The 69,798-nt window shown below is 42.3% G+C and overlaps 5 protein-coding genes across 5 annotated transcripts in view; 4 read left to right on the top strand and 1 right to left on the bottom strand.

Annotated features, from left to right (window-relative positions):
* LOC128382104 (collectin-12-like) overlaps positions 1-8,986 on the top strand; it is a 31,296-nt gene extending 22,310 nt beyond the window's left edge. Inside the window, exons 4-10 of the mRNA XM_053342090.1 lie at positions 2,511-2,614; positions 2,698-3,730; positions 4,947-5,447; positions 6,127-6,263; positions 6,427-6,536; positions 7,973-8,118; positions 8,868-8,986. Coding sequence (XP_053198065.1) covers positions 2,511-2,614; positions 2,698-3,730; positions 4,947-5,447; positions 6,127-6,263; positions 6,427-6,536; positions 7,973-8,118; positions 8,868-8,887 — 2,051 coding nt within the window. The 3' untranslated portion in view covers positions 8,888-8,986. The remainder of the gene's footprint in view (positions 1-2,510; positions 2,615-2,697; positions 3,731-4,946; positions 5,448-6,126; positions 6,264-6,426; positions 6,537-7,972; positions 8,119-8,867) is intronic.
* Positions 8,987-13,345: 4,359 nt separating this feature from the next.
* On the bottom strand, positions 13,346-28,338 carry hacd1 (3-hydroxyacyl-CoA dehydratase 1). The gene is given in 8 exon segments (XM_053342174.1): positions 13,346-13,428; positions 16,636-16,814; positions 20,145-20,266; positions 20,539-20,574; positions 20,576-20,628; positions 21,412-21,430; positions 21,800-21,917; positions 28,220-28,338. Coding segments are annotated over 8 exon segments (729 nt in total).
* Positions 28,339-31,661: 3,323 nt separating this feature from the next.
* Positions 31,662-34,657, top strand: LOC128382134 (transmembrane protein 236-like). Its single transcript, XM_053342128.1, has 4 exons — positions 31,662-32,058; positions 32,315-32,387; positions 33,150-33,273; positions 33,930-34,657. Exons 1-4 carry the CDS (start codon positions 31,787-31,789, stop codon positions 34,655-34,657), a joined length of 1,197 nt encoding a protein of 398 aa, XP_053198103.1. The 5' UTR covers positions 31,662-31,786.
* A 4,740-nt stretch (positions 34,658-39,397) lies between these two features.
* On the top strand, positions 39,398-51,346 carry mrc1a (mannose receptor, C type 1a). The gene is made up of 30 exons (XM_053342075.1): positions 39,398-39,548; positions 39,672-40,073; positions 41,578-41,751; positions 42,618-42,773; positions 42,867-42,980; positions 43,129-43,269; positions 43,384-43,566; positions 43,702-43,859; positions 43,962-44,078; positions 44,174-44,289; positions 44,530-44,678; positions 45,076-45,278; positions 45,362-45,474; positions 45,564-45,645; positions 45,734-45,878; positions 45,982-46,020; positions 46,160-46,323; positions 46,460-46,521; positions 46,666-46,766; positions 46,867-47,006; positions 47,206-47,314; positions 47,435-47,607; positions 48,769-48,874; positions 49,622-49,854; positions 49,944-50,109; positions 50,210-50,362; positions 50,463-50,579; positions 50,740-50,898; positions 50,976-51,008; positions 51,100-51,346. The coding sequence occupies exons 1-30, from the start codon at positions 39,479-39,481 to the stop codon at positions 51,333-51,335; spliced, it is 4,314 nt and encodes a 1,437-aa protein (XP_053198050.1). The 5' UTR covers positions 39,398-39,478; the 3' UTR covers positions 51,336-51,346.
* A 3,189-nt stretch (positions 51,347-54,535) lies between these two features.
* LOC128382111 (zinc transporter ZIP12-like) lies at positions 54,536-65,776 on the top strand. Its single transcript, XM_053342096.1, has 12 exons — positions 54,536-54,787; positions 55,591-55,950; positions 56,046-56,253; positions 57,218-57,381; positions 58,214-58,385; positions 60,036-60,208; positions 60,321-60,476; positions 61,253-61,333; positions 62,830-62,902; positions 63,048-63,206; positions 63,307-63,494; positions 65,648-65,776. Exons 1-12 carry the CDS (start codon positions 54,536-54,538, stop codon positions 65,774-65,776), a joined length of 2,115 nt encoding a protein of 704 aa, XP_053198071.1.
* The last annotated feature ends 4,022 nt before the right edge of the window (positions 65,777-69,798 follow it).

Below are 69,798 nucleotides of genomic sequence, written 5' to 3'. Positions count from 1 at the left end.
CTTTGTGTATTTAATTGCAATCAATTACAAAATAGTAGCCCATTTTTCTGTAAAGTGACATTATGTTAGTGCTAATATGATCGAAATATGATCGTAGATGTGTGCATTTTATTATCGGAAATCAATTAACAACACGAAACAGTGACAAAGATGGTCAGAAACAGCATTAAGCTTTTTTTTTTAAATGTGCTGAAATCATAAGTTCTGGCAAAGCGAAGCTCAACAGGAACAGATGGGCACGTTGGCCGGCTTTAAATGTTCCCTTCCTTCAGCACTGATTAAAGATCGCTCTGCGGATCCTTCACTTCAAAAGCAAAATCACACAATGTAATTTGTGTCCAACCTCACATGGGAAAAATAAAGACTCACAAAAACATCCTCTTGTGCTACGGGATCAAAACAGGATGATGCAAAATAAACTGAACAATAAATAAAGTGAAGAGTGGAAATGGAGAGCCGAGGAAAGAAAGAAATGACTTCAGGCTTCTCTGTTTATTATACAGATACGTTGATGGCTCTCCATGGTGATTCAAGCGCAGTCGTTGGCTTAAATTGAAATAATTTCACAGAGACTCTTGTCCTTAACTGGCCCGCACGCTGTCGTCATCCATTTAGAGATTGCTGTTGAAAGCTAGCTGCTTGTAGTTTTGTTTATGGGTTGTCCTCACATGCTATCAAGTGTGGTTTGCTGCAAGCTGGATGGTTCAGGGCCAACGAGACTGTCTGTATTAGCATCAGCTGTGTGCTTTGTTAAAAAAAAAAGGTATTTAAGACTAGATGTTGGGGAGTAATTATAATTAAATTACAGTTACTTATGAAGATGATGATGATTATAAAGGAGGTTACATCTGAAGTCAGACCTTTATGATTTTACTCAGGAGGGTTTTTTCCTCATTTTTTAATATTTAACATGTTACTGAATACATATATTGCTGTTTTTAATTCTATAGCAACCATAGAACACAACCTGTATCCATAGCAACCATAGAACACAATCTGATCTGATAGACCTTTAAGATTTAGCTCAGGAGGGTTTTCTTGTATTTAACATGTTACTGAATACATGTATTTCTGTTTTTAATTCTTTGAAATCAATATTTTTTTTATATATTTAGTAAATAAATCATGATTGGGGATTATTTGGAGCACACATGGGCTTAAATGGAGTCACAGTACCAATTAAACCCACTTTATTCATCAAATATCTTTATTTTATATTCCAAAATCTACATGAACTAATGAATACATTTTACAATGAGAGATAAATGTTGCTTTATAAGAAATGATCTCCCTTATAAATCATGTCAGTATCCATGACAACACAGCTGGACTTAGATTTTGGTGCTTAATGGGAACATTTACCCTAACAGCTGAAAACATGAACACTAGAAAAGTCATCAAATGTAGTAAGTTACATTACTTTGATGAAGTCATTGAAATGGTTACATTACTTATTACATTTTAAATAGAGTGACTAGTAATCTGTAACCTTCTTCTTCTTCTTCTTCTTTTATGGCAGTTGGTATCCAGTTTATTAATTCATTACTGCCACCTTTTCCTCCTGAGTGTGAATCAGATAATTTACTTACAATATAAATCCCTTTAACAGAACATGCGAAAATAGCATCAATTAAATTGCGTTAACTTTAACAACCCTATATAAAACTACACAAAGATGCATTTAAGGGCATTTATATGAATGGGGCCAGAAATAAAACCCTTCACCCGAGCCCTTATTTGAAGGGATGGGTTGATTTAAAATGGATGATCTTGTCTTTTCTGTTGATGTGACCTCTGAGGGTGAAAGGTTTGGGTCTGAACTGTTGTCTTAACAGTTGGAGCAAACAGCTTCCCAGCAGAGAAGCCCAAGCAGTCTCCAGAAAGAGGATGTGTCCCCCTGGCGAGGCTGGTGGTGGTAGCAGTGGGCCGGTTCCCCCGAAATCCCAGACACATTCCAGAGGAAATGAACACTGGTGTCGCCTGTGGGGCGTGAAGAGCCTCCCTGCCACAGTGTCTGCCTCCTCTGGGCTGTCTTTGATCCGCCTGTTTACTGAAGACCCCCCCGAGGTCACTTCCTGTCCCCTAGGGCCCTCGCCATGTCTCCCCACGCACCTCCAAACTCAGTCTCTGTCATTGACCACCCACTCCATCTTTGCTGAATCAGTGTTTTTCCCTCCCACCTTACCTCCCTCCTCCTGTCTCTTTCTCAGTCATTTCCTTTTTCTTTCTCTCAGCCTATATTTAGTTCCACTCCAATTTTAGCTTTTTCTATTTATGTCTGTCGTACATTAAATGTGACCTAATCCAAGAGATTACCTTAATCGAGTCCAACATTATTACATGCCTACAAGATATGTAGACACGTCTCTTATAGTATCTGTCAGTGGTTTCCTCTCTGATCCCTTTTATATATGATGTCTGTGGTTGCAGGCAATTCTGGTCTGTTAATAAAGGACAGAGCCTGTGTGAGACGATGACACTAACCTTTGCTCTACCTGCTTTTGTTACAGTGGTGCAAAAAGTTGACAGTGTGTCTGAAGGAATTGCAAACTATGGAGGAAAGATAAGGGATGTTGAGGCTGAATTGAAAAAGCTTGGTAAGTTTCATTCATCTGTGTTTGAATGAAAGTAAACGTTACAGTGAGAAGCTGAACTGTTTTTATGATTGATTGGTACGACTCTTTTTCCTCAGATGAGGGGGTGAAATCTGAGAACACCACCACAGAGATCCAGGGTTTTAAGAACAACATCTGGACTCTTCAGAGGCAGCTGTCTGCGGTGGAGGAACGCATCCACAGCGATCAAGCTAAGCTGAGTCAGCTTCAAAACGTTGGCTCAAACATCCAGAACAACCAGGACTCCATTCAGGGAGCGCTGAGTAGCAACACAGCCACTTTACGCCTTGTAAATGGCACCCTGCAGTCTTATGACGGCATCATTGGGGGTCTGCAGGAGGACACCGCCAGGCTGCAGAGAGAACTCCAACAGCAGATGAAACTTCAGAACGAGGCTCTGCTCAACATCGGCAGCCTGAACCTCACCCAGGCCCAGCAGAGAGGCCTCATCGGTGCTCTGCAGCGCTCCGTGGACGACACCAGCCAGGCCATTCAAAAAATGCGCAATGACTTTCAGAGCTTGGAGCAGACGACCCGACAGACGCGCTCCGATAGCGACTGGCTTCGAGGTAAAGTGGAGAACCTGCAGGTTATGTCTAGTAATGCCTCGGTTCTGGCAAAGGCCAACAGCGACAGCCTGGAGGAGGTGGGATCGCAGATTACTGTGATGTCCAACCAGCTCCAGAACACCAGCAGCCTGGTTGAAACTCACGACCAATCCCTGAGGGAGATTATGGACCAGCAGAGGGACTTTGGCAACCTCACGTCCACTCGGTTTGACCGTCTGGAGGTGCGGCTGGACGAGTCAGAGCAGAGTATGGACCGCGTGACCGGCAACATCAGCTTCACCACGCAGCTCCTGGGCGCCATCAACCTTAACCTGAACGATTTGCGCACTTGTTCTGAGACAGTCGGCCGTCACGCCGAGTTCTTGTTGAACCTCAACAACAGTGTGACAGATGTGACGATAGATGCCGCCAGTCTGAGGTCCCAGCAGGAAGATCTGGCAGCACGTGTGGACAAGGAGGTCACCAATCTGTCTTTTGTCATGGAGGAGATGAAGCTGGTCGACACCAAGCACTCACAACTAATAACCAACTTCACTATTTTACAAGGTGAGAGATGAACGGCTCCAGTCTACATTTGTACTACTGAAATGTTTCATATTGGGAAACCACTAAGTAGTCCATTAAAAATGAAGCTGGAACTAGGGGGACAGTTAGCTTAGTAGATAAGAATCTTCAGTCTTTTAGCTTTTTTGAGGATGTCAGCATTTGCAGTATTTATAGTTTTTATCCTCAGTAACATATCTTATTTTTTATCACTATTTATGAGGTGTAAGCCGTACTGTCATCCTGAATTATTTGGTACTGTACAGCTGCAGCGTTGTGTGTCCAAAGGGAAATTTCCCTGTGGGGCAATAAATTGTTAGCGTATCTTATAAAAATTCGGCGCAGGTGGAAACAACTATCTTGGCTCTGTCCAAAGGCCAAAAAAAAAATCCACTTAACAGCACCACAAAAGCTTCAATGTGTTATGTATTGTTTGTGTAACTTGAAGAAAGAAAAGTGTAAAAAGTTGGAGTTTTACTGGAGGGTTATGAGTCAGTATTTCTTGGTCTACTTTTGGACAGCTTCATAGTCAAGGGAAAGATGTGAAAGTGGTTTCCTCCAAGTAAAGAAACATATTATTTTGTAGTAAGACTTCTTTAAAGTTTTTTAGAGTTTGACATACCACAGAAAAGTGTGTTGTTAACCACCCTGCCAAATTTAAATGATTAAAAAATCGCCAAATATATGAAATTAGGCTTCAAAGTTGTGTAAAAATCAGCCTCTTTCTCTGCTCCCAAACGCTGAAGCCCCGCCCCCTACCAAGTGTCACCTGTCAATCAAAGTCACCACCTCTACCAGAAACATGGATGATATGTCTGAGAGCTTTCTGCTGCTAACTCAGCTGCTAGCTCGGTGGCTAACTCAGCTGCTAGCTCGGCGGCTAACTCGGCGGCTAACTCAGCAGCTAACTCGGCGGCTAACTCAGCTAACTGGCTAACTGTAGACTGTAGTAGTAGTAGTGTGTGCTGAATGTATTTATACCTCTACAGCAGCAGGGGCGGGTTTATGCTAATCACTAAATCCTGAACACAGAAATGTTGAAACACAGTTTGTGAAGCCTAGCTCCACAATTCAAATCTAAATGGCTGAAATGCTTTTTACACCTTTTTTAGAAATACATTTATGACCTATTTAATGTGTTTAGAAGAAAATGTCTGAATTCACTTTACACCGTCTTTAAAGATTGTTTCACTAGCTAATTGCATGTTTTATGTCTCAGGTCCTCCGGGTCCCAGAGGCCCGAGAGGGGACAAAGGACCTCAGGGACCATCTGGTCAAACTGGCAAGAAGGGAGAGAAAGGTGATAAGGGTCCATCGGGAATACCAGGTCCCAGAGGAGATCAGGGTTTCCCAGGACCACCAGGTTTACCAGGGTTAAAAGGATTGCCAGGCATCCCCGGCGGCCCCGGGTCCAAAGGCTCCAGAGGGTCAGGAGGCAGGGCCGGGCCTTCTGGTGCTAAAGGAGAGCCGGGTACTGCTGGTTTGCCTGGGAGAGACGGACAGCCTGGTCCTCAGGGGGCACAGGGCCCACCGGGTATCAGAGGCGCGATGGGGCCAGCTGGAGAGCAGGGACCAAGGGGACTGCCAGGACCAGTGGGGGCTCCGGGACCAGCAGGACCACCAGGACCACCAGGGTACCCTGTTCGGGGCGCAGCGGTACCTCTTGGCCCTGTGTCTCTGCAGGACGAGAGGACCGTAGCTCCGACACTTTGGGCTCCAGGTAACTTCAGTCAGAGAGCAAATAACTGGTGTATATTTCCATCCTTCCTTGCTTGTTTCCTCCTTTCCTTCCTCCCTTCCTTCTCTCCATACTTCCTTCCTCTTTTCCTCCCTCCTTACTCCTTTCCTTCCTTCCTTCCTTCCTTCCTTCCTCCCTCCCTTCTTACTCCTTTCCTTCCTTCCTCCCTCCCTCCCTCCCTTCTTACTCCTTTCCTTCTTTCCTCCCTTCCTCATCCCTCCCTCCTGTCCTTCCTTGACCTGAGGACAATAGGAGGGTTAATCCTTCCAGAAAAATTATTCACTGTATCACTTTGATTAAATGGAGTAGTTTGACATTTTGGGAAGAAGAAGAAAGTCAAAGAAGTTCCAGCAACACTTGTAGAAGAGGAGAACTTGATTAATAGACCAACACATTTTAGCTTGAGGCCTTCATCAGGGTCATCATAAAACATTCAGACTTATTACCTTCTCCATGCACCTTGGAAGTAGGTGAAGTTGAGTTTCAACATTTTGGGAAATCAAATAATCTTGCTGAGCGTTAGATAAGAAGATCATCAATCTTCTCATCTAACTCTCTGCAAGCCCCCCCCCCCCCCAATAAGCCAACTTCCCAAAGATAATCTTGCACTATTAATGATGATATTGCCACTTATTAAATGAAATCACCTGATGTTTGGCAGGCTGCCCTCCTGAGTGGGAAAACTACAGAGACGGCTGCTACTTCTTCTCCAAAGACATGGACAGTTTTGATGAAGCAAAGGCAACGTGTGAAGTGCAATCGGCTTCACTGGTGATCATCAATGATCTGGAGGAACAGGTGACTGTTATTTTATTAGAGGTGTGGGGGGGGGGGGGGGGGGTATTGCAGTTGCTTATAATGCAAATAGACAAAAATAGCATGGGTTCATATTGTATTTAGTGTCGTTTAGTATCATCATTGCTTTGTTTTTGACTCTTTTTCTGTCCTCATGTCACCTCAGAGATGGCTGAAGAGGCAGATCCTTGGAAAGGGTTTCTTCTGGATGGGTCTGACCGACAAAGGAGAGGAGAATGTGTGGCGATGGCTGGATGGGACTGAACCTACTTTCACGTTAGTACAAACAAAAACTAAAAAAAACTTATCACTGGGAACATTTTCTTCTCTATAAAAGCTGGTGCTGTTCCCAGGATGGATATTTTGTCTCAGAGCGGTGCAAAACAGGCTTTCTAACTGCTCTCCAAGAATAATAAGAGATTAAAAAAAGCACAGAGTGCCATTTACTGATAAAGCCGGTTGGGTGAAACAACATCAAATAAACACTCGAATTCCTGTGAAAATCTCAACTTTCTGATTCTCTCTGATTGTGTTGACTAGCGAGTAAAAATCCTCCTCTGTTGCTGCTGCTGCCCGTTCAAACAAGACTTTCAAATTGAGAGAAGTGTTCACAAAAATATCCAACAAATTTACACAGGAAGGAAGAAGGAAGGGAGGGAGGAAGGAGGAAGGAAGGAAGGGAGGGAGGGAGGGAGGGAGGAAGGAAGGGAGGGAGGGAGGGAGGGAGGAAAGGAAAGAAGGAAGGGTGGAGGAAAGATGGAAGGAAGGTAGGAGAGAGGAAGGAAGGAAGGAAGGAAGGACGGAGGAAAGATGGAAGAAAGGTAGGAGGGAGGGAGGAAAGAAGGGGGGAGGAAAGAAAGAGAGAAGGAGGGAAGGAGGGAAGGAGGAAGGACAGGACACTGCACATAAAAGAAATGGAGAAAGGTACAAAAACCAGCATTAAAACAAATTTACACAGGAAGGAAGAAGGAAGGGAGGAAGGAAGGAGGAAGGAAGGGAGGGAGGGAGGAAGGAAAGAAGGGAGGGAGGGAGGAAAGGAAAGAAGGAAGGGTGGAGGAAAGATGGAAGGAAGGTAGGAGAGAGGAAGGAAGGAAGGAAGGAAGGACGGAGGAAAGATGGAAGAAAGGTAGGAGGGAGGGAGGAAAGAAGGGGGGAGGAAAGAAAGAGAGAAGGAGGGAAGGAGGGAAGGAGGAAGGACAGGACACTGCACATAAAAGAAATGGAGAAAGGTACAAAAACCAGCATTAAAACAAATTTACACAGGAAGGAAGAAGGAAGGGAGGGAGGAAGGAGGGAGGAAGGAAGGAGGAAGGAAGGGAGGGAGGGTGGAAGGAAGGAAGGGAGGGAGGGAGGAAAGGAAAGAAGGAAGGGTGGAGGAAAGATGGAAGGAAGGTAGGAGAGAGGAAGGAAGGAAAGAAGGAAGGACGGAGGAAAGATGGAAGAAAGGTAGGAGGGAGGGAGGAAAGAAGGGGGGAGGAAAGAAAGAGAGAAGGAGGGAAGGAGGAAGGACAGGACACTGCACATAAAAGAAATGGAGAAATAAGATCCAATGCATTACAGAGGCAGGAACAATTAATAGTGATCAATAAAATATGAAGTATCTGCTGGATTAATGGGATGATCTCTGTCTAATACCTGCTGCATTTATTCAGACCCTTTATATGAAACAGTGTAAATCTGATGTGAGGTCGCCCCCTGTTGTTTGCCTGCAGGAAGTGGAAACCCGGTCAGCCTGACAACTGGGGCCATGGGCATGACATAGGAGAGGACTGTGCGGGTCTCGTCCACGAAGGGTTATGGAACGATTTCTTCTGTGAAGATCGCGTAGGCTACATCTGTGAGAAGAAAATGGAGACCCGTAAGTGATTTAGACTGATTTCTAAACTTTCTGTATTAATATTTCTTTCTGGCTCTGTGTCTCTTTTTTTTTTTCCTCAGAGCTTTGTTAATGTCACTTTTCCCGTCTTTCCGCAGCATTATTCCCAAGCTCATAGCATTGTCTTGAAAGGGAACTTGCAGTGAGCAAGAGGGAGGAAGAAGGAAGGAAGGGAAGGAGGAAAGAAAGATGGAAGGCAGGAAGAAGGAAGGAAGGGAGGAAGGAAGGGAGGAAGGAGGCAGGGAGGGAGGAAGGGAGGGAGGGAGAGAGGGAGGAAGGAAGGATGGAAGACTGGAAGAAGGATGGAAAGGAGGGAGGAAGGGAGGAAGGAGGGATGGAAGACTGGAAGAAGGAAGGAAAGGAGGGAGGAAGGTAGGAGGGAGGGAGCAAGGAAGAAAAGAAGGAAGGGAGGAAGGAAGGATGGAAGACTGGAAGAAGGAAGGAAAGGAGGGAGGAAGGAGGAAGGAAGGTAGGAGGGAGGGAGGAAAGAAGGAAGGAAGGAGGGAGGGAGGAAGGATGGAAGACTGGAAGAAGGAAGGAAAGGAGGAAGGGAGGATGGAAGGTAGGAGGGAGGGAGGAAAGAAGGAAGGAAGGAGGGAGGAAAGAGTGATTGATACTGACTTCTAAACTTTCTGTACTAACATTTCTTTCTGGCTCTGTGTCTCTCTTTTTTTTTTTTTTTTTTTTTTCCTCAGAGCTTTGTTAATGTCACTTTCTCCGTCTTTCCGCAGCATTATTCCCAAGCTCATAGCATTATCTTGAAAGGGAACTTGCAGTGAGCAGCTAGACTTCACCCATGTGGCACCGGTCCACTGACCCAGCACATGGACAGTCGGTACGGAGAGAGCAAAGGGACAATTTTTGAAACGAGCCCGGGGCTGCAGCAAGCAAACGTCTCTCTGATGCTGACCGGAAGCATTTCTCCTCCAATATGAAGCCAGTCCAACGTCACCAGCAAGTGCAATACAGCGGGGCAACCAAAGAAGGAGAAGCAGTGTTTTTCTATTTTTTTAAATTACCAAATCACCTATTGAGTTATATATAAATATAAATATATATAAATATTTTTTATGGTTATTTGAAATACATTTTATAAAACTGTATTCCACGTGCAACTGAATATCTGAATGTATATTTCATTATGCAAGTTTTTTGTAGGAAATTTATAAATTCTATGGATCAGAAAGGATTCACCGTAGTGCTTTTTTTCATTATATGTAATTCGCCTTAACCCTTTATTGGGCAAATAATTATATTTGGTAACTTCTGTAAATATCCCAAAATATCCTTCCTTCCTTCCTTCCTTCCTTCTTTCCTTCCTTCCGTCCTTCCTTTCCTTCCTCCCTGCCTTCTTTCTTCCCTTCCTCTTTTCCTTTCTCCCTCCCTTGTTCCTTATTTCCTCCGTCCTGCCTTCCTTTCCTTTCCTTCCATCTGTCCTTCCTCCCTCCCTCCTTCTCTCCTCCCTTCCTTCTTTCCTTCCTCCCTTCCGTCTTTCCTTCCTTCCTTTCCTTACTTCCATCTGTTCTTCCTCCCTCCCTCCTTCTCTCCTCCCTTCCTTCTTTCCTTCCTCCATCCCCCTTTCTTCTTCCTTCCTTCCTTCTTTCTTCCCTTCCTCCCTCCCTCCTTCTCTCTTTCTTTCCTCCCCCCTACCTTCCTTCCTTCTTTCCTCCGTCCTTCCTTCCCCTCCGTCCTTCCTTCCCTTCCTTCCTTCCTCCGTCCTTCCTTCCCTTCCTTCCTTCCTTCCTCCCTTCCTTTCAATGAGTGTCCTATAAAGGGTTAAAATGAGAATAAAAAAGGTGCAAAAATGATGCGCAAAAAAACTGACGCTGACATGCTATCTTCCAGAAAACTGTTATCTAACCTCATGAATGTCTATATATAGAATATTCATTTTTTATACCAAACAACGAATGAAATATTTACACATAAAAGCAGAAAAATCAGCTTGAGTTTTGGTTCAAGACTGTTTAAGACAAGTTTAATACTTTATGTTACGGTATGTTGTGATTACGGGATTTCTTTTTGAACTATTACAAACACCACATGTATGTTTTATGAATGAGAATCTGTGGATCCCAGCTCTCCAAATATATAAAAATGTGCCATTTTCTGCACTCAGGTAAATTCTGTTCCCTGTTACGCTACGAAAAAATGAAGAAAATGCTCCCAAATAAATCTGTAAAACCACACGAGGCTTTTTTCTATTTGTTGGCTTATTTCTAGATTTCCATGCCGATCTCGTCTTTCTGCGTGAGTCAGTGTGAAGGCCGTCACAAAAACTCTCCATCAGAGTATTGTAGAATTTAGTTTATTGATTTTTGCACAAAAGATATTTTCACATTTGTTGTTTTTTTGTTGAACTTTTCCAGCAGTGATTTTTTTCTTCCTCTCTTTCTTTGACATTTGGCTTTAGTTGTGTTTTTGTCCTCTTTAACTTTAAAGACCAGAGGTGTCAAACTCATTTCATTCAAGGGCCACATACACTCCAATTTAAGGACTGTATGAAGGGAGGTAAGAAGGAGGAAGGAAGGAAAGAAGGACAGAGGAACAAAGGAAGGAAGGTAGGAGGGAGGGAGGAAAGAGGGAAGAATGGAAGGGAGGAAAGGAAAGAAGGAAGGAAGGAAGGAAGGACAGAGGAAAGGAAGGATGGAAGGGAGGAAGAAGGGAAGAAAGGAGAGAGGGAGGAAGGAAGGATGGAAGGGATGGAGTGAAGGAGGGAGTGAGGGAGGGAGGAAGGATGGAGTGAAGGAGGGAGTGAGGGAGAGAGGAAGGATGAAGGCAGGAAGAAGGACAGAAGGAAGGAAGGAAGACAGGAAGGAAAGTGGGCCGGTCTGAACCCCCTCGGCGGGCCGGTTCTGGCCCACGGGCCGTATGTTTGACACCCCTGACTTCGATTATGAGCAAAAAAAAAAAAAAAAAAAAAGAAAAAAGTAGATTTTCATTGACAGACAACCATGAGCTACGCAGTTCATTAATTAACATTTCCTCTTTCAATCATTTCACATCCTGTTTTCCTACTTTTAGATCAACTCCGATCACAGTCACTCCTTCAGTCAGCTGCACAGAAGATTGAAATGATCTTATCTTACAATAGCACCTTTTTATTAGGAGGGAATCTAACTACCTTTCTACCAACACGGACATCAGATCCTTTTGTTCAAAAACACACAAAAACAGTAACTAACGACTGCGAGTGCTCACATTAATTTGAATTATAAGCTACTACTTTTCTGACCCCCGATTTGACTGTTATCATACCATTGAATAGGCCAGTAGGGGCATACTCTACCTACCTACTGTACTAGTAGGTGCAGGAGGTCGCTATCACCCATTAATCTGGTTGATCCAATGCTATTCAAGCCTAATAGGTACAGAAGGTTTGTTATAGAGCAGAAATGCAGCCATTTTGAATTTTTGTGCAGACAGAAATCTGACAGTCACGTGCTCCTCCTCCTGCTCTGCTCTATAACAAACCTTCTGTACCTATTAGGCTTGAATAGCATTGGATCATCCAAATTAATGGGTGATAACGACCTCCTGCACCTACTAGTAGGTAGAGGAGGGGTGTCAAACTCATTTTGGTTCAAGGGCCACATACAGCTAAATTTGATCTCATGTGGGCCGGATCAATAAAAAGATGAAAGGGAGGAAGGAAGGAAACAAGGATGGAAAGAAGGGAAAAGTGATAGGAAGGAAAGACAAAAGGAAGGAAGGAAGGAAGGAAAAGGGATTAGGAAGGAAGGGAAGAAAGGAAAAGAAGACAAGAAAGGAAGGAAGGAAAGGAAGAAAGGAAAAGAAGATGAAGGAAAGGTGGTAGGAAGGAAAGACCGAGGGAAGGAAGGAAGGAAGGTAGGAAGGAAAAGGGATTAGGAAGGAAGGAAGGAAAGGAAGAAAGGAAAAGAAGATGAAAGAAAGATGGAAGGAAGGAAGGACCGAGGGAAGGAAGGAAGGAAGGAAAAGGGATTAGGAAGGAAGGAAGGAAAGGAAGAACGGAAAAGAAGATGGAAGGAAGGAAGGATGGAGGGAAGGAAGGAAACAAAGAAGGAAAGAAGTAAGAAAGGGAGGAAGGAAAGAAGGGCAGATGACAGGAGGGTATAGGAAGGAAAAGAAGACAGGAAGGAAAGTGGGCCGGATTGGACGCCTTGGCGGGCCGGTTCTGGCCCAAGGGCCGTATGTATGACACCCCTGAGGTAGAGTATGCCCCTACTGGCCCATATGTGTGGGCTGATTGTATCAATGGTATGATAACAGTCAAATCGGGTGTTTCTGAAGACTCAAATTTGTTTTAAGATGCACTCTCGTAAATGAGTTGGACATAGTAAACATCAAAGCAACATAGAAAGAAAGCATGAGCCGAGCCAAGCGGACATATCATGTTAAGTTTGAGCTCTAAGTGAGTTTACAGATATATGAATAAATTATCTTTTTTAAGAAACAGATGATGCTCTCACTATTTAGCCGCTCCTTTCACATTGCATCATTTACACATAAAAAGGTAAAACAAACATACACAGAAGAAGCAGCATATTGTCTAAATGTAGATTTATTGTTGAGGTATGATAAATCGGTGAATATTTTTCTCTTTTGGATCCTTTTTTTTTTTTTTTTTTTTCTTTTGGTTTGGTTTTGTACAGCCACACGATTTTAGTTTTGTAGAAAATCGCTGTGATGGAAAATGCACACACACACACACACAGAAATATATATATTATTATTGCTGCCAATTTGGGTGGGCTTGGTGGGAGGAAGGGAGGAGGGAGGAGGGAGGAGGGAGGAGGAGGGGGGGGGAGGCAAGTCAAGACATAACTTACAATCTTCCTCCAATGTTTCATTTCACATTTCCCTGGAAAGCTTTTCAGACGATGCAACACTGGGACTGTAAACATGTTTTTCCAATATTAGAATTCAGATAGGAAACACTCAGGATTCAGCTTTTATCACAACTGATGAACTCCAATGGGGTTTTTTTTTTTTTTGATTCGTTTCCTAGCTCTCGTCAAGACAGATCGTCAGCTTCCGGTCCCGATGCGATGTAGAATGTAACGGCTGATGGTACTAAAGATGAGATGGTGATGATGATGATGATGATGATGATGATGATGATGATGATGAAGCAGGTTTGGGGGGGAGGGAGGGGGCAGGGGGGAGATGAAGGTGAAGGTGAGGGTTTGTGTGGCTCAAACGAAGGCATGAGGTGGTTGATGTTTGTCTAGTCGTCTTTCTCCACTATGACTTCCCCGTGAAGCATCCTTCTCCTCTGCCGCAGCATGTGGAAGTAGAGCTGAGGAAACACTGCGGAGGAGAAGAATGAATGAAACCTGATCAATCACATTGTCAATACGTCTTCTAATCAATATGTGTCATAATCAGAGATGAGGCAGGAAAAAGTAAATGATGATTGCCATTGTATAAAATCTCACTCTGTTCATGTTCATAAATCATCCCTTTAGATTTAACATATATTACAGTTAAAATATAATATTAACCCTCCTGTTGTCTTCGAGGAAGGGAAGAAGGGAGGAAGAAGAGAGGAAGGGAAGGAGGAAAGAAGGATGGAAGGCAGGAAGAAGGAAGGAAGGGAGGAAAGGAAAGAAGGAAGGGTGGAGGAAAGATGGAAGAAAGGCAGGAGGGAGGGAGGGAGGAAAGGAAGGAGGGAGGGAGGAAGGAAGGATGTACGGCAGGAAGAAGGAAGGAAAGGAGGGATGAAAGGAGGAGGGAGGGAGGGAGGAAGGAAAGAAGGACAGAGGAAAGAAGGAAGGAAGGTAGGAGGGAGGGAGGAAAGAAGGAAGGGAGGAAGGAAAGAAGGACAGAGGAAAGATGGAAGGATGAATGGAAGGGAGGAAAGGAAAGAAGGAGGGGAGGAAGGAAGGAAGGAAGGAAGGAAGGAAAGAAGGAACAGTCAAAACAGACGGGGTTGATTTGACCCGGGAGGACGACACAAAGGTTAACTTTATAATTGAGTCATTTTAAAGACATAAAACTAAATGTTATATATGTATATATATACATATATAACATTTAGTATAATATATATATATATATATTGTAGTATGTGTATTATGTGTATTCAATCCAACAACTGTGGCTTCATTCTCTTGACATGATCAGCTTCATAGAATATAGTAGTAATATTTGTCTGTATGGTTAATGGATTAAATGCGATCCTATTCTTTGCTATTAATTATATCAAAGCCATATCTAGTAAATCTTTTTTTTTCTTGGCACATTCTTATTTCAATATAACTTAATTATCACAAATTCAAATTCATTTTAAGATGTGAAATGTTGGGTCTGATTTAGTGGAAAATCTGCTGCTTCAACAGACGGACTGAATCTATGGGGAGGACGTAGTTTCCGGTAAGCGTATTCCGTCACTTCCTGTTGCCGACTGTGTTACTGTTAGCGTGTCTGCTCTCTACTTAGCCCTCTAACTTAGCTAATTGTGATACATTCTTTACTCCTGTGAATACTTATCCATTGTACACTTAAGCACACGCTAGTCTGTAGTTTGTTTTAAAGCGCCCTTGCATTTTCGATCTTTTAGCAACCTACCGCTTAACATCTGTTGCTTTTGCTCCCCTGTTAGCTCTACAGCTAGTTAGCGGTTAGCGGTTAGCCATGGCTTCTCTCTCTCACTCTCCTGCTCTGTCTTGCTCGGTGCGTCACATTGTGCTTCTCTCTCCTCTATCCTTCCTTTCTCTCATCTCAACCATAGACATATACACATAGACGCCGCATTGATTGTGGAGAGGCGTGTCTGAAGTGCCGCCATCTTGGTACAGGGCTAGCAGAGGCAGTAGTGCATGTATATCTATGGAGGTAACAGGTACTCCAAAGTTTCAAAGTAGAATTATTCACTGAAATCTCAACCGATTTCCAAACAGTTTAATTTGTTAAAAACGTGTCTGACATTTGTAACAAACAACCCGCGTGAATATATGTTGACAATTGAGCAATTTTATTTATTTTTATTATAATTGAGCGATGTATGATCACTTTTTAATAGTGCAAACACATCATTCTCTACATACTCTATAGACATAATGCACTGCAGGAGCGAGTGGCCTTGTATCAAGATAGGCAGCAGCAGTCAATGCAGCGTCTACGTATATATATGTCTATGCTCTCAACCCCAACCAGTCGAGGCAGATGTTCTCCCACTCTGAGTCTGGTTCTGAGGTTTCTTCCTGTTAAAAGGGAGTTTTTTTCTCTCCACTGTGTCTCATGTGGGAATGTTGGGTCTCTTTAAAGTTAAAACCTGAAGAGTTCAGTTTAGATCCTGCTCTATGTGAAAAGTGCCTTGAGATGACTTTGTTGTGATTTGGCGCTATACAAATAAAGATTGATTGATTGATTGATTGAACATTTAAAGGACTAGTTCTACATTTTGGGTGAAGTCACAGGTCATACTCTAAAGCGCAGTGATCTTTTTACAGTCTATGGTATCACCCGACTCTAACACACCTGATTGCATTGCAGAACCTGTCCAAAATCTTTAGGGTGACCCTTTGTATTGAGATGGTTCCACCGTTCAAGCAGCTACCATGCATTTAGAAATCCATAGACTACATTTTTGGGAAATACGCTCATTGACTTGATCAGATTCTTTCTTCATCAATCCATTTATAATTGTGTCATCTTATTCTTCCATGCTGTATTTCTGTAATTTTGCCACCTTAGTCTATTCTGTACACTATACTTTTTCACACCAAACTTCACTACTCTCTCTCTCTCTCTCTCTCTCTCTCTCTCTCTCTCTCTCTCTCTCTCTCTCTCTCTCTCCTTCCTGCACACACAATATCTACAGCATGCTCGTCTGATGCTCTTCTTGAGGTTTCTTGTATTTATCCCCAAAAAACCACAGGGAGTTTTTATCATATACAAATTGAGGGTCTAAGGATAGATAGAGGCAGATTTATGATATACAAATAACTCCACTTTCTTGCCAAAAGCTGCTTGATAAGACCAGTACATCATATAGGAAGCTATTCCTAGAAAACTACCTTCATATTTAGAGTGCAGACATGAGAGTCATATCAGTCTTCTTCCCTAAACTCTCCTCTAGCAAGAATAAAAATGAGCATATTTCCAAAGATGTCAAATAATCCTTTCACAACACAGGTCTGCCTCTTGCAACTTATAGCTCTATAAGATATGTGAGATGTTTCTTAACGCTCTGAAAAGCTTCCTCTCCACTTTTCACTTTGCTTGTCATAATACTTCAAGAGACACGAGAAGCTGCACAAGTCTATCCTACCCTTTTGTCTTTGTGGGTCTGACCTCCCATCTACAGTTTAATGTTCACAGCTCATTATTGTAACATAACAGGCCATCAATCTATTACGTCAAGGTATAAAGGTTAATCTGAGAATAATGGTGCACATAAGGAACACTTCACAAGCTAAGTGTACTGTTTTCTTTTTTTTTTTTTAAAGTGGGGTGATCTGGCTCTACGTGCTTTTACAGAGTGCACAGTGTACGACTTGGGATCCTCCTTACGTGGGATGTAGGACAGCATGATGATGATGAGGCAGTAGTAGTAATCGAAGGACACGTTATACTTGTTGGGGAGCCTCATGGAGTACATTCCAGTTCTGCGTACGAACGGCAGAGCAGCATAAATGGTTAGCAGCTCTCCAACGACTCCCAGAGGATACAGGATGATGAAAAGGTTGTATCTGGAACCAAAGAAAAAAGGAAAAAGGGATGTTTTAACAGTCAGCAAAATACTCAGAGATTTATACAGCTTTATAGTTCTGCAGTTAGAGACACTCGTGCACGGGAACTCAAACGGGAAAAAAACAACTTCTAATATCCTTGTGAGATGAGGGGATTGCAAACTACTAATGCACACTGCAACAAAGTCAAAGGCACCATGCCCTGATGTATCCACTTAAGATAAATCCTAGGTTAAAACCATAGACTGTATAAAAGAAATGGACGTAACATCCATGACGTCACCCATTGGTTTGTGGACTGCTGCTCGGAAGCCAATAGTTTCTAATCTAGGCAGCGCCATCTTGAAAATTTCAGGTGCATGCTGGGAAAAATAAAAACACAGATTCTACTTATATGGGCATGAGGTGGGGCCATGGGCGGAGCGAGGAGGTTACTATGGTTACGAGGGCTGGATCTCGAGGACATAGGTCAATCAACCTGTCAATCAGGACGTAGCCACGCCCTAATGCATACCCTGCTTTATCGTCACATATAAAATCAGGGAGGCCAAAATGTCCCAAATGAACATCATACTGCATTGAAGAAGGCTTTAAACTAGCGATTGAGACCATAAACACATTTTGAAAACGTTTACTGAGGTTAGAAATCAAGTGAGAAGTTGGTGAATTCTCCATTGACTTGTATAGAGACGGTCGCCCCCTGGTGGCCTTTTGATAGAATGCAGTTCTAAATTACTTCCGCGTTGGCCTCATTTCAGAGGACCGGAGTCTTAGCTTTTAGATATCGTAATATTGCGATATGTCATCAGAGTTGTCTTTTCCTGGTTAAATATAATGTTGGGGGGGGGGGGGGGTGATCAACTAAAATCCATTATTGAGCCATTACAGTCAAAGTGAGCTGATATTACACATACAAAAATAACCCACAAACTATCATGTTCTTGCTGGTTACTCCACATGCAGCGGGTGTGAGATGGCGTGACTCCCTTTGTGACAACACATGGCCCCTCTAGTAGGGTCTACTCTACGCCATGACTCAGGGCTACAAGAGGGGGGGTCCTGTATTTAGTCAAGACCGCAGCGAAGGGGCTCGGGGAAGCGTCTCAGCGGATGTGGGGAGAAATGTTGGGTGGACATTCCATGACCAAAACAGATGGGTCTTAAAAAACAGGAGCAGCTGAACATGAGCAACCCCCCCCCCCCCTCCTCGCTCAAGAGAGAGGGGCGGCCTGGCGTCTCCTCCATGCTTTAAGAAGAAGACGTAAAGGGTTAGGTTAGAGGTGTGTGTGTGTGTGTGTGTGTGTGTGTGTGTGTGTGTGTGTGGTATTTAATGCATGAGAGTCAACAGTCATAATAAAAGGAGAGCTGGTATGAAACTAAACAGCCTCATGATGATCACATTGCAGTAACCACGAGCAGAAAGTGAAGCTTTTTTTCACACCAGTGCAAAAAAAAATGTCTCACCTAGTTAATAGTAATATTTCAAACTTCACTATTCTGAAGTGAGATAGTTCTCTCTCTCTCGCTAGCTCTCTACCCCTTGCTCTCGCTCTCTCTCGCTTACTCTCTCTCTCCCCCCTCGCTCTCTCTACTTCTCCCCCCCCCCTCTCTCTCTCTCTCTCTCTCTCTCTCTCTCTCTCCCTCTCTACCTCTCTCTACTCCCCCCCCCCTCTCCCTCTCTCTCGCTCTCCCCTCTCTCTCTCTCATGCTCTCTCTCTCTCCACCCCCCTCTCTCTCTCTCCCTCTCTCTACCTCTCTCCCTCCCTCCCTCTCGTTCTCTCTCTCTCTCTACCTCTCTCTCTCTCTACCCCTCTCTCTCTACCCCTGTCTCTCTCTCGTTCTCTACCTCTCTCTCTCTCTCTACCCCTCTCTCTCTCGTTCTCTACCTCTCTCTCTCTCTCTTCCCCACTCTCTCTCGTTCTCTACCTCTCTCTCCCCCCCTCTCCCCCCTCTCTCTCTACCCCTCTCTCTCTCGTTCTCTACCTCTCTCTCTCTCCCTCTCCCCCCTCTCGTTCTCTCTCTCTCTCTCTCTCTCTCTCTCTCTCTCGCTCTCTCTCTCTCTCTCGTTCTCCCCCCCCCCCTCCGCCCCCCCCCCCCCCCCCCTAAGATGCCAAGGCCTGTGTGTTGGACGGCTATCAATGTGTACAGCTGGACGTTCCTCTCAACGACTCCAATTTCAGCTGAGCTACTGTAGCAGGGACACACACAAGGCCAGACTGCCACGTCATAAGTCCTCTTCATACAGTAGCATTATGTCACTCTACCGCTGCTCGTCATATTTAACAGATAACACCAGATTTGCCTCAATTTTATGTTCAAAAATCAAAACTTCTTTTTTTTTTACAGTTTGATAAAGCAGGTTAAATTTAATACCTAATTTAGCTTTATTGTCACAGCACTAATTCATTAATTGTTAATTTAGTGTCATTATTATAATATATTCCTTCTTTCCTTCCTTCCTTCCTTCCTTCCATCTGTCCTTCCTCCCTCCCTCCTTCTCTTTCTTTCTTTCCTCTCTCTTTCCCCCTTCCTCCTTCCTTTCCTTCCTCCCTCTCCTCCTTCTCTCTTTGTTTCCTCCCCCTACCTTCCTTCTTTCCTTTCCTCCATCCTTCCCTCCTTTCCTTCCTCCCTTCCTTCTTTCCTTTCCTCCCTTTCTTCCCTCCCTCCTTTCCTGTCCTTCCTTCCTTCCTTCCTTCTTTCCTTTCCTCCATCCTTCCCCTCCTTTCCTTCCTCCCTCCTTCCTTCTCTTTCTTTCCTTCCTCTCTCTTTCTCCCTCCTTTCCTTCCCTTCTTCCTCCTACTTTCCTTCCTTCTTCCTCCCTTCCTTCCTTGACTCGAGGACAACAGGAGGGTTAAATGAGCTTATTTCTTTAATTTACACTTCATCTCTCACACTTGAACTCACTTCTTTTTATTTGAACTTTGCATCGTCACCTTTTTTTCTTGTACGTCACATAGCGAGTGGCTTATATGGATTTCTAATTCTGTAAAATATTTAATAATGGAAGCAGTTTGTTCTTGTAGAGTGCTTTAAAATACATCTAGTATCTCAATAAACCTTTAAAACTATATAAATGTCTTCTGTAACATTAGCATTGTCAGAGTTAGCATTAGCGGTTAGTCTACGAAGTGCTAATCAATAAACACACACCATGCTTCTTCTTCTGCAACACAGGCGATACTTAATACACACACGTCCGATCTACTCCCTCATGTAAAGCCAGTTTTAAGCCGAGGGGGGGAAAGGGAAGCATGTCCAGAGGTGAAATAACCAAATCGGGCCCGACATGCTCAAGACAATTCAAGCTCAATGCTTCGCTAGCGTCTCCACCTGGCCCATTTGATGAAGTACGGCAGGAGGCGGAGCAGGTTGAATGTGTAGTAGGAATATCTGGTAATCTCTGTCATCGTCCACACAACCAGGAATAGGAGTACGCTTTCTTCATTCTGGATCTTCGGTTACGTTCAAAGAAATAGTAATTAAGGAAGAAAAAGGTTTAACATCAACCAAAGATGTGAAGTGAAAGGTTATTAAGATTTTTATGCCATCCAATGATAAAATAAACACATTAAAGACCCTAAAAATCTCAATCTTCATCATTTTGTCCACCAGACAGTAAAGAAACTGAAACCTTCTCATCTACTTGTGCAACTTAATAATAATGATAATAATAAAAAAGCCTACAGTAGCTGAGCTGGTGTTTAAATATAACAGTAGTCCTCACCTGTCTGATGCTGTTGGTGACGAACCAAACCATGAAAAATCCGCGAACACACTTGAACCCCGGTTACAATCACAGAAGTCCTCACGATTCCTGCAGCGAATCAGGTAAGAAAAAAATAAAGTTTTACAGCTGCATCTTAAAAATGTTCACATAAATCTAGAATATAATAAAATCATCAGCACGTACCTACGGCACAATGTACACCTGTAAGACAAGAAAAACATGTGTTAGTTCATCCTCTATTTCTATTTTTCTTGCTGCTTCTTCAATGATTGGGTCTGTTCTAAACCTCATACTTTCCTACTACTCGTACTAACTCTGACGTCATTTGAAGTAAGTAGTGTGTTTCAACTGCGTAGTGATTTAGAGTATGTGAGAAGTTCCTGGATGGTTTACTAGATTCTCCAGAAATGCAGAGTATGCATCAAGAGCTGACTACTCACACTCACATTACCCAAGATGCAACGCTGCTACTCACACTCACATTACCCAAGATGCAACGCTACTACTCACACTCACATTACCCAAGATGCAACGCTGCTACTCACACTCACATTACCCAAGATGCAACGCTACTACTCACACTCACATTACCCAAGATGCAACGCTACTACTCACACTCACATTACCCAAGATGCAACGCTACTACTCACACTCACATTACCCAAGATGCAACGCTACTACTCACACTCACATTACCCAAGATGCAACGCTACTACTCACACTCACATTACCCAAGATGCAACGCTACTACTCACACTCACATTACCCAAGATGCAACACAACTACTCACACTCACATTACCCAAGATGCAACGCTACTACTCACACTCACATTACCAAGATGCAACGCTACTACTCACACTCACATTACCCAAGATGCAATGCAACTTCTGAAAAACCCCCAAATACAAACGTCATAGATCACGCACCTCGCTGGTTTCAAGTTAGCTACAGCGAGTGTATGTTCGCTTCCTGTTTTCAAAATAAAAGCACCAATGCTATTATGGTTTTCTTAATAATAAAAGGTAACAGGGTGTTTTATTTTTGTGAGTTAGAGCTAAAATGAAATCAGCTTCAGCCTGATGATTTCAGCTCGGGTAGGAACCAAATGCATTGTGGGTAATCGTGTAGTTTACTACAGTGTAAACGGTCTGCTTACTATCTGGTCCTTTAGTGTGTAGTATCGAAGTCTGTAGTATGTAGTATGTAGTATGCGGTTTCGAACACAGCCATTGTCTCTCCTCTTCTTAAAGTCTTACCTCAAGTAACGCAAAGGTCTGGAAAAACTTGAGTGTCCTTGCTATACTTCTGTACAGACCCTTGTGTGTGCCTTTCTGGATGTAGAAGCGCATCATTGCTATGGCCAGAACCAGCCACCTGCAGAGGGAACAACAGACAGGGATATGTTAGAAAATGACTTCTGGATGGATGAAAAGAAAACAGATTGTATGGGATTCATTTCTATAGTCAAAATATAATATATCAGTATGGAGAGAGACTTCACTGACAGTTAAAATGAGACCAATTTCTTCTTCTGTCTGACTTTTTATGGACAGTTAATAAAGAAATGAAGTGACATCTCAATCAGTAACTAATAAACTGGGTCATATTTCAGTAGCGTAACTGATACAGGTCAATGCTCATTTATTAGAAACTCTAAACTCTAATCTGGTCTCTGCCAGTTTTTCATTCTCTCACAAAAAGAAAACATTTAGCCTCTCACAGAAGCTCTCTCTCTCTCTGTCTCTTTCTCTCTCTCTCTTTCTCTACCCCTCTCTCTCTCTTTCTACCTCTCTCTCTCTCCCTATCTATTTATCACTCTCTCTCTTTCTCTACCCCTCTCTCTCTCTCTCTCTCACTCACTCACTCACTCACTCTCTCTCTCTCTCTCGTCGCTCTCTTTCTACCTACCTCTCTCTCTCTCTCTCTCTCTCTCGCTCTCTTTCTACCTCTACCTCTCTCTCTCTATTACTCTCACTCTCTCTCCCCCCCCCCCCCCCCACTCTCTCTCTCTCTCTCTCTCTCTCTCTCTCTCTCTCTCTCTCTCTCTCTTTCTACCTCTCCCTCCCCACTGAACCAAAAGATAAGATAAAATAAAAGCACAGCAGCAAATATTACATCCAGTTCGCGGACATTTTAAAATGTTGGTGTTCGTTTCATGATGTAATTAAACACGCGGTGAAGCGGCAGTTAAAGAAGAAGATTTACTGACCAACTATTAAAAGATGAGTCGATGAAAAGCGATGACTCTGCATTTTAAAGTTAAACTGGAGCTGGAGAGAAGCCCAGACCAGACGTTTCATTTTCACCTCCTTCATCAAGACACGGCTGACATGAGTGTCCTCACGCTGTATAAGTTATGTCACATCGAGTATCAACACAAGCGTGACCCCGAAAAGCTTTACAGGCTCCCCCGTTTGAACTCCATGGTGACGTCTCGTCTGCTTTAAAATCATTTCTCACCGTCACATCTTCACTTTTTAACCAAATATTTACAGCTTGTCTACGACCTGTTAGCGTGAGGTTATTGATCTTTCTAATACTGACATGCAGGTTTTACTAAATCTCCTTCACTAAAAACCTCCTGTTGTCCTCAGGTCAAGGAAGGAAGGAGGAAAAGAGGAAGGAAGGAAGGAAGGACGGAAGGAAGGAAGGAAAGGGGTAAAGACAAAAAGGAGGAAGGAATTTAGGAGAGAAGGAAGGGTGGAAGGAAGGAGGAAAGGAAGGAAAGGAGTAAGGAGGAAAAGAGTAAGTAGGAAGGAAGGAAGGAAAGGAGTAAGGATGAAAAGAGGAAGGAATTTAGGAGAGATGGAAGGAAAGGAATTTAGGAGAGAAGGAAGGAAAGGAGTAAGGAGGGAGGAAGGAAGGAAGGAAGGAAGGAAAGGAGTAAGGACGAAAAGAGGAAGGAATTTAGGAGAGAAGGAAGGGTGGAAGGAAAGGAGTAAGGAAGGAAAGGAGTAAGGAGGAAAAGAGGAAGGAAGGAAGGAAGGAAAGGAGGTAAGGAGGGAGAAATAAAAAAGTAGTTTTAAGATTCAGAAGGTCTCAGAAGAAACAAATCTCACTTCACAGTATAACAGACTATAGCCATTAAATACTGGTTCTGTTCTGGTAATGACTGGTATTCATATCTTTAGTGGTTAATGGTGGGATTGGATACTTTAAATACTTTAAATCAGAAGAGTCAAACTCATTTTCAATCAAGGGCCACATACAGACCAATTTAATCTCATATGGGCCGGATCATTAAAATGATGGAAGGACAGGTGGAAGGAAGGAAGGACAGGTGGAAGGAAAGAAGGAAGGAAGAAAAAGAAGGAAGGAAGGGAAAGAAGACAGAAAAGAAGGATGGAAGGAAAGGAAGGACAGGTGGAAGGAAAGAAGGAAGGAAGGAAGAAAAAGAAGGAAGGAAGGGAAAGAAGACAGAAAAGAAGGATGGAAGGAAAGGAAGGACAGATGGAAGGAAAGAAGGAAGAAAAAGAAGACAGGAAAGACGGAAGGAAGGAAGGAAGAAAAAGAAGACAGGAAAGACGGAAGGAAGGAAGAAAAAGAAGACAGGAAAGACGGAAGGAAGGAAGGACAGGTGGAAGGAAGGAAGTAAGGACGGACAGGTGGAAGGAAAGAAGGAAGGAAGGAAGAAAAAGAAGGAAGGAAGGAAAGAAGACAGAAAAGAAGGATGGAAGGAAAGGAAGGACAGATGGAAGGAAAGAAGGAAGAAAAAGAAGACAGGAAAGACGGAAGGAAGGAAGGAAGAAAAAGAAGACAGGAAAGACGGAAGGAAGGAAGGACAGGTGGAAGGAAGGAGGTAAGGACGGACAGGTGGAAGGAAGGAAGTAAGGACGGACAGGTGGAAGGAAGGAAGGAAGGACGGATAGGTGGAAGGAAGGAAGGAAAGAAGGAAGAAAAAGAAGACAGGAAAGACGGAAGGAAGGAAGAAAAAGAAGACAGAAAAGAAGGATGGGAGGAAAGGAAGGACAGATGGAAGGAAAGAAGGAAGAAAAAGAAGACCGGAAAGACGGAAGGAAGGAAGGAAGAAAAAGAAGACAGGAAAGACGGAAGGAAGGAAGGACAGGTGGAAGGAAGGAAGTAAGGACGGACAGGTGGAAGGAAGGAAGGAAGGACGGATAGGTGGAAGGAAGGAAGGAAGGAAGGAAGGAAGGAAGGAAGGAAGGAAGGAAGGAAGGAAGGAAGAAAAAGAAGACAGGAAAGACGGAAGGAAGGAAGAAAAAGAAGACAGGAAAGACGGAAGGAAGGAAGGACAGGTGGAAGGAAGGAAGTAAGGACGGATAGGTGGAAGGAAGGAAGGAAGGAAGGAAGGAAGGAAGGAAGGAAGGAAGAAAAAGAAGACAGGAAAGACGGAAGGAAGGACGGACAGGTGGAAGGAAGGAAGTAAGGACGGACAGGTGGAAGGAAGGAAGGAAGGAAGGAAGAAAAAGAAGACAGGAAAGACGGAAGGAAGGAAGAAAAAGAAGACAGGAAAGACGGAAGGAAGGAAGGAAGGAAGGACAGGTGGAAGGAAGGAAGTAAGGACGGACAGGTGGAAGAAAGGAAGTAAGGACGGACAGGTGGAAGGAAGGAAGGAAGGAAGGAAGAAAAAGAAGACAGGAAAGACGGAAGGAAGGAAGAAAAAGAAGACAGGAAAGACGGAGGGAAGGAAGGACAGGTGGAAGGAAGGAAGTAAGGACGGACAGGTGGAAGGAAGGAAGGAAGGACGGATAGGTGGAAGGAAGGAAGGAAGGAAGGAAGAAAAAGAAGACAGGAAAGACGGAAGGAAGGAAGAAAAAGAAGACAGGAAAGACGGAAGGAAGGAAGGACAGGTGGAAGGAAGGAAGTAAGGACGGACAGGTGGAAGGAAGGAAGGAAGGAAGGAAGGAAGAAAAAGAAGACAGGAAAGACGGAAGGAAGGAAGAAAAAGAAGACAGGAAAGACGGAAGGAAGGAAGGACAGGTGGAAGGAAGGAAGTAAGGACGGACAGGTGGAAGGAAGGACGGATAGGTGGAAGGAAGGAAGAAAAAGAAGACAGGAAAGACGGAAGGAAGGAAGGAAGGAAGGAAGGAAGGACAGGTGGAAGGAAGGGAAGATAGAAGGAAGGGAGGAATAAGGAAAGTGGGCCGGCTTGGACCCCTTGGCGGGCCGGATCTGGCCCACGGGCCGCATGTTTGACACCCCTGCTTTAAATGCTGATCTTCTTCCTTTAACTACAATATATGCTCACACTGTGGTGGTAACCTCCACACACACAGACTGGAGTTACTGGTAGATTAAAGTAAAGTGAATATATTTGGACTAAATAAGACATTTCATGACATCATTCCTTCCTCCCTTCCTTCTTTCCTCCTTCCCTTCCTTCCTCCTTTCCTTTCTTCTTCCTTTCTTCCTCCCTTCCTTCATTCCTTCCTCTTTTTCTTCCTTCTTTCCTCCCTCCTTCTTTCTTCCATCCTTCCTTTCCTTCCTCCCTTCCTTTCTCCTTCTTTCCTCCCTCCCTCCTACTTTCCTTCCTTCTTTCCTCCTTCCTTCTTTCTTCCATCCTTCCTTTCCTTCCTCCCTTCCTTCCTTCTTTCCTTCCCTCCTCCCTTCCTTCCGTCCTTCTTTCTGTCCTTCCTTTCTTCCTTCCTTTCCTTCCTCCCTTCTTTCTTCCATCCTTCCTTCCCTTCCTCCCTTCCTTCCTTCTTTCCTTCCCTCCTTCCTTCCTTCTTTCCTTCCCTCCTCCCTCCCTTCTTTCTGTCCTTCTTTCTGTCCTTCCTTTCTTCCTTCCTTTCCTTCCTCCCTTCCTTCTGTCCTTCTGTCCTTCTTTCCTCCCTCTCTCCCTTCTTTCTGTCCTTCTTTCCTTCCTTCCTTTACAGGCTCCCCGTTTGAACTTCATGGTGACGTCACGTCTGCTTTAAAATCATTTCTCACCGTCACATCTTCACTTTTTAACCAAATATTTACAGCTTGTCTACGACCTACTGGCGTGATCTTTCTAATACTGACATGCAGGTTTTACTAAATCTCCTTCACTAAAACCCTCCTGTTGTCCTCAGGTCAAGGAAGGAAGGAAGGAAGGAAGGAAAGGAGTAAGGAGGAAAAGAGGAAGGAAGGAAGGAAGGAAGGGGAGAAGGAAGGAAAGGAGTAAGGAGGAAAGGAGTAAGGAGGAAAAGAGGAAGGAAGAAAGGAAGGAAAGGAGTAAAGACAAAAAGAGGAAGGAATTTCCTCCCTCCCTTCCTTCCTTCGTCCTTCCTTTCCTTCTTTCTTCCTCCCTTGACTCGAGGACAACAGGAGTCACTGAATTTTTTGTTGATGCACTAAAGTAAAAATATGAAGTGAGCCAAGAATAGAGGAGCTGCAGCTATTGATTCTGTTCTTAATGAATTGATAAGCTACTAAGATATTATAGTAGATAATAGATAATATTGGGCTTTTTTTGTCCACAATCCAAATATATTCAGTTTAGTGTCACAAAGGACTAAAGAAACCATATTTGAGAAGCTTGAATCAGAGAATTACAACATTTTATCTTTAAAATATGTCTCAAAACGATTAATCGATTATCAAATCGGTGATCAACTTCCTGTCGATCGACTAATCGTAGCAGCTCAACAAGTCTCAGTGACGGTGAATCATTATCAACGGAGCAGACAGACACAAGATTATCATAATATCCTGTGAAAACATGTCCGTAGAGCTCAGAGCTGTAAATAAAGATGTAATCGATGCCCGAGGCGCGGTGCCAAACGGGAAGCTGTTCAGTCATCATGATCCTGTGAACGCCACTCGCTGATCTGACAGCAGCTCTTCCAATATTTTCATTGCTGAAGTGACACGAGTAGAAAAGTCTTCTGTTTGTTGAGGAAGACGGAAAAAAAGGACTTGAAATTAGGGCTGTGTGATATATAGATAAAATCATATATCACTTTTTCTTTTTGTTTTAGCCAAATACCTCGATATTGATATTCCAACAATATTATAGGGGTGGCTATCGGTGCCTTCAAAATAAGAGTTTTGACAAATAATCATCAGTAATTTGAATTATAATGACAAAGTAGGTAAAGGAAAGTAACAGAACAACTAGAATAATCTGGTAAGTTCAGAAAATTATATTATTTTACTGTAATGCCTTTAAAACCAGGAAAAAAACAACATGTCTGCTGTATCACGATATTACAGTATCCAAATTCTAAGACGATAAAATCGATATTGCCCTACGCTGCAGGAAATTGCAAAAAAATATCATTTGCAATTCATAAATATGTGTTGTTTATTAAGAAATCTGCCCATTGAGCATTTGACTGTCCCAGACCTGAGCTCCAGTGTCAGAGCACCCCGGCTATACTTATCACTGCAACTGTCGGGACGAGCTGTGGGCCTGACACCATGCAGTCAACCCTATTTGGACACGGCTGCAGCGCGAGCCTGTTACTTTCACCAAACGCCATTCATTCATTTTCAACAACGCACATAAATCCCCACTCGCTTTTTATATATATATCTTTTTTTTTTTTTTTACTATCAACTACTCTCCTCAAGTTTCTTCCAACTCCTCTAAAGCCGCTAAATTCAGCGAGCTGAACAGGCACTTTCGGCTTGACACAGAGACACACAGTCCTATAAACAGCAACACACGCTTACAGTTTTTTAGGGAGAGGCTAAGTTGAAGGGTTTTCTTATTAATAGGCGACAGTTGCGCGCAATTACGCACGTACCCGGCGGTCATGGCGATGTTGTAGAAAGTGAGCCATGCTGTAGCGACGGTGCTTTTCGTTTTCTTCTTGTTGTTGTTTTCCTTCTCCTCAACCGTGCCGTCCTCCTCGCTGGACGCCATGGTACCGGGGGCAGGGTGGGTGAGTCAGGAAGGGAGCTGACAGCTGGGGCTGGTTGGGAGGGGAGCAGGAGCAGGGTCATCCATCCATCTATCCGCCCACGGCTCCCCCTCTCTCGCGGGACTAGTGCTGCAACAAGTGCGTGGCCTGCCGGTGGGCCAGAGACTGTTATTATAAAGTCTGTATAGAGAAGCAGTGTTAGTACAGTACAGGGGGCAGTGATATAGAAATTGGGGACCTTCTACTTTTGGGGTCCTAAATATAATGCTTAGGTCCACTCACTCAGGAGTACATTAATATTTCCAAATTGATTTTAAATAGTTTTGAGCCTCCTTCAAGTCACATTTATATAAATATAAATAGAAAAAAGAAGAACAATGAACAAATCATCGCCTATTATTGTTGATAATTGATTAATTCATTTTTTGTCATTTAAAAAGCCCAAATTCTGTTGTCCCAGCCTTTCAGATGAATATGATAATTATAATATTTTCTCATGTCTTTATTCATCACATTTATATTTGTGTCATATTTAGATTGTTGACTGTTGAATGGGACAAATAAAGACCTTGAGCTTTAGTGATTGACACTTTCAACAACAATTTTCTGACTTTCTGTCTAAAATGACTAATCGGGGGAAATAATCAACCAATTAAACTATACCGAAAATAGTTAGTTGGTAGTTAATGACTGGATTTACACTTTTTTTTACCAATGGCAAGCATTTAACTTTTTAGGAACTGAGTCCAACATTGAGGAGGCTATTACCCTTTTACTGTAGCTGTTTACCATCTACTGTTATCCTCCGTCAGGGTATGAACTGCTCCACAAAACAGGAATGGGTTTACAGATCATTTAGAGACAGGATGGTCCGAACATCAAACATCAGTAGAAACCAAGCTAACAAACCTAGCAAGCAGTTAACAAGCAGATTTTCCTCTTCAGTAAAACTCCTTATTGAATTAAATGATGTATAATCTTGAGAACTGAATGACTATGTGTTGTAAACTGCACGATACAGAAGAAAGAGAAAATAGCATGTTTCCAGGTAGCTGACACAAGCCAGAGTACTTCAGAGGTCAGCATGGTGAGTACAACAAGTTTGCCTTTAACCCTCCTGTAGTCCTCGAGTCAAGGAAGGAAGGGAGAAAGAAAGAAAGAAAGAAAGAAAGAAAGAAGGAAGGAAAGGAGGGAGGCAGGGAGGAAGGAACGAGGGAAGGGAGGGAAGGAGGAAAGAAAAGGAAGGAAAGAAGGACAGAAGGAGGTAAGGAAGGAAGGGAGGAAAGGAAATAAAGAAGGAGAGAGGAAGGAAAGGAAAGGTAGGAAAGAAGGAAGGGAGGAAGGGAGGGGGAGGAAAGAAAGAGAGAAGGAGGGAGGGAGGAAAGAAAGGAAGAAAGAAAGGAGGGAAGGAAGGAGGGAAGGAAAGAAGGAGGGAGGGAGGAAGTAAGGACAGAAGGAAGGGAGGAAAGAAAGAGAAGGAGGGAGGAAGGAAGGACAGACGGAAGGAAGGAAGGAAGGAAGGAAGGAAGGGAGGAAAGAAGGAACAGTCAAAACAGATGGGGTCAATTTGACCCGGGAGGACGACACGAAGGTTAACACAAGTTTCCTCCAGTTTGACTCTCATCTCATACTACTAATAACAACACATAGCAACTATAAAACAGAAACAACAGCCATACATTTGCTAATTTGCTAGTTGCAGAAATTGCAAAATCTGAGTGTTGCTGCAGAAATAACCGTCTGTCTGAGTGTGCTATTGCTGCAGCTCTGAAATGGGATATTATTATCTTTATCTATGCATGTTATACACTAACTAAGGTCAAAGTCTCTAGTCTTTAGTTTAAAGTCTTTCCACTGGCTCCCAGTCAGCTATAGAAGAGATTTTAAAGTTCTGCTACTGGTGTACAAATCCTAATTGTATGTTTTAATGTTTCTCAAATTACATGTTTTTCTGTTTTATGTAAAGCACATTGAGTTGCCATTGTGTATGAAATGCACTATATAAATAAAACTGCCTTGCCTTGCCTATAGGCCCAACTGACTGTTCATAACTGACACTGGAAACAGCCACACAGGCAACTAAATATGATTTTTGATTGTTTATTTTAAACCGCAGATGACTTTGACCTTTCTTTCTCTCTACCTGAATGTGGTGGAAAGAAACTGCAGAAAGTCTGACTGCTTCACAGCTTTGAGTCTCGTCTTGCCAAGGAAATTATAATTAAATTGGTTGAGTAGAGGCCTTGTGGTATTATTATTGATGGGCTTTGGTTTTAGAGTCCTTCTGTTCGGGGTTTGTCAGTCACATACTCAAACTGACCTGAGCTCCTCAATTGTAGGAAGAATTGCCAACTCCATTATACAGTGCAGTACTTTCCAATCAATCAATTGCATCACTGCTATGGCCATAATTTTTTAGTTATTAATCTGTACTGGTCTGAGATCTGCCCTGATGGAGACATTTACTGATAAATTGCATCAATGCAGAACATACAATGAGCTCTTCTAATGATGCCTGATCCTGATACTCAAGAGTTCAGGTGTCTGAGGTTAGAAACACTAGCACAAAATCCAGTTATTTCAGATTTTCGGATGCAGACTGCCGAAGATAACAACAGTTTCTCGTCATCATTGGTTTCATTGTGTCCTGACAGGTATTTTAACTAAAGTAACCATTGATAAAAGCACTTCATCCATCATGTCAGATTAGGCTTTTGGTTTACAAGACAGAGAGCCAATAAGGCATATCTGGCAACATTTCATTATCAGCTTGGAACAAGTCTTAAATGATTTATCTGAATTTCAGAATCAGTAAAAAGAAAGCAACATTTTGCAACTTCAGACATTTTACAGTTATCACATTTTGCCACTAGATGGCAATGTATAAATATGAGAGGAGCCACAAGAGCCATTAGGATTTCTGAGCTGAAGGTATACAGCCGCTAGTTCTTGGATGTTGCTTTTACAGTGGGTGTTATCATGTCCATCAGGATTTGACTGGTGAAGCAGAATACAAGGCATAACTGTGTTTGAGTTGTTCATAATAATTCAGGTAGTCTGTCATGTTTAGCAGATTGATAAAACGGGATTTTAGCATCAAAAACATTGATTGAAATCTCATTTTTCAAGACTTTATCATCCCACTGAGATGCCCTGTAGTACATACATATCCTTCAGGGTGCAGAGTTAGACAACGTATGTTTGTATTCTGTATATAAAGAGAGTAAAGAGCCAGTCACATCACTGTCACACCGAGGTACACAATGCCTACTGCAGTGTAAGCAGTTGGGTGAGCAGAGAGCCAGGGCTGTGGTGTGTGGAAAATGCTAGTGGAGGCAGACAATGCACTGGTCCGAGGCCTGACCAGCCCTCAGAGGGACAGGGGTCGCCTCACTGCGACAACAGCCCCTGTCTCCCTCCCTTCTTTTTCTTTTTTTGAACTGCCACAGCATGGGCTCGGGGAGGACGCTGAAGTTCGCCCTGTGCGAGGTGCTGCAGTTTGCAGGCCTGTGCGTGCCACTCTTCATCGTCATGCAAAGGTTCGCCATCATCGTAGCAAAGGTCAAAGCGTCGGCGCAGCCCCCCGGTGACGGCAGCACGGCCTACTGGTTGATCGTGGCTTCCTCCATTGCCTATGTCACTTCCACCGCCCTGCTGGTCTGGGTACCCCTGAAGTATATGGTCTTTGTGAAGAAGAAGTTTCTAATTGGGAGGAAGAAGTGGTGAGTTTCTCCTGCCTTTGTCCTGCTGTCAGGGCCCTGGAGCGTTAGCATGGGAGATCTCAGCTGTGTTTGGTCAGCAGCTGTGATCCCAGTGAAGCACTGCCTCAGACCTGACCAGCTGGTTTGAGTCTAAACAGGCCTGTAGCTGGTTTGGACTGCACTTGGCTGGTGAATATCATGAGTTAGCAAATCCTGCAACTGCCTTTGTCTTCCTTCCTTACTTTTTTGTCTTTCCTTTCCTTTGTCTTTGTATCAGGAGGCCTGTGGCTCTCGTATATGTGATCCTGTCCACATTACCCTGCTTTGCCTTTCTCATCGCCAGCTCTGAGGTACAACGTGTTGCAGATTGTTTGTCATTTGTTTTATCACATCAATGTATCTACTCTGATCATGAACTCTGACTCTTATATTGCTATATTTGTAAAAAGACTAGTCTGGTATTGTCGAGCCTTTGTAGTTATTTTGGATGACAGTGTTTATCATCCAAAGAAGTTGCTTGGATAAACTTTACATTTGAGAGCAAAATTACATAAAATTATGCAGAGTCCCAGTGCAAGGCCTCTGTGACTGGAATAAAGGTGATGATTTGTGTGGAACCTTTTGGTTCTCGAGGGAGGAATACCCAGCCTTATGTATCCAACCTTATGGATCAGGAGCTACTGATAAGCACCTTGGGTCCTCTTCCTGTCCAAGCTGCCCCTGTCAAATCATCTGTCCATGAGGCACATTTTCACTTCCTTGCTGGCTGCAGCCCAGGTCCCATTTGCAGTTTTATGTGGTACTTTGTATAGCCCAAGCTGACCTTTCGGCCTTTGCTTATCTGGTGTCTTTTACATAAGAGCCATAAATTCTGCTAAGATGTCTGCTTTGTTTTCTGTCATGTTGGTATGAAGTCCTGACTCAGGCAAATACCAGAGCTGCAAGTGATTTAGCCCACAAATCCAGAGCTAAAGCAGGTCAGAAATTTAGACAGTTTGATGTAAACACGTGCTGTAAAGGTCCCTTGTTGTCCAATATTGATTGTAAGAGAGTAAATACATTAAATGTTCTGGTCAGAATGTATGTTCATGATTTTCTGGTTATTTACTCAGGTTCAAATAAATAACAACATGAAACATGATACGTTCACGGAGCTCCCTGTATCACTAGTCCTCTTCTCTCTCATCTGTATTGATGTTGTGGAAAGGATACGTCACTGCAGACTGACCGGCCAGGGTGAGCACAGCTCTCTGAACACATTACACAAATCACGCACTGAGAGCTATAGATCCTGAACTTTCCTCTGCCAATTTCTATAGTGTAGTACTAGGCTGGCTTTACATTACAGGAGCGCGGAGACAACAAATACAGCTAACAGTTCTTTACATAATTTATCCAGAATGATTTAGAGACCCAATTTGAACTTCTTATTCTTTGGCTCTGTGCCAACAGTTGAAAAATATTGCTGCAACTGAGGAAATGAGCAGGAAATTCATTGGGCCAGCTTACTTCTCATAACACATGCTGAACTGACAAAACCGCAGCAATGTTTTTCTAAAGAAAACCACTGACAGGGTCTGAGTAAATTGCTGAATTAGTTGATTTGTGAAGTCCCTGGAAATACTCATGAAGCTGTGGTTCCCATCAAACAGCCTATTCATTTGGTGACTCAACACTAGTCAGAAACGAACCACAACTTTAGTCAAATTGTGTTCAAAATTAAATTCTGCTGAACTTTCTCGTCATGTAAATTTCCATTAACACCAAAACTTTCCATTAACACCAACACTACATGAAGAAAATATACAAATGCAAACTCTGCTCTGCTTTGCTCTATATAATCTGATTTAACTGGACTGCTGTTGTCAAAATCTTTCCTTTTCTCTCTCCAGGTAGTGACATGGAGAGAGACGCTGACATCCCCTCCGCTGTCCTCACACACGTGGAGCAGGTAACACCAGTAGCACCTGTCACACCAGCTGTGCCAGGGCCAGCTGCGCCTGGGCCAGCTGTACCCGGGCCAGCTGCACCCGGGCAGGCCCAGCCCACTCCTGTGCCACCCGGAGCAACCCAACTCAATGACAGAAACCAAAACGGAGCTGGGGCTCGACCAGAGACCAATGGAACAGTTCCAGGTGTACCAGGTAACACGGGGAGACCATTTAGTATCTCTGGATTGAGCTCACGTTCAGCGAGCACCACAGCGTACCACCTATCTCCATACGCCTACGCAGGGCCACTGAGGTTCCTGTGTGCTAGTGACGCCCGTGCTGATGTGTTTGTAGACAGCTTTATGTTCTGGATGGATACAGTGGAGATGGTGAGGGTGGCAGGACATCCGCTGGTCTACTACTCTGGCTGGGTGTTCCCTATCTATATCTTCAGCTACCTGTCTTGCCTGCGTGTGGTGGTCATGCCCCACAGCCCCCTGCTTTCCTCACTAGGAGTGGTCCTGCAGGATTTGCCCTTCTTCTTTGTGCGTATTGGCCTCATTGCCTTCTTTGGGTTTGTCACACCCCTACTCTATCTGATGAAGAACCTGTTGGTCTGCCTGGCCTTCATCTATTTCAACTTCATGACCAAGCTGAGGGTCTTCAACACCGAGAGGATGTTCTTTTGAGACCAACACGTCAAGCAATAGGTTGGCACAGTCAGGAAATGTAAGATGCTAAGATTCAGGAGCCGGTTGCACCAGCTCTCCATAACTTCAAAATTATTCTTTGAATGGATATTTAAGCATCACTAAATAACTAAAAAAACACTAAAAACAGGCCATACTAAATAAACCTGTTCTTACATAGAGATTTGTTACTAAATATTGAGACCCAGTAACTGCCAGGTTTAACTGTTGCATAGCTAACTAAACTAGTTAACTGACAAAATTAACATCAACTTTGTGAAAGAATGAAAACTAAAAATTATCAACATACGTGAAACTGGATTAAAAATTGTATTAAAAAAGAAAGAACAACATACCTCAAATTACAAAATGTTATGCTAATGGTTGACCAAGCTGTATTGCAAGCTACATTGAGATAAGCAGTGCAAGGCGAGTTTTTATACAGCACATTTCAGCAATAAGGCCATTCAAAGTGCTGTATATAATATATTAAAAGCACTGAGACAAAGAGCAAAAGAAGTTCACCATAAAAATATATATATGTGTATTTCTGTAATACACTAAAAAAGTTGAAGAAGAATCATAAGCTAAGAGAATAGAAAGTAAAAATAAGTAAAAATAGAATATGACAGGTATACAGTGCAAGAAGAAAAAATACAGTGCAGTGTGAGGATCAGACTAATTATTTGATTTAATCAAAGACAGCAGCAAAGAAACTCGTCAACCTTGATTTTTAAAAGAACTGAGAGTTGCAGCAGACCTGCAGTTTTCTGGGCATTTGTTCTAGATATAGAGCATAAAAACTGAACGCTGTTTAGTTTTGACTCTGGGAAACAGACAGCAGACCTGTCCCAGATTAACTGAGAGGTCTGGATGGTTCATAACATAGCAGCATATCAGAAATGTTGCCTATTTGGGCCCTAAACCACTCAGTGCCTTATAAACCAACAGTAGTATTGTTAAAATAAATTCTTTGACGAAGAAGCGAGTGTAAAGATCTGAGAACTGGAGTGATAGGATCCACTTTCTTGGTCTTAGTGAGGACTCGAGCCGCAGCGATCTGAATCAGCTGCAGCTGACTGATTTTTTTAAGGAGACCTGTAAAGACACCGTTACAGTAGTTGAGTCTACTGAAGTTAAATGCATGGGCAAGTTTTTCCCAATTCAAGTCCTTTAATCATTGATATATTCTTAAGGTGATAGTAGGCTGACTTTGTAATTGTCTTCATGTGGCTGTTGAAATTCAAGTCTGAGTCCATGACAACACCAAGATTTCTGGCTTGGTTTGTGGTTTTTAACATTACCGATTGAAGCTGAGCACTGACTTTTAATCGTTCTTCCTTGGCTCCAAAGACAATTACTTCAGTTTTGTCTTTGTTTAATTGAAGACATGATGTAAAAATGGGATGCATAATGATATACTTCCATTTAATTCTAAACTGCATGAATATATGTATAAATTAAAAAAAAACTAAGACATGCATAAATAAAACAGACACATCTGCACTTCCAAAAATTGTATGTTTATCTCTCAGCCCCCTATGACTGTTTTACTTGGCAGTTATGTTACGGTTCGTGATGCTAGTTGATCGCTTTTGGTAGAACGGCACTACAGTTTCTAAGTGTTTACTAAGTGGAGATTTACGTATCTCTAAAGTATGGGTTGCACCACATAAACCAGCTCTTATGTAGCATTAGTGATTAGTCCTAGTAGTATCTGCTGGGTGTACCTGTTGCATAGCTAACTGAACTAGCTAACTAACAAAATTAACGTTAGCGCTCCAATATTGGTTCAGAGTAAAGAGTAAAATAATTAAAATGATAATGTATCCACATATCTGAAACTTGATTAAAATGCTTTTTAAAAATGAAAGCTGGGAAGATTTAAATTTTTATATATATATATATATATATATATATATAATAAAAATAACACAATATACCTCAAATTACAAAATGTTATGCTAACGGTTGACAAAGCTGAATAACTAGATACTGCTAAGTCACGTTAGCATAATTGCTCACTTCCCATTCATTCTAAACTGCATGAATGCTAACGGAAACACAAATTTCTTCATGAATGCATGTATAAATAAAACAAAGTCATATCTGCACTTCCGAAAATTGTGTGTTTATCCCTCAGCCCCCTATAACTGTTTTATTTGGCAGTTATGTTACAGTTTGTGATGCTAGTTGATTTGCTTTTGATAGAGCAGCACTCACACGGTTTCCTAGCAACCATTTTACATAACACATTATTAAACTCTTTACTAGAAGACATTTCGTGAGTTTTAATGATGCAACCTAATTTTTTAATTCACTAATTTTAAACTAGCTAGTACTATGAACTTCAAAACGACAAAAAAACACAAACTTAAGGATTTCCTATGGGTATATTTATGTTTACTTGTGGAGATTGATGTATATGTAAAGTATGGGTCACGCCACACAAACTAGCACACATGTAGCATTAGTGATTAGTTTATAGTAGTAACTGCCAGGTGTAACTGTTAAGCTAACTGAACTGAGTTTTCTGATATATGACCCATTTTTTGACTGACTAAACACCGACAACACAACTTCACATTTGAGTTGATGAGTTGTTTCCTAGCAAACGGTTTACACACTACTACTACTAGCTTAGACAATTCTTAAATTATGATGGTGTAACCTAATTTAGTTCATCATTAGTTTGAAACTAGTAGTTACTAAGAATTTATGAATAGCTTGTAAAAAAAACCCAATCCACATGAGTACAGATGAAGAATTTTTCTGTATATGCTGCACAAAAAGAGATATTTTGTTAAAATGCATGGTGGTGCTTTTCAAAGGCCGAAAGGGAGATCATAGGCAATCTTTTCCCATAAAAGGACATTAATTGTGAAATGACTATATTGTATGTTGTGTTTATTAATACCTTAATGTTCAAAGTTATTTTTTTTACCACTCACCCTCACCAAGCATAGCACTTTGAGAATGTACCTGTAATGTCACTTAAGAGTTTATAGCAGATTTTTTTCTACTATCATAAAGTGCAGTGTAACAGATGAATCAATGTTGTTTATATTAGGTTTTTCTTTGCTAAGTTATATCCACTAAAGGAAAACAAAGCGTGAGTTTGTACCATTGATACATATATTTTGGTAAGATTAATAAAGAAAATCATTCAAATGTATGCTTCACTTGTGTGATTTTTTATGTATGAGTATTTGTTTAAATGCTTTGACCTCCACTTTAACATTTTTTACGCTCTCATCCCATTTCTTCATTCCCCAAGAGAAGAGGTTTCCTGTGATTATTCTGCAAAACATTCTCATCACTTCCCTTCCCGCAACCGTACGTGGTCCATAGCACAAAATCAACTCTCACCAAATACCATCACACCTGTTTTAATCTACTGCAAGTCAACACAAACGCCTTGCAACAACAATACCATAAATTACCATTGCGGAGCTTTTGTACTGGATTGGATTAAATGACAGATCTTTATGATATTACATCCACTTTTCAGTATATGATCTTTTTTTTTTTTGTCTACTACTTGAAAAGAGCCTTGTTGTTGTGTTTAACATTAGGCAAAGCAAGGCAAGGCAGTTTTATTTATATAGCGCATTTCATACACAATGGAAACTCAATGTGCTTTACATAAAACAGAAAGACATGCAATTTGAGAAACATTAAAACATACAATTAACCCCCCCCCACCCCCACCACACACAACACACACACTAATAATAAAAACAAAGTACAGAAAAATAGAAAGAGAGAAATAAAATACTAGAATAGAGCATTAAATATAAGATTGCAGCATGAAATAATGATTTGCTTTAAAATCATTAAAAGGACATAGAGTGCAAAAGAAAGATTAAAATGTTATGCGCATTATGACTGCAGTCTTGCCATCCTCATTCTCAAAGTGCATTAAAATATACTGTTTACATTGTTCAGAGATAGACTCTTCTAAATCTTAGTTCATCATACAAGGGACAGGTATTTCACAGGTACATGGCCAAAGCTATTTGTCTGAGCAGCAGTAAAGGGCATCCCTGGAGTTTGAGTCCAAACAGGTCAGATCTCGACTTCCCCTAATAGGAAGCAGGATTTCCTCCTGTCCTGTCTTTCTACTGACTCGTATCATCACTGCACTCCTCACCCAAAGCCTCTCAAGCCTCCTGGGGGCTACTATCTCAGAGAACCTGCATATCAGCAAAACCTCATTTAAACCTCATTCATTCGGGCACAGTCATTATGAAATCGGTGCATTCCTCTGATTCCTGAAGTGTATTCAAAGCAAGACTTGAATCGTCTTGATGATTGGCATCTGCTCTCTGGGTTGGTTATCCAGGTACAGATTTAGCACAGACACAGACACAGACTGAGAGGCTATTTTTAACCGAAAAAATCTCAAAGAATGCGGATCAAACACGTAGATAAACTTTCCCAAAAGCCATCATCCAGTTCCTTCTTGTCTTTGATTTATTAAAAATAGGTTTTTCTTGAAGAGATTGCAGAACTTAGTCATTCATTTTTCTTATTAAACTGTCATAGATCACTTTCAGTTCCTTGGTAATAATGTGAAGAGATTACTTGCTTCCCACTTCCTGACTTCCTCTCGTCTGCCATTGAAATTGCTGCCGTTTGACCAACCTCAAACTATGCCATGTGACAGGATATCCATCAGTGTGATTAAGGGAGGAAAGCACCATGTCCCTGTGTCATTGTTGCTCTATGTCACACACCTTACCACACACCAGACCTGCTCTCTCATGAGTGGACAACTCAGCCTCATCCTCTGCTGAGTGCAAAAACACAACAAGGATAATGTTACCCTGTTTGAATTTTGCCGTGATCATCTGTCTCCTGCAAGTTCTCTGCATCACCGCCGACGTAGGTAGGTACTCTTGACAAAGTTTTCTTTTTAATCAGCTCGACTGGGAATAACAGATTTGTGAATTTTAACGTGGTATTGATGAATTTTTTGGGTCATATTCACGACTGTTCTCTTCTCCTCCAGACAGTGGCTCCTTTCTGATCTTCAATGAGAACCACAACAAGTGCGTAAGGGTGGAGAGTGCCTCCTCGATAACGGTAGCTCGTTGTGACCCTCATGCCAAAGACCAGCAGTTTCGTTGGGCCTCCGAGTCGCGCCTCCTCAGCCTGTCTCTCAATCTCTGTCTAGGGGCCACAGAGATAAAAGACTGGGTGAAGGTGCTCCTCTTTGAATGTGACGAGAACAATGAACTCCAGCATTGGCAGTGCAAGAATGAGACTCTCTTTGGCCTTAAAGACCAGGACCTGCACTTCAACTGGGGCAACCGCAATGAGAGGAACATTATGATTTACCAGGGCTCAGGGCTCTGGAGCCGCTGGAGGACATTTGGCACTCAGAAAGACATTTGTTCAAAGGGTTATCAAGGTAGGAATTGTATGTGCATGAACATTGTGATGTATTTCCATAAAAGGCTGGAAAGGTGTTTAACATAGTCTCGCAATACAATGTTATTTGCAATGTTCCATATTTGTTTTTCTAAGCAATTAACACATTATGTACAAGTTTATATTTATATAATATAGATCAAGTAACTATAGACTATAGATTAAACATTTTTAAAAATCAAAACAGGTGTCTATTCAGAGATGGACTTGATAGCAACTGTATGCAACAACTTTTTTGTCTCTATAATGGTGTTTTAACAGGTGAAGTAGTAGTAGTAGAGTATTAAGTATTAAGATTCAGCCTTTATTTTTGATTTTCCCCAATTTACTAGAAGAGTAGGTTGCAGTACTGAATTGATAAATATGTTTCTCATGTTTGTAAATTTGGATGGTGGTACTTGCCATAAGAACATATGAACATGGCAGCATTTGAACTGAGGAGTTATCTTAGCGCTAAAGGCCTGTTCACCAATGGTTCTTTGGAAAGCATACCCCATTTGCAGCAGATTTAATTTTTTCTTCACATGGAGCAAACTGTGGTGTGTTATGGGGGTTATACATGACTGTTGAAAAAGGTATGTTTAAGTTCAGGCATCATCTCTCTCCATCTTTTTGTTCTTGATTTCAACACATGACTACGCCTTGCTAGCTCCACATTTCAATACATACGGGTAAGTAAGGAAAAATACAGGTTAAACAATCAATGGAGATGCTCATATTGTTTGCTCAAAGTCCAGAGTGATACAATATGATGGTGTGTTGGGCTCACTCCAAACACAGTAGCTTCTTCAGGGTAGCTACTAGGTACTGCCAAATCCGTCGACTAAAAATTAGACCTGAACCCATCTGCAGCGCAACAAAAACCAGTCTGTTAGCGTAACACATTAATAAAACATGTCATATTTATTTTATACATTTCGAGGGTCGGCTTCAGAAAAAGTTTTGGGTAGATCAAAACCAAGTTGGAAGTCTATTTTATCTTGCTGAGTAGAAATATGTTGTATATGGTAGACTATTGTGTAGATAGCAGTAGTGTATAGAATGGTTAACTTTGTGCCAACATTTTAGAGAAGGGACCTTTTTTCAATATGACAACGCACAAAACGAGGTCCATAAAGACATTGTTTTCGAAGTTTTGTGTAGAAGAATTCGACTGAACTTACTCCACAGAGTCCTGACCTCAATCCCATCCAACACCATCGAGATGAACTAGTACGCAGATGGTGGCCCGGTCGTCTTAATCAACTCCAATGGCCAACATCTCTCATTCTCTTGTGGCTGAATTCCTGCATCCCACTTCCAAAATCTTGAAGAAAGCTTTCCCAGAAGAGTGGATGCAGTTATGACAGTAGATTATTACCCATGGTCAACAGTCACATATGGGTGTAATGGTTGTCCAGCCATGTTGTGTATCTAATAACCGGCTGCTTGTAAGTTCAACACATTTTTCATTACCTTTAAATGTACACTTTGTGTCTCCTCAGAGATTTTCACGATTGGAGGCAATTCGTATGGAATCCCATGTCAGTTCCCATTTAAGTATTCAGACAAGTGGTACTCTGAATGCACAAAGGCAGGTCGCTCAGACGGACACCTGTGGTGTGCCACCGAGACAGATTACGATAAAGATAAGAAGTGGGGCTTCTGTCCCACAAAAGGTAAGGTTTTCATTGTGCTTCTCTCCTCTATCCTTCCTTTCTCTCCTCTCAACCCCAACCAGTCGAGGCAGATGGCCGCCCACTCTGAGTCTGGTTCTGAGGTTTCTTCCTGTTAAAAGGGAGTTTTTTTCTTGCCACTGTTGCTCATGTGGGAATGTTGGGTCTCTTTAAAGTTAAAACCTGAAGAGTTCGGTTTAGAACCTGCTCTATGTGGAAAGAGCCTTGAGATAACTCTGTTGTGATTTGGCGCTATACAAATAAAGATTGGTTGAAATGAAGATTGATTGATTTATTGAAGAGTTACAAATCATTTCAACCTCACAGATGGCCTTAAGTGAGTTTGACCTTTTAGCGAAATTTGCTGTAACTGGCGATTTTACCAAGAAGTCAGAGGCCAATCAAAACATATCACAATATCATCAAATCACTCAGAATTATCTTGTTTTTTTGCAATTTCTGTGCTATCACTCAAGAGGTCAGTGCTGACAGGTCTGGTTTCTGACCCACCTCACAGAGCAATACTACCGCTTCCTCTCATATGTTGTCAACACAGCACTGTCCTCGTTTTCCTCCTCTGACAGGCCTGTCTTCCCCCTGACACTGCTGCAGAATTGGGGCAGGAAAAGGATGAGAAACAAAGCTTTTACTGTAATCTTTTGTGAAACACGTGTTGCTTTGTGACCTACTACATAAGCATGTAGTAGATATTTCCCCATCTTCAAAATGTATCCCTTAGTTTGGGTTTTTTCTTTACACTTTTAGTCGTTAATGTTCTAAGAGATATTACACAACAACCCTTATAAAGTAAATAAATTATGTTTGTTTTATCATTTTTAATACTCTACATGTTTATTACCCTAATCCAGCATCCTCAGGCTGGGACACCGACCCAGTCACAGGGGTTGAGTATCAGAGGAATGTACAGTCGGTGTTAACCTGGTACCAGGCCAGGAAGAGCTGCCAGCAGCAGGGAGCCGACCTTCTCAGCATCGTCGAGCTCCATGAGCAGTCGTACATTTCAGGTACAAAGTCAGGCTTGTATCAACTACCCATATTACAAATGTCATGTATCATGTCATATCACTGAATATTAATTGCATTATAATGCAACACAGGATTGACCGCCACTTTGGGAACATCTCTGTGGATTGGACTTAATAGCTTGGATTTTGACAGTGGATGGCAGTGGAGCAATGGAAACCCATTCAGATACTTAAACTGGTCCCCAGGTTAGTGAAGACATGTTGATTGAGACAAGAGCAGCAAATTATTGGACAGTAGGTCAGGGTTGATCAAAATAACCACATATATATTTACAGTTTAACCCAATTATAAATTGATGTTTTAACATTATAGACTGATTTTTGTTTCCGACAGGTCATCCCTCATCACAGCCTGGGCTTAACTGTGCAACCATAAACGCTGCAAAAGCCTCAAAATGGGAGAACGATGCCTGCACCAAAAAACTTGGTTACATATGTCGCAAAGGAAATTCTACCAGCCTGCCCCACCCACCACGTAAAATATCATTATTACAAATAATCTAAAATCTGGGTTATGGCAGAGTTTTGGTGTGTGTCCTCATAGTCCAAACCCAGATATGTTCTCAACTCTTTTGTTCTCTGTCCCCAGCTAAAAACCAGCATAACTTCTGCCCCAACCACTGGATTCCTTATGCTGGTCACTGTTACTACCTGGAGAGGAGTAAGAAGATGTGGCGTGATGCATTGGCTGCCTGCCACAAAGACGGAGGAGATTTAGCCAGCATACATAATATAGAAGAGCAGAGCTTCATCATATCTCAATCTGGATACGGTGAGTGTGCAAAAAGTCATTTTTTCCAGTGATTCATTGGTATCCAGTTATGTAGCAAGAATACCACACCTTAATACAGAAAAGAAAATACATCCATAACCACTTTGTATCTCTGTGTGCGTTTATAAACCTCAGTGCCGACAGATGTGCTCTGGATTGGCTTGAATGATCAGAGGAACCAGATGCTGTTTGAATGGTCTGATAACTCCCACGTTACCTTCACCCAGTGGGCCACTGCTGAGCCGTCTCATGCCTCTAACCTCCAAGAGGACTGTGTCCTCATCAGAGGACAGGTAGCACCCGTCACTCACCAAAAATCAAATGGGTCAATGAAACTGATGTTGATGAAAGTGAAGATGATGCTCGTGTTCTTATCTTCTGTATGTTACACACAGAATGGGAGGTGGGAAGATCACATGTGTGAGAAGACGTTTGGATACATCTGTAAGAAGAAAGCCTCCACTAGACCAGCTGAAGGAACCCATGAGGAAGCCAACCCTGGATGCAAGCCTGTGCGTGATGTCATTTCCTTTTTAGTCTAAGTGTAATTATAAAACAAAGCATTTGTCAGATTTAGTCTCACAGTGTTTTTTTTTATCACCTCAAGGGTTCATTCAGGTTCGATTCACATTGTTACAGCATTGGAGCTGAGAAAAAAACTTTCAATGAGGCAAAGGAAGCATGTTCACAAACCGGCGGTTACCTGGTGGATGTGTCTGACAGGTATATTTTGTTATTTAAGTAGTATTTATCAAGGTTACAAGTTATCAAGGCATTACATTCACTGATTGATTTACTTGATTAACTGAAGTCTAAAAACAAGAGTTCAATAAGTTCAAATAATTAGTCTGAAGTAGTCGGTTTGAATGCATTTTGAAGCTGGGAATTGTTTTTTAACATTATTTTATTACTGGGGAGTCATTTCATTGCTTGTATATCTGCTTTTTTTATGTTTTTATGCAGATATGAAAATGCCTTCGTGGTCAGTTTGGTGGGTTTGAGACCAGAAAAGTATTTCTGGTTAGGTTTGTCCAACACAGAAGATATACACACTTTCAAGTGGACCACCAAGAGAAGCGTCACATTTACTCATTTCAATGTAGACATGCCAGGTACAGCGCACTTCTCTTTATCTATAAGCTGTATATGTGCTTCTTAACTATTTTCTCTTTATCTTATGGCGTTCCCATTCGCCTCAGCTGTGTTTTAATGCTAATTCGGAAAGATTAGCATGCTAACACGCTAAACTGAGATAGTAAACATTGTAAACACTATAGATGCTAAACATCAGCATATTAGCATTGTAACTATGAACATGGTTATTGGTATTGACAAAGCCTTTGGCGTGACCGTAGCTTCTAAATAATTTGTCACTTATTGTTTCTTATTATATACTCATTATTTATTCCACTAAATCTCCCCTGATGTGTTTGAGCACCACTTTACTTTACATCTTTGAGCTCAGTTTAACCATATTTCTGCCATTTCTTTTGGCGTGTTTCATAAAAGCCAGACACCAAGGATGCATTGCCATGACAACAGGGATGTTTGCTGGATTATGGGATGTTGTCAGCTGCAGCAATAAGGAGAAATATATCTGCAAGAAGCTGGCAGACGGTGTACAGACAACAACAATTCCCCCCACCACCCCGGCCCTGAGCTGCGCCTCTGGGTGGACCCCTGTTGGCGGGAGGAGGAGTGTCTGCTTCAAAGTAGGACGGAAAACTGAAATAATCTGTGAAAAAAGTCATTTTAAATGCATGAAACTAATCATCTTTTTTCTTTCATTGAAAAGGTTTACAAAAATAAGGAACAAAAGAAGACTTGGCAGGAAGCAGAGGACTTTTGCAAGGCCATTGGTGGCAACTTGATGAGCATACACAGTAGGCAGGACATAAGCAGTGCTCAGTACGTTTAACAGCTGGTATATATCAGATTATATATTATGATAATCAACCATTCTAGTAATCAAACCAATGTTTTCTACATCATTAAAGGTTTCGTGGCTCTAGTGCAGCCTGGATTGGCCTCAGCTTACAGAGTACCACTGGAGGTTATGTCTGGACTGATGGGACGTCTGTATGTAGCTCTTCATTGTTATTACAAAATGATATGCTAACTGTCATTCTCAGTCTAATTATGTGTATTTCCCAAAACTCTGACCTAGTTTGATTATGAGAACTGGGGCTTTGGAGAACCAAACAATTACAATTCCAACGAACATTGTGCAGAGGTCCAGTCTTACTATGGGCGGCACTGGAACGATCGGCACTGTGAGGTCTATAATAACTGGATCTGCCAGATACCCAAAGGTAACAGTGATCAGTCTCATTGTGGATCTCCTCCTCACATAGAGACATTTTTCCAAAGTAGTTGCATAATGATAAATTAGAGCTATTCCCTGCTGTTTTTCAGGTGCAACTCCCAAACCCGAGCCTGTGGACGTTCAACCAGGCAAGTTTCAACAGCTTCTAGCTCTCTGTGAATTTATTTGCTTGATTTACTGAATCTTTGTCAATCCTTTTTTTTTTTGATCGATCCCAAATCCTGTATCTTTGGGGATACCTTATAACTATTTTCTCTCTCTCTACAGTGCTCAACAAAACAGAAGATGGCTGGATAATATACAATGACACACAGTTTTTCATCAATTCTGACCTCCTACCTATGGAAAGTGCCAGAGCATACTGCAAACAAAATTTTGGTGAACTTGCAGTCATCACAGGGGAGAGTGAGAGGAAGTTCCTTTGGAAACAGGCAAGATATCCCCCCCCCCCCAGAAAAACAACAAAGAGAGTTCTCAAAAATTGGATCCATTCTGGTGGTAAAAATACTAAAAGCTGAATGTGTAAGAGCTGTTTTTGACGTATCTCTTACCATTATGCTCCAACAGATATCGAAAGGCTCAGGACAGTACTATATTGGCATGACAGTGGATTTGGATAAGTCATTCAGGTAGGTGACTCAAACCTTTATTGGTTAGACATCATATTAGAAAGACTGGCTATTCTACTCCATTACCCATCAATCAAGTCTAATGTAGTAATGTAGTAATGATGATTAGTGATGTCTTGTTCATTATCTCCTGTCTATTTTCAGCTGGGTGGATGGCACCCCTGTAACATACACCGCATGGGACAATAACGAGCCCAACTTCGCTAACAATGATGAAAACTGCGTGACTATATATACAAGCATGGGTGAGCCTAATGCAGAGACAGAACATACGATGTTGATCTTGTAATTATTAGCTTATCTTACCTCATAATTAATTTTTTCTTGTCTTTTGTAAACATAAAGGTTACTGGAATGATATTAATTGTGGTTTGGAGCTACCATCTATTTGCAAAAGGAGCAGTAATTTTGTCAATACAACAATGGCCCCCACCATTATGCCCAAGGGAGGATGTGCCCCAGATTGGTTACCTTTCAGAGGAAAGGTAATACTGTTTATACAACAGAGATTACACCAATACAGAGTTGAAACTGCATAGAATTATCAAGACAAAGGCTTCCTCTTAGTCTGGTCTAGTAAAATGTGTTTCTGTATTTTTCACCAAGCTTGAATGGACACTAGCTGTCTACTATTCGTCTAGTTGTTATTTTAACACACACTGCAAATTCATCGTGTTTACACAGTGCTACAAAATCGTTACGGGGAATGACAAAAAGACTTGGCAAAAGGCCAGGGTGTACTGCATAAACCAGGGAGGAAATCTGGTTTCTGTCATTGGCGAGAACGAGCAAGGTGAGTGATGAGAGCAATGCTGCCACATTCGTGGTTTTCTAAGGTTACATTTTATTGAGGAGCGATGAGGTCTTATCTAAATAAACTACAATTAAGGCATCATTGGTTCCTCTCTTCTAGCATTCCTAACAACACAGATGATGAGGTACAGTGAGGATTTGTGGATAGGCATGAATGATATCAACTGGGAGATGCACTTTGTTTGGACGGATGGCAAAGGCATCGGCTACACCAACTGGGCCAAAGGGCATCCAACAACAACGCCTGATGGACGCCATTCATTTTCAGATGAGGTTATTTCAACTTCTATGTCAAAATCTTTATTTCTCTCTCTCTCTCTCTCTCTCTCTCTCTCTCTCTCTCTCTCTCTCTCTCTCTCTCTCTCTCTCTCTCTCTCTCTCTCTTTTACAGTTTAATTTATAATCAGCATGAATTTAAACCATAGACAAAAAAAATCTCTAGATAGCATACTTAGCATAATGAATAATTTATGCACATGTATGTATGTATGTAAATACAGTGTATCAATCAATCAATCAATCAATCAATCAATCTTTATTTGTATAGCGCCAAATCACAACAAAGTTATCTCAAGGCACTTTCCACATAGAGCAGGTTCTAAACCGAACTCTTCAGGTTTTAACTTTAAAGAGACCCAACATTCCCACATGAGCAACAGTGGCAAGAAAAAAACTGCCTTTTAACAGGAAGACACCTCAGAACCAGACTCAGAGTGGGAGAACATCTGCCTCGACCGGTTGGGGTTGAGAGGAGAGAAAGGAAGGATAGAGGAGAGAAGCACAATGAAAATCAACAATGAAGCTAGAAGGTCCGGGACTGGAATCCGTCATCCGGACGTCTCCAGGCCCAGATTACCTGTGAGACCAGAGAGCACAGACAACTCCGGGGAAGAAGTTTAGGTTATTGAATGCATTAATAGAACATGAATGTTAATGGATATAGATGGATAGATAGAGAGAGAGGAGCTCAGTGCATCATGGGAGTCCCCCGGCAGTCTAAGCCTATAGCAGCATAAACTAAGAGCTCTAAGAGGCCTAACGATAAGCTTTATCACAAAGGAAAGTTTTAAGCCTACTCTTAAATGTAGGGAGGGTGTCTGCCCCCCGGACCAAAGTGTACAAACACTTTGTCTTAAAGGTTAATCAGGGAGACATGGATTATAACTAGGGCTGTCAAACGATTATTTTTTTTAATCGAGATTAATCGCAGAATTTCCATAGTTTTTTAGTCCATAGTTTTATTTTTACATATCATATTCAAAGTGGAAGAATTTGATCACCAACACATCCCTAGTTGGTTGTATATGTTAGTAATCTAAAATAAAATGGTAAAATAATATAAATCAGTAGGCTAGTAAAACAAAAGCAAAAAAAACAATATGCTTATTGGTATTGAAAAAGAAAGTATCTAATGTACCTTTTTCTGCATGATAGGTTTTCGACTGTGTGATCATGGTGGGTACCAGCAGCAAACAAACAGGACTGTGGAAGATTGAAGACTGTAACTCGAAACTAGGCTTCATCTGTAAAAGAAACGTTGGTGAGTAATCTTATCTCCATTTTATCGTTAATTTTACTGTTCGATTTTTTTTTTTGTCAAATATATTAGGCTTAGTCAAATTTGAAGGTGTTAAAATGTGAAAATAAAAGTATGAATAACTTGCACACATTCTTTTTTTGTGGACCCAGCATCAAATTTCTGCTTTTAATCCATTTAGAGAGAATATATTAGAGGATTATGGTAAAAATGTCTAAGTGGTGTAACCATAGAAACGTTGTACCAAATAATTCAACTTGCTTAAAAACAGTAAATAGTCAATAAAACACCATATCAACTAGTTTGGCGTGATCTTACATTATAACTTTTATATTAAATAAAGCTAATGGAATACTATTGTTCTAAATATTACATTTAATCTGGGTAACCATGGAGATCAGGAAACATTTATATTATTAGTATAGGTCCACTTAAATACGCTGTAGGTGGATAAAATATTTAATATTTATCATTCTTTTGTGGTTACACCATTTGACATTTTCAGGAGCATTCAGTTTTACTTTTGGTAAAAAATGGTGCAAATGTCATTTCAAATGATATAAAACCAACAAAAATACTAAATGTACATTTTAACAAACCTGATGCTGCTTTTAAAACTATTTTTAAGATATTTTTGAATTGCTCATCTTGCCAACAAAGTTTATGTTACAAAGCCATGAGGTAGAGGTTTTTCAGCAGAGTGATTTATTAATGACTGTAAATAATAACCAATGTGTCCTATTTCCAAAGATTCTCAGATTGCAGTCCAATCGACCACTGTGTCACCAAGTGGTTTCACCAAGCTTGGCAATGACTCATACAAGGTGGTGGCACAGAAGATGAAATGGGACGAGGCGAGGAGGCAATGCCAGGCAGACGATGCAGATCTGGCCAGTATCCTGGACCCCGTCGTCCACTCATACATCATTTTGCAGATCTCCAAGTACAATGAGCCTGTGTGGATTGGCCTCAACAGCAATGTGGTAAAGGGCTTATTCAAACAGGCTTTCAGACTGAGACAAGGATCATCTATCTGTGTGAGCTTTGCAAGTAATGATTTCTTTTTTGACAGACTGGCGGGCGATACAAGTGGGTCGATAACTGGAGGCTGTCTTTTACCAAATGGGACGTAGATGAGCCTAAACACAACTATGGCTGTGTGTATATGGATGTGGACAGAAAGTGGAAGACTGCACCGTGTACCAACAGCTACTACTCCCTTTGCAAGAGGTCACCAGGTCAGATAATCCCTCTGTTCGTTCCCTTCATACATTGAATACCAAAAACAGTAGCCCAAAGTTTTCAGACTTGGATGCAATCTTCTGCCTCTTTTTCCAGACATCGCTCCCACTGACCCCCCACAGCTCCCCGGAAACTGTCCAGAATCAAAGAAGAGAAGTACCTGGATACCCTTCAGAGGCCATTGTTATGCCTTCCTCAGTTCAGTGGCGGACAATTGGGCACATGCATCAGTTGAATGTCTAAAAATTGGTATGGGTAACAGAATTTCCGCTAATAAACAGTTAATGTGTGTGTTGTGTAAAATCCTGCAGCCTATAATTGCAGTTTATGATTTGTCTGTGTTCATCAGGTGCGACTCTGGTGAGTATTGAGGACCCTCAGGAGAGTCTTTTCATAAAGCATAACGTGGAGCTCCTACAGGACAGTACCAAGTCCTTCTGGATTGGCCTGTATAAGACTCATGAAGGTGAGATGTCTTGCTATTCTTTTTTCCAGTATATAAATGAATTAAATTGCGTAGTAAGCTCTGTAACTCAACAGTAATAGCAGTATATGAGAGGCACAGGCAGGAGCTAAAGTTTACAGTGCTGCTTTGGTCAGTAAGGTAACATGTTTCCTTGTTCCAGGTGAGTGGATGTGGATCGATAACAACGTTGTAGACTTTACCAATTGGAAAAACGGGTTTCCAAAATCAGATTCATGTGTGGACGTCAATACTGACAGTGGACAGTGGAGTACATCCAGCTGCGGCAGATACAGGCCTTACATCTGCAAAACACCCAAAGGTAAATTTAATCAGCTGTTAGGTATGTTATGTTTTAGAAAAGCCCATCAGTTACTAACACTGAGCTCTTTCTTTCAGTTATTCCGCCTACAGAAAAGCCTCCATCTGTTGGTAAGTTAGTCAAATTTTATGTAAGATATCGAATTTGACTTTTCAAACTATCATATCACTGTTAATAATTCTTCATGTTTTGTCTCCTCAGCCCACGTCGTTGAAAAGGCATCACACGGGTCTGCTGGCATGACCGTGGCTATAATACTAGTAGTAATTGCTGTAGTGGGACTAGGTGCCTTCTTCCTCTTCCGTAAACGGTTACCCAGCCCTGTCTTGGGAGGAGAAAGCACCTTTGACAATAAGTTGTACTTCAACAATCCAATCCGAGCCGCTGTAGACACCAAGGGCCTGGTGGCTAACATAGAGCAGAATGAACAAGCATAGAAATGACATGAGATGAGTGGGAATCAGTGCTGTGATAATGACAGGATCAGATATTTGATTTTGGTTTCTCAACCGAACCCTGTGGTGTTTTTTTCCATTTTACAAGAGGGCTGAATAAAAGATAATGATTCATAATTATAATATAATAATCTATGCAAGCACTGGCACTGCAGGAAGTGAATAATACAAGTGAACAATCTATACCAAATTAAATGATTAAGTGATATGTGAAATGTGTACAGATTCATTTTTTTTTTACCAATCAACATAACAGAGAACATTCCTAATATCAGTGCTAGACTAGTTGTAGTTACAAATCAAGACAAATGAATTAAATTAAATCAGCCAGATCTTTTTCAACTGTGTTGCTTGTTATATTTTTATTTCTCCGTGATCTGTCCATCAACCTGTTTTGGCTTACGACTTTGTAAATAGATGCACAATAAAAGAAATGAAATAAAGAAAGCTGTAAAGGAAAGTTGTCCTTCTTTGTTTCGAACTAGTGACGAGATGCATTGAGAAGTATAAACACAGGTGACTAAAACAAAAAAAAGTACTGGCACTTTCCACAATTTATGGGTGTTAATTAGGGCTGTCGAACAATAATTTTTTTTAATTGAGATTAATCGCAGAATTTCCATAATCACGATTAATCGCGTTTTGAATTGCATGTTTAAAATCCTGTTATTTTACATTTGAAGGCATTTTTAAGCCCATAATGTAAAGCATTTCTTACCAGAGTGTCTTAACTGGGAATCAATCACGGCTCTGCTGCAACTCCCACACTCCAAAATGGTCCTTTGGTGGAGCTGAGGCTGGCTTGGCTGCACCTGGGTGTTTAGCGTGGAGGTGCTAACTCAAACTCCACGTACTCCGGTGGTAGTTAAACTCCGTTTGACACAGGTTGCATTTTACTTTTGACTTGTCAACTGAAGCGTCTGGAAGTGTTTTAAAGTTAAACAAGCCGTTCAAAAGTCCAGTAGCTCTCTTACTTTCCATCAGCGCGGTAGGTTTACTGCAGGAGGCCACTTCAAAGCATAGCGCTACAGCTAGAGGAGCCGTCTACGGGGGAGTAGAAGGGACAAAAAGGCTTGCAACATTAAAATACGATTTTAAAAAATTAACACGTTATGGATTGCATTAATCTAATCGTGATTACCGCGTTAACGCTGACAGCCCTAGTGATACTGTCATTTCGATTTTCTGCAAGAAACAGAAAATAAAAATGACAGTTTGCTTGTTTGTTTACAAGAAAAAAAACTCCACAAAATGTATGCCAAGCTGTGGTATTCTCCTGCCGTCACACCTCCGCTTTTTAAACCAAATGTTTAACTGTTTTTATAAGAATCTAACACAACATTTAATCCATCAGATACAGTGGATATCATTATTTGGCTGTTTCAACTTTCCCATATTAACAAAACAGGCTCTTTTATTCAGATATCTATCTCTCTATCCTAAGAGGTTTCTTTCGATTGCAGCACATTGTTTTCACTGCTTTAAATCATCATATTCTGCACCTTTTTTCTGTCAGATCTCCAGTATACCAGTGTCTGATCCTACATAGGGGATTAGACACCCTCTTTGAACTGATCATGTTTGTGTCAGGTGGTGTATTTGGCCTATTTCCACCTTTGTGAGGAGAGTAAAGCTGCCTTGGAAACTTATGAAAATGATGATTGCCAGTCTGTGCATGGTTATAAAGCCTAATATGACTCCCTCATATTGCATCCTTTGAGATTTAAAGTAGTCACCAAAACACCTCTGAAGTTTGAAAGTGCTTTAGGGAAAGCATGTCCACTATTTTGTCCAGTGGATTTAGCAGTAATCCTCCCATGCACCCAAATACTGTCTCACAGGTGGCTTAGATATGATGAAGTTCAAACTGTGAAATGTCTGTCAGGCACCAGACTTTCAATCACCTCTTCCAGCGGCTGGCCACCCCCATCACCTCGCTGTTGAAAATGAGACAGCCTTTTCCATGGCAACCACAGCTCTCTCTCAGACTGTCGCAACTAATCCTTAGCTGAGCTTATTCAACTCTTACTTCTCATAAGAGGGCTTTACCAACAACACCAATGCCCAGGAATTCTCCCCAAACAACCACTGGATCTTCTGTTTATCCTGCCGGAGGTGGAAAACAAACCTAGTTACAGCAGCTGAGAGGTGAAGAGGGAAGAGAGGTAGGCCCGGTTCATCCGGTGTGCTTTTTTTTCATCTGTTACATCCGAGGTATTAATGTTGCTTTTAGGGATTTTCAACAACAGTTCTGTCCTCCTGTTGCTCAGTCAGTTTGACCTGCAGGTTGTACAGTGTGGGAGGATGTTGGTATGTGTTGTGAGAAAGCTTGGCATATTTTGCTCCGTGTGTTTGATCTGTGATGACTCAGACATCTAACAAAATAAAGAAAAACCTTCCATTTGAATGTCACAGATGCTTTCGGGGGACTATATGGGGCTTGTATAGTCAACATACTGGATGCACTCTTATGGGGGCTGTGTGGGGCTCGTAGTCAGCATTTACCACATGCACTCACTCACATCTCGCTCCAGAACAACTGATGCTTCTAAATAAGGAAACCGGCTCAATATTCAGACCCTTATGAAAACTGACAGTGTTAAATTGAAACAGAAGCAGTTTTTCAGCATTTATAGTGACCTCTGTGCTACTTGTGCACTTCAGAGGAACAGTTTTATGTGAGCCATATAGTAATTGCTTTTCCCTAATTTGCCTTTTTTTTTCCGTTAATGTTGCACCAGCTTTCTTTTGCAACCATAGCACACTGTAATTTTTCCTCAATACTAATTATTTTCCCGACAATCTCCCCCTTCATGCCCCCTTCTCCCTGCCCCTGTGCTCTCTCACTTGCCTGCACTAATCCTTTTGTTGTGGACTGAGGGGCCCAGGCTTTGGCTGACCGTTCGTCACTGTAAGGGCTGGTTCAGCTGAAGAGTGCCCACCGAGCCCTCCTGTCCTCCACCAGATCAGGCGTGCCTATTATTAATGCCTCTCTCAGCAAGAACACATCCGCTGCTCTTCTCTAGAAGCTTTCTCTCTCCTCTCCTCATTCACCGTCATTCAAATTTCCTCTCTGTTTTTAATTTCCTCTCTGTGTTCTCTCTCCATCACCTTCCTTGCTGTCTGTCAAGCCCTTTGCCAGTCCTGGGAGCTTCAGGGAGTCAGACGGCCTCGGTAGGAACATGCACTTCAGGAGCAGTGCTCCCCTTTTGCTGCTGCTGCTGCTTCTTGTCTGTCTGCTGGGGAGCATCCTGGAGGTGAGAGGGCAGGAGCTGGGCCACCTGCAGGAGGCTCAAAGGGCCTTGGATCTGCCTCTTGGTACAGACGGCGAGCCTCGTTTCCAGAAGAACCACACGGGCATCCTGATCACCACGCTGCTGCGGGCGGTGCACTGTGAAGAGCGGACTGGCATCTCTCAGGACATCTGTGACAAGGTGAGGCATTCACCTGTCGTTCTACATGATCAACCGAGCTCACTAAGTGCTCTGTGACATGATAGTACACATATAAATTAGAGTATTTGAAAAGATTCCCCACATCCCTACAAAAACATTTCTTACATCCAATATGCTAAGTGCTTATTATGTATTCATCCAATTCCTGCCTGCTTATTCCAGGAGACATGCTTATTATGGCTGGAATGTGAGTGAATGTGGAGGCTTAAGTCCTTGACCTCTATGGGGCATTCACGCTGAGTGGCTTTAGACATCCCTCAGTTTGACATAATAAACTCCATAGAGTGGACTTAGAGGTACTTCACATGTTTGTGCAGGTTGACTGACAATGGGATTATGTGTGTGTGTGTATGTGTGTGTGTGTTTGTGTGTGTGTGTGTGTATGTGTGTGTGTGGAGCCTTGAAAGAAATCCAGAGTGAGATTTAGAAATTAAGAAAGTATGCTAAATTTTTTCTCAGTCTTAATAGTGAACTCTTGTTAACACACTCTCCCAACTATCTGTATTTGTGTGTGTGTGTGTATGTGTGTGTGGATATAATTGGGCTCATCTAGCCAAAATACAAACAGCAACACAAAGCTACTCCTTTCCCAAGAAGGCCAGTACAGTGTACGCTATGCAGGGAGAAAATAGGCCTTTTATTAAACTGACATCTTTTCCACAACATATTAACTTAACATGCAAATCTAAATTCGGTCAGTTCTCACATGACTAAACACCATAATCCAGATTTTGTCCAGATTGTTCTGAAAAATGAAAGTTGTGATTGTCTTCTTTTTACAGTGCTTGACACCAGACATCGCTCTCTCTGTGCTGGAGGATGACGGCAAGGCTTATCTCACTGAGGAAGACTTCCAGCGAATGTCCACCGTTCTGCTGTACTACATAATTAACTTGCAAGATCTGTGCATGTCCAACTCCGCCTCTCCCTCCTCCCTTTCTTCATCCACCTCCTCCTCCTCATCCTCCTCCTCTTCCTCCTCTTTTGGGAACTATCAGTTCTACCTTTTGGCCCTCATTAATCTACACCCAGCTGAGGACAACCGCCTCTTATCATCCAGTGAAACCGAAAGTATTCTGCAGCTCATCAACCAACACTACAGCCCCTCCAACCAAGATGCTTCTACCTCATCTGATATACAAGTACGTCCATTTTCTTTTTCTTTTTTTTTTTGATGTATCCCTTCTTAACATGAGCACATGCATAATATTAGACTTTCACCTTTGATCCCACACAGTGTATCGATGCCGCTCATCTCCTTGAAGACGTTAACCAGAAAGAAAATACAGAAGTCGGTGCGTCTTCGGTGCCCAAACTGGCCGCAGCCATCATCAGCCACATCCTGCAGGGTCACTGTTTCAGCCAGAGGAACCTCCCATCGCCTGCCTTCTTTACCGACTATATCTTTCACTCACTAAATCGCACTAATAACCTGCAGATTATAGGTAAGTTTATAAGTCTATTCAGATTGTTACAGGCTAATGCTAACCTGATTTTAATAACCACAAATCTGTAAAAGTATTTCATTGTGTTTCCTTCTATTATTTCAACCTGCAGCAATTCTTTTGCCGCTTCAGCACAGTGGAAACATTCAACATTAGTATATTTTCACCCTTTAAGTTAAAGCTAATTGGCAAATAGATACCTATCGACACATCCAGCAGAGAGGGAACAACATTAGCATTCATTTGGAAACTTGTTTTTGGCTATTCAACAAATGTAAATCCAATATTCACTCACTTTTTAGCTCTGTTTTTGGTCTCCACCAATTCCTAAGGGAAATATTTGGCTCTTTAGCTGCTAAATGCTCCATTATGCTCACCAGCTAGTTGCTAACTTTATCTGACTGATGTTTTGTGCTGTTAAAGTAGGATACAGTGCATTCAAAAACAACACTTACTGTATGAGAGCCGTTAGACTCAATCAGAGTTGCACGCCAGGAAATCAAACCAATGAGCTGAAACTCGCTATAAAGCTGAACTGTGGAGTGAAGTGCTAATTCTCTGTGGATTCATCACAATGAGCCACACTTTCACATTGCACATAGTCATTTTTATCCATTGTTACTTTAAAAATGTTGATTATAGCTGCTATAAGGTCTCTGTTTCCTCTCGCTGGCACTTACTATAAAAGATGAGTCATGGTGCTTGAGAGAGCTATTAACCCTCCTCAGAGATTTTCATTAGCCTGAGTTTCAAAGGCATTTTTTAAATTCCATTCTTAGACTATAATACATGATCTTTACATAAAGAAAGGGTCAAAATGATTATTGATTATTGGCGTAACATGCTTGGTGACCTAGCATGTCAACTTCAACCCAAAATCTCAAAGCCATGTTCGTATTTTGACGACATTTTGACACCCTGGACTAATTTATATGAATCTAACCTGTTGCCATTTCTGTGTTAGACTTAGAGGAGTTGCTCCATCAGCTGGGTGTCGGAGGCGAAGGAGCTGCACACTCTCACCGCAGGAAGAGACGGAGCATCACTGGGAGCTCCAACAAAGCGGTGGTGCGTTCGATTAACGGTTACAACCAAGAAACTGGGGGAGTGAACAGAGACTGGGCCCAGGTGAAGTTTATCAGAGAATATTCAATAAAGTCCTGCGTGACTGTTATATTGCTGCACGCGCTGATTTTAACCCTCCTGTTGTCCTTGAGTCAAGGAAGGAAGGGAGGGAGGAAGAAAGAAGGAAGGAAAGGAGGGAGGAAGGAGGGAGGGAGGGAGGAAAGAAAGGAGGAGAGGAAAGGAGGGAGGAAAGAAGAAAGGAGGGAGGAAGGAAAGAAGGAAGAAGGAAGGAAAGGAGGGAAGGGATGGAGGGAGGAAGGAAAGAAGAGAGGAAAGAAAAAAGGAGGAAGGAAAGAAAGAGAGAAGGAGGGATTTAAGCAAAGGAGGGAAGGAGGAAGTAAAGGAAGGAAGGAAAGGAGGAAGGAAGGAAGTAGGGAGGAAGGAAAGGAGGGAGGAAAGAAAGAGAGAAGGAGGAAGGAAAGAAGGAAGAAGGAAGGAAAGGAGGGAGGAAAGAAAGAGAGAAGGAGGGAGGAAGGAAAGGAGGGAGGAAAGAAGGAAGGAAAGGAGGAAGGAAGGAAGTAGGGAGGAAGGAAAGGAGGGAGGAAAGAAAGAGAGGAGGAGGGAAGGAAGGGAAGGAGGAAGGAAAGGAGGGAGGAAAGAAAGAGAGAAGGAGGGAGGAAGGAAAGAAGGAAGGAAAGGAGGGAGGGAGGGAGGAAAGAAGGAAAGAGGGAAGGAAAGAAAGAGGAAGGAAGGAAGGGAAAAAGGAACAGTTAAAATGGACGGGGTCAATTTGACCCGGGAGGACGACACGAGGGTTAAGAGCCTCCTACTCACCCCCCCCCCCCTCCCCCGCCCCCCCCTCCTCTAATTTGTCTTTTCCTTTTAATCCAATTAGGAATGTTTTTCAGCCAATCAGTTGGTGGATATTTTTGCTCTGGATCCTCATTCGCCAATTTCCAAGGAGCACTTCAGACAAATTTGTCCAGCCATTATCCAGCAGTTGCTAGGCAATGCCTGTGAGGCTGCGGAGGAGAAACCAAGAGGATCTCTGCCCACTGCTCTCGAGAGTAAGACATGTTTTGTTTTTTGTTTTTTTTGTTTTTTTTGGTGTCTTTTTGTTTACTGGATTGAGGAAAACCTTTAACAGGAAATGGTTTATATCATCATTTAAATCAGGAGGGTCAAACTCATTTTCATTCAAGGGCCACATACAGCCCAATTTGATCTCATGTGGGCCGGATCATTAAAAAGATGGAAGGAAAGAGGGAAGAAAAAAAGGAACGAAAAGGAGACAGGAAAGAAAGATGGAAGGAAGGAGGGAGGGAAGAAAGATATGATGAACGGACAGAAAGATGGATAGAAAAAAGGGAGGAAGGACAGAGGGACATGAGAAAGAAAGTAAGGAAAGATGGAAGGAAGGATAAAAGGAACGAAAAGAAGACAGGAAGGAAAGAAAGGGAGGAAGGAAGGACAGATGGAAGGAAGGAGGGAGGGAAGAAAGGGACGAAGGACAGACGGAAGGACAGAAGGAAGGAAGGAAGGAGGAATGAAAAAAGGAAGGAAGGAACGAAAAAGAGACAGGAAAGAAAAATGCAAGGAAGGAGGGAGGGAAGATATGATGGACGGACAGAATGAAGGATGGAAGGAAAAGGAAGTACAGATGGACATGAGAAATAAAGGAAGGACAGATGGAAGGAAGGGTAAAAGGAACGAAGGAAGGAAAGAAAGGGAGGAAGGAAATATGGAAGGAAGGAGGGATGAAAAGAAGGAAGAAAGAAAGGAAGGAAAGTGGGCCAGATTGGACCCCTCAGCGGGCCGGTTCTGGCCCACGGGCCGCATGTTTGACACCCCTGATTTAAATCATCAATTAAACTACTGAATAAGAAAAAGGAACAAATTCAAACATATTACAATAACTCTGGATCAGATATTGGTGCCCGCCAAGGGGTCCAATCCGACCCACTTTCCTTCATGTCTTCCTTCCTTCCTTCCTTCCTTCCTTCCTTCCTTCCTTCCTTCCTGTCTTTTTCATTCCTTCCTTCCATATTTCCGTCCTGTCTTCTTTTCCTACTTCCTTCCTTCCATCTTTCCTTACTTCCTTCCATCTTTCCTTCCTGTCTTCTCTCCTTCTTTTCTTCCATCTGTCCTTCCTTACTTCCTTCCTTCCATATTTCCATCCTGTCTTCTTTTCCTACTTCCTTCTTTCCATCTGTCCTTACTTCCTTCCATCTTTCCTTACTTCCTTCCATCTTTCCTTACTTCCTTCCATCTTTCGTTCCTGTCTTCTCTTCTTCTTTTCTTCCATCTGTCCTTCCTTACTTCCTTCCTTCCATATTTGCGTCCTGTCTTCTTTTCCTACTTCCTTCCTTCATTCCTTCCTTCTCTGTTTTCCATCCACCTGTCTTTCTTCCTTTTCTTCCATTTTTTCTTCCTGTCTTCTTTTCCTTCCTTCCTTCCTTAATTCCATCTTTCTTTACTTCTCTTCCTTCCTTCCTTCCTTCCTTCGCTCCATCTTTTTAATGATCCGGCCCACATCAGATCAAATTGGGCTGAATGTGGCCCTTGAATGAAAATGAGTGTGACACCCCTGGTTTAGAGCAACAAATGCACCATAGAAAGATAAAACTGAGCTTCAGCCTGGAGCTTTATATGAATGTGCTTGATTCATATTTGGACATTCAAAGCTCAAAGCTCAAAGCTCTCTCTCCTCTCTGCAGAGTATGGCTACAGCACGGCTGCTGTCCTGCTCATCACGGTGGGCTCCATGCTGGGAATCTGCCTGATCTTCTTCAACTCCTGCCAGGAGACCTACACCCTCATCCTGCAGCTGTTTGTGGGTCTGGCAGTCGGCACTCTCTCAGGAGACGCCCTCCTTCACCTCATACCACAGGTACATGACACAATGACACAAAGCTGTCGTCTGTTTCTGACACATGGGAGATTTCACGTCTTTCCCTGGTGAGTAAATGTCTAATAGTTTTCCTCTTTGTGTCCTTTTGGAGATCCTCGGCCTCCACGATGACACTCACAGTCACGATGTTGAGCACTACGCAGAGGGAAAGGAGTATCTGTGGAAGATCCTCGGCATGATCGCTGGGATTTACGGCTTTTTCCTCATTGAAAGAATCTTCTCCTTTTTGGTTCCTTTTCATGACCATGTAAGAATTTTAATTTAACAGAGCAAAGGAATACGCAGATAGCTTAAAGTCCGTGTAAAGTAAGAATAAATATGTGTTCTGAGTTTGACATACCACAGAAAAGTGTGTTGTTAACCACCCTGCCAAATTTGAATGATTAAAAAAATCGCCAAATATATGAAATTAGGCTTCAAAGTTGTGTAAAAATCAGCCTCTTTCTCTGCCCCCAAACGCTGAAGCCCCGCCCCCTACCAAGTGTCACCTGTCAATCAAAGTCACCACCTCTACCAGAAACATGGACGCTACGTCTGAGAGCTTTCTGCTGCTAGCTCAGCTGCTAGCTCGGCAGCTAACTTGGTGGCTAGCTCGGCGGCTAACTCAGCTAACTGGCTAACTGTAGACTGTAGTAGTAGTAGTAGTGTGGGCTGAATGTATTTATACCTCTACAGCAGCAGGGGCGGGTTTATGCTAATCACTAAATCCTGAACACAGAAATCTTGAAACACAGTTTGTGAAGCCTAGCTCCACAATTCAAATCTAAATGGTTGAAATGCTTTTTACACCTTTTTTAGAAATACATGTATGACCTATTTAATGTGTTTAGAAGTAAATGTCTGAATTCACTTTACACTGTCTTTAAAGTAGCGTATCAAGGGGAAGTGAATGTTTATATTGGACAAGTTAGTGGCTGATTTTCTTTATCTAAACCCTGTTTTTTTTCACCATGAACAAGCAACTTTAAATGCTGAGACTGAATTCTTGCAGACAGTTGACTCTCTCTCTTTTATTGTCCGCAGGGTCATTCCAGCGACTTAACCTTAGAGCTGAACTGCAACGGTCAGTCACAGAGGGGCAAATCCATTTCCACTATACAGCTGGTGAGTGTCATCGCAACGCACGCTGACCTCTTATGTTCTTAAAGTGTTTTCTTGACGGGAAATCCTGATTCCTGTCATCGTCTCTATTGTGACGGAGTACAAACATGGGTGACTATGACGAGGCAGTTCCTGGATGTTAAACGACAAGAAAGGTTTAACTCACTGTAATTTAGAGGAATAGACTAATCTTATGTCATTAACTTATATAAGAACATTTATTAATGACTGAATTAGAAAAGTCCCCATAAAGTTCTTGTGCTTCAAAAGTCTGAGTTAGTCAAATAAAGTGGGATTTTTCAACAGTTAGTCTGTAAAAGAAAAATGAGGTGGAAGAATCGTAACAAAAAAAGGACTTAGGCTTGAGAAATATTGACTTGATTTGTCGTTTTTCACAAGTTTGTTGCTTAGAGGTTGTATTTTAAGGGCCAGTATTTTCAATTTCGTCTATCCAACCTGTTTGTTTTTTATTATAAATGAGATCAAATACCTTTCACAATCACTATTCTATGGTCCAGGAGAACATTTAATATAATATGATTAATACAACAAATGTCTGAATGCTTATTTTTGAGTTTTTTTAATAAACACAGGCCAAATTTGTACATTTGCATATATATAAAAATGTGTATCTGTTGCAAAAGGAAAAAAAGAAAGATGCATTTATTTCCATTTTATATACTGAGAGTCACATTAGGAAAAATCCAGCTAACAGAAATGTGTATACGGTGTTTTTACAGCTCTCAAATGTAAAGAAATTGGTCGAATTTGACCCTGAACAGTATGTAAGGGTTAAAAAAAGACTTGCAAAATGTGTATAATATATTATAATTCTCTTACTGTGTGAAATTGAGCTCATTATGCTCCCAAAAACCAAGATGCAGCTGATTTTATGCATAAACTGTGCTGTACAGTAGCGCTGTGATGTTATTTAAGTCAATATAATTAATTCACCCCAGCGATGCTCCACTCCCACACTACTCCTCCATCTGAACATCAAGACAGCAACAAAACACACTCGTTATAAACAGCGTTCAGCGGATCACGACGGGTCAATTACAGCTGGACAAAGATTGGGGGGACAAATACAGCTCAACTATCCCAAAAATCTTTAAGCCTCAGCATTCAAAAAATAGACGGAAAACAATTTAACTTCAAATTTTCACTGAAAAAAATAAAAAAATCAATGTTTCCAGTTTTGCTCTTACATAACAGGAAATGAAGAGTGGCGTGGGAGCGGAGTTAAAGGAGCAGGGCACGTAGGATGTTGGAGAATGACAAGTGTTGGATCATTCAGAAAGCACTTCATGCTTGTGTTGAATCATGTGAACATACACAGCCGTCCAAACGAGACCCTTTCAGTCACAAAAAAGAGGCAGCAGCTGTTCAATCCCCTACTGTGCGCTAATGTTCAGTTAAGTCAATCTGGGGAGCTATTTTAAAATGTCTCAATTCTGGATTACAGGTTAAGAGAGAAAGTAATTATCTGTATCATGCAGGGACCAGTGGATGACTTGGAGTGTACAGAAATATCTCCCGAACACACAGACACAACGAGCCCTTCACATCAGAGTAAGCTAAACTGCTCCTTTCAATATAAGCTGCGTAGCAACGATGAATGTAATGCACTTTGTAATTAGTCGCCTGGCATGACAGAGCGATTGTCACGGTCCGAAGATGAGCTTTTGACGGCACAGACTCCCATTTGTGTTCCCAGGACAAGGGGTTCCTCTGCTGGCTGTGATGGTAATTGTGGGAGACAGCCTTCATAACTTCGCAGATGGCCTGGTTGTCGGCGCCGCCTTCTCCTCTTCGGCCGAGACTGGCATGGCGACAACTGTGGCCATCCTGTGCCACGAGATCCCACATGAGATGGGTGAGAGGTCACGGTGATTAGTTTTGGGAAACGTTGCTGTTGTCCAGGAAACACTCTGGTTGACTGACCGACTTATCTTCTCTGCTTTTGTTTTTTAAAGGGGATTTTGCAGTGTTGCTCAGCTCCGGACTCTCTGTGAAGACTGCTGTGCTAATGAACTTTCTCAGTGCTCTGACGGCCTTCATGGGACTCTACATCGGACTGTTTGTCTCAGCGGAGATAGAAGTGCAGCAGTGGATCTTTACGGTCACTGCTGGCATTTTCCTCTACTTGTCACTGGTAGAAATGGTAAGAGAGCCTTTCTGAAAGGACAACGCTGATGGTGACATTCTACATTTTTCTAATTAAAAGCTTAAAATCAATAATCAGTATACCCTAAAACAAGCCTGATTTAGCTTATTCCTCTGTGCCAAACACCTCCATACTGCCAATAACTATTATCAAGTCTACAGGCTCTATGTGTCTATACTAATGTCACTATTAAAAGGGAGGTATCAAGCACTTTTCGAGGTCTATTTTTTTAATCTGGGACTCTACTGGAATATGTTTGCATGATTTATAGTTTGTAAAAGTCCCTTAACCCTCCTGTTGTCCTCGAGTCAAGGAAGGAAAGGAGGGAAGGGAAGAAGAAGGAAGGAAAGGAGGGAAGGGAAGAAGAAGGAAGGAAAGGAGGGAGGGAAGAAGGATGGAAGGGAGGAAGGAAAGGAAGGGAGGACGGAAGGAAGGAAGGAAGGGCGGAGGGAGGGAGGAAAGGAAGGGAGGACGGAAGGAAGGGAGGAAGGTAGGAGGGAGGGAGGAAAGAAGGAATGAAGGAGGAAAGGAAGGATGGTAGGAGGGAGGGAGGGAGGGAGGAAAGAAGGAAGGAGGAAGGAAGGAAGGACGGACAAAAGAAGTAAGGAAGGGTGGTAGGAGGGAGGGAGGAAAGGAGGAAGGAAGGAAGGAAGGTAGGAGGGCTGGCATTTTCCTCTACTTGTCACTGGTAGAAATGGTAAGAGAGCCTTTCTGAAAGGACAACGCTGCTGGTGATATTCTACATTTTTCTAATTAAAAGCTTAAAATCAATAATCAGTATACCCTGAATGAAGCCTGATTTAGCTTATTCCTCTCTGCCAAACATCTTCATACCTCCAATAACTATTATCAAGTCTACAGGCTCTATGTGTCTATACTAATGTCACCATTAACTCTCGTGTCGTCCTCCCGGGTCAAATTGACCCTGTCCGTTTTGACTGTTCTTTCTTTCTTCCTTTCCTTCCTTACTCCCTTCTCTCTTTCTTTCCTCCCTCCTTCCTTCCTCCCCCCTCCTTTCCTTCCTTACCTCCTTCTCTCTTTCCTTAATTCCCTCCTTCCTTCTTTCATCCCTCCCTTCCTTCCTCCCTCCTTTCCTTCCTTCCTTCTTCCTGCCTCCCTTCTTTCCTCCCTCCTTTCCTTCCTTCACTCAAGGACAACATGAGGGTTAAAGGGGAGGTATCAAGCACTTTTCCAGGTCTATATTTTTAATCTGGGACTCTACTGGAATATGTTTTCATGATCTGTAGTTTGTAAAACTCCCTTAACCCTCCTGTTGTCCTCGAGTCAAGGAAGGAAGGAAAGGAGGGAGGAAGAAGGAAGGAAAGGAGGAAGAGAGGGAGAGAGGAAGGATGGAAGGGAGGAAAGAAGGAGGGAGGAAGGAAGGAATGAAGAAGAAAGGAAAAAGAGGGAGGGAGGGTGGAAAGAAGGAAGGAGGGAGGAAAGAAAGAGAGAAGGAGGTAAGGAAGGAAAGGAGGGAGGGAGGGAGGAAAGGAGGGAGGGAGGAAAGAATGAAGGAAGGAGAAGGAAGGAAAGGAGGGAGGGAGGAAGGATGGAAGGGAGGAAAGAAGGAAGGAAAGGAGAGAGGGAGGAAGAAGGAAGGAAGGAAAGGAGGGAAGGAAGAAGAAAGGAAAAGAGGGAGGGAGGGTGGAAAGAAGGAAGGAGGGAGGAAAGAAAGAGAGAAGGAGGTAAGGAAGGAAAGGAGGGAGGGAGGAAGGATGGAAGGGAGGAAGAAGGAAGGAAAGGAGAGAGGAAGGAAGAAGGAAGGAAGGAACGGAGGGAGGAAGGAGGGAAGGAAGAAGAAAGGAAAAAGAGGGAGGGAGGGTGGAAAGAAGGAAGGAGGGAGGAAAGAAAGAGAGAAGGAGGTAAGGAAGGAAAGGAGGGAGGGAGGAAAGAATGAAGGAAGGAGGTAAGGAAGGAAAGGAGGGAGGGAGGGAGGAAAGGAGGGAGGGAGGAAAGAAGGAAGGAGGTAAGGAAGGAAAGGAGGGAGGAAAGAAAGAGCGAAGGAGGTAAGGAAAGAAAGAGAGAAGGAGGTAAGGAAGGAAAGGAGGGAGGGAGGAAAGAAGGAACAGTCAAAACGGACGGTAGTCAATATGAACCCGGGAGGACGACACAAAGGGTGTTAACTCTTATTTCCTTATTTCCTCCGTCAGCTCCCTGAGATGAGTCGAGTGAAGACCAACAGACCGTGCCTCATGTTCCTCCTGCAGAACCTCGGCCTCCTGATGGGTTGGGCCTGCCTGTTGCTTCTGGCTCTCTTTGAACATGAACTCAGATTCTAGACACACAAAAACATAAAATAGGCCCTTTTGTGCATATGTAATGTAAACTTGTTGTTATTGTGTTATATAATATTATCTCCAACTGTGCTCTCATCCGTTTTGACTGTTTCTTCTTTCTTCCTTTCCTTCCTTACTTCCTTCTCTCTTTCTTTCCTCCCTCCTTCCTTCCTCCCTCCCTCCTTTCCTTCCTTACCTCCTTCTCTCTTTCGTTCCTCCCTCCTTTCCTTCCTTACCTCCTTCTCTCTTTCTTTCCTCCCTCCTTCCTTCTTTCCACCCTCCCTCCCTCTTTTCCTTTCTTCTTCCTTCCCTCCTTCCTCCCTCCTTTCCTTCCTTCCTTCTTCCTCCCTCTCTCCTTTCCTTCCTTCTTTCCTCCCTTCCATCCTTCCTCTCTCCCTCCCTTCCTCCTTTCCTTCCTTACCTCCTTCCTTCATTATTTCCTCCCTCCCTCCTTTCCTCCCTCCCTCCCTCCTTTCCTTCCTTACCCCCTTCTCTCTTTCTTTCCTCCCTCCTTTCTTTCCTTACCTCCTTCCTTCTTTCCTCCCTCCCTCCTTTCCTTACCTCCTTCCTTCATTCTTTCCTCCGTCCCTCCTTTCCTCCCTCCCTCCCTCCTTTCCTTCCTTACCTCCTTCTCTCTTTCTTTCTTTCCTCCCTCCTTCCTTCTTTCCACCCTCCCTCCCTCTTTTCCTTGCTTCTTCCTTCCCTCCTTCCTCCCTCCTTTCCTTCCTTCTTTCTTCCTTTCCTTCCTTACTTCCTTCTCTCTTTCTTTCCTCCCTCCTTCCTTCCTCCCTCCCTCCTTTCCTTCCTTACCTCCTTCTCTCTTTCGTTCCTCCCTCCTTCCTTCTTTCATCCCTCCCTTCCTTCCTCCCTCCCTCCTTTCCTTCCTTACCTCCTTCTCTCTTTCTTTCTTTCATCCCTCCCTCCCTTCCTTCCTCCCTCCCTCCTTTCCTTCCTTACCTCCTTCTCTCTTTCGTTCCTCCCTCCTTCCTTCTTTCATCCCTCCCTTCCTTCCTCCCTCCCTCCTTTCCTTCCTTACCTCCGTCTCTCTTTCTTTCTTTCCTCCCTCCTTCCTTCTTTCCACCCTCCCTCCCTCTTTTCCTTTCTTCTTCCTTCCCTCCTTCCTCCCTCCTTTCCTTCCTTCCTTCTTCCTCCCTCTCTCCTTTCCTTCCTTCTTTCCTCCCTTCCATCCTTCCTCTCTCCCTCCCTTCCTCCTTTCCTTCCTTACCTCCTTCCTTCATTATTTCCTCCCTCCCTCCTTTCCTCCCTCCCTCCCTCCTTTCCTTCCTTACCTCCTTCTCTCTTTCTTTCCTCCCTCCTTCCTTCCTCCCTCCCTCCTTTCCTTCCTTACCTCCTTCTCTCTTTCTTTCTTTCCTCCCTCCTTCCTTCTTTCATCCCTCCCTTCCTTCCTCCCTCCCTCCTTTCCTTCCTTACCTCCTTCTCTCTTTCTTTCTTTCCTCCCTCCTTCCTTCTTTCCACCCTCCCTCCCTCTTTTCCTTGCTTCTTCCTTCCCTCCTTCCTCCCTCCTTTCCTTCCTTCCTTCTTCCTCCCTCCCTTCTTTCCACCCTCCTTTCCTTCCTCCCTCCTTTCCTTCCTTCCTTCTTCCTCCCTCCCTTCTTTCCACCCTCCTTTCGTTCCTCCCTCCTTCCTTCTTTCATCCCTCCCTTCCTTCCTCCCTCCCTCCTTTCCTTCCTTACCTCCTTCTCTCTTTCTTTCTTTCCTCCCTCATTCCTTCTTTCCACCCTCCCTCCCTCTTTTCCTTGCTTCTTCCTTCCCTCCTTCCTCCCTCCTTTCCTTCCTTCCTTCTTCCTCCCTCCCTTCTTTCCACCCTCCTTTCGTTCCTCCCTCCTTCCTTCTTTCATCCCTCCCTTCCTTCCTCCCTCCCTCCTTTCCTTCCTTACCTCCTTCTCTCTTTCTTTCTTTCCTCCCTCCTTCCTTTCTTTCCACCCTCCCTCCCTCTTTTCCTTGCTTCTTTCTTCCCTCCTTCCTCCCTTCTTTCCTTCCTTCCTTCTTCCTCCTTAGTGTGTATTTTTCGACACTGGATAACAAAATGCGCGGTACGTTCGTTAGCTGTATGAATCCTTTTTTCTTTTTTTTATACATGATGATTTATTTTTGTATATTATGTATCATGGGTACCTACATGTCTAAGTTTACCCTTTTTATTATCTCATTTGGCAGCATCAGGTACAATTGTGCATATCTGTTGTTCTGTGAAAATATAAATATGTTGTTGCCTCCTCAGATCAGACAATCAAATCTTTTTTTTTTTTCCTTTTTTAAAATTTTTTTTTAAAAGTAATTTGTCACCAGCATTAATATAAAGTATTGTAAATCGACTTCTTTACTACTTGTATGTCAGCGTCTTTGTACTGATAAGGGAATATGTCATTTAAAAGGCATCAAGCTCATCGTGAGGATTTTTGTTAATTTTGTACATTTGTCTTATTTTATATATATTTTTTTTAAATAATTGGAGATGATGGATGTAATTTGGTACTAACTATAGGGGAACTAGAGTCATATCCAGTCAATTAAATCTAATTAATTGCTAGTTGCTGAAATTGTCGCCATACAATTTAACATATATGAAAAAAAAAAAAAAAAAAAAAGAATAATGAATGTACATTAACCCTCCTTCCTTGTCCTCGAGTCAAGGAAGGAAGGGAGGAAGAAGGAAGGAAGAAGGAAGGAAGGAAGGAAAGGAGGGAGGAAGCAAAGGAAAGAATGAAGGGAGGAAGGAAAGGAAGGAAGGAAGGACGGAGGAAAGAAGGAAGGAGGGCGGGAGAGAGAAATGAAAAGAGGAAGGAAGGAAGAAGGAAGGGAAGAAGGAAGGAAGGAAGGAAAGGAAAGAATGAAGGGAGGAAGGAAAGGAAGGAAGGAAGGAAGGTCGGACGAAAGAAGGAAGGAGGGCGGGAGGGAGAAATGAAAAGAGGAAGGAAGGAAAGAAGGAAGGAGGGAGGAAGGAAGGAAGGGAGGAAAGAAATAAAAGAAGGAAGGGATGAAGGAAAAGAAGAAAGGGCGGAGGAAAGAAGGAAGGAGGGAGGGAGAAAGGAAAAGAGGAAGGAAAGAAAAGAAGGAAGGGAGGAAGGAAAGGAAGAAAGGACGGAGGAAAGAAGGAAGGAGGGAGGGAGAAAGGAAAAGAGGAAGGAAAGAAAAGAAGGAAGGGAGGAAGGTAGGGGGAAGAAAGAAGGACTGAAGGACATAAAGAATGAAGAAAGGGGGATGGAGGATGGAAAGAAGGAAAGGAGGAAAGAGAGAGGAAGGAAAGAAAGAGAGAAGGAGGGAGGGAGGAAGGAAGGGAGGAAAGAAGGAACAGTCAAAACAGACAGGGTCAATTTGACCCGGGAGGACGACAGGAAGGTTAATTGGGTTTAAATTGAGCTCTCCTTCCAATGAAATTCCCCTTTTCCTCTATAAATTGTACCAAAATTACAGTTTTAGTAGAAAATATACCAGAACTAGAACTCACAATCTAATATTAAGTGTAAAAGCAAAAGACTAACACCACTAGCTGCTCGCTGCTCTACAATATGTTGATATTTGAACCCCCCCCCCCCCCCCCTCCTTACTTTCTGAGAAATGGCTGCTCTCTGTCAGAATCTCATCTCGGAGGTATTGTTCTTTGTTTTTCTTCTTTCCGAGGAGCTCTCTGTGATCCAATATGAGGGCACTTCCACCCACCTGAGCTGCTCTGTTCTTGTTCATCCACCAACCTGGATGACTAACGCTCCCTCTCTCCGTTACAAGCAAGACAGAAACTCAGTGCATGTGGAGCGATGCGGCCCACACAGCAAACATGCTCTTTACCAGCCAGAGTGGGCCTGGAAAAAAAAATACAAAAAAAAAAAAAATTGGAGGAAGAATATGGAAGAATATCATGAATGCATTAACACAATAAGATAAATGAAGACCCAGCAAATCGACTTATTTGTACATTAAATTGGATTTGTGTGAGGATGGGTTTAAGAGAGATTTTGTAATCGGCTTGCTGTGATTTAATTCAGATGCTCACATCATCAGCATAT

Source organism: Scomber japonicus, chromosome 21, assembly GCF_027409825.1.
Source record: "Scomber japonicus isolate fScoJap1 chromosome 21, fScoJap1.pri, whole genome shotgun sequence".
Taxonomy (NCBI): Eukaryota; Metazoa; Chordata; class Actinopteri; order Scombriformes; family Scombridae; genus Scomber; species Scomber japonicus.
This window is presented reverse-complemented; position numbering and strand designations above follow the sequence as displayed.

Excerpts from the sequence above, each read along its gene's own strand:
- LOC128382134 (XM_053342128.1), top strand. The coding sequence starts at position 31,787 with ATGGGCTCGGGGAGGACGCTGAAGTTCGCCCTGTGCGAGGTGCTGCAG. Across the intron at positions 32,059-32,314 it reads CTAATTGGGAGGAAGAAGTG|GAGGCCTGTGGCTCTCGTAT; the intron begins GTGAGTTTCTCC and ends TCTTTGTATCAG. Across the intron at positions 33,274-33,929 it reads CTGCAGACTGACCGGCCAGG|GTAGTGACATGGAGAGAGAC; the intron begins GTGAGCACAGCT and ends TTCTCTCTCCAG.
- mrc1a (XM_053342075.1), top strand. The coding sequence starts at position 39,479 with ATGTTACCCTGTTTGAATTTTGCCGTGATCATCTGTCTCCTGCAAGTT. Across the intron at positions 46,021-46,159 it reads GCCTGTGGACGTTCAACCAG|TGCTCAACAAAACAGAAGAT; the intron begins GCAAGTTTCAAC and ends CTCTCTCTACAG. Across the intron at positions 46,522-46,665 it reads GATTTGGATAAGTCATTCAG|CTGGGTGGATGGCACCCCTG; the intron begins GTAGGTGACTCA and ends GTCTATTTTCAG.
- LOC128382111 (XM_053342096.1), top strand. The coding sequence starts at position 54,536 with ATGCACTTCAGGAGCAGTGCTCCCCTTTTGCTGCTGCTGCTGCTTCTT. Across the intron at positions 61,334-62,829 it reads CCATTTCCACTATACAGCTG|GGACCAGTGGATGACTTGGA; the intron begins GTGAGTGTCATC and ends TGTATCATGCAG. Across the intron at positions 63,495-65,647 it reads ACTTGTCACTGGTAGAAATG|CTCCCTGAGATGAGTCGAGT; the intron begins GTAAGAGAGCCT and ends TTCCTCCGTCAG.